This window comes from Ornithodoros turicata, chromosome 1 (genome assembly GCF_037126465.1).
Source record: "Ornithodoros turicata isolate Travis chromosome 1, ASM3712646v1, whole genome shotgun sequence".
Taxonomy (NCBI): domain Eukaryota; kingdom Metazoa; phylum Arthropoda; class Arachnida; order Ixodida; family Argasidae; genus Ornithodoros; species Ornithodoros turicata.
Genome location: NC_088201.1, coordinates 192,853,183 through 192,925,271, shown reverse-complemented (window position 1 = coordinate 192,925,271; position 72,089 = coordinate 192,853,183). Strand labels below are relative to the sequence as shown.

General features: G+C 44.2%; 1 long non-coding RNA gene across 1 annotated transcript; it reads left to right on the top strand.

Annotated features, from left to right (window-relative positions):
- The first annotated feature begins 38,567 nt into the window (after positions 1-38,567).
- LOC135378906 (uncharacterized) lies at positions 38,568-70,669 on the top strand. The gene is made up of 3 exons (XR_010418622.1): positions 38,568-38,646; positions 66,712-66,836; positions 70,343-70,669. It is a non-coding gene; the product is annotated as an uncharacterized LOC135378906 (long non-coding RNA).
- Positions 70,670-72,089: the final 1,420 nt, after the last annotated feature.

Below are 72,089 nucleotides of genomic sequence, written 5' to 3'. Positions count from 1 at the left end.
GGATCTCAGCATAAGCAACGATTTTTTAAATATCAGATATGAAAGGCAAGATGCGAAAATCGAGGTTTCTTTCGACGACACGGTCGAAGCCGGGAGAACTATTCATGTCACGTCGAATCTCGAGAGGGATTTGGGAAAAGCCTTTTCGTAATTTAACGTTTCTTTCGCGTACGATAAATCGCGGTACGACTTCGTCTGACCCGTAGACGTGAAGGCCCTGGAATTGGACACTCGGCTCGCACAGGCAGACGATGCCTCGCTAGCATGGCGCGAAGCAGGTCATGCGGTGAAGCATCCCAAATTGAGCCAACGCGAAGCCACCTCCATCTTATTGAAGCACGCCGCACCCGTCGCTTTTGGCGACGTCATTTTGAATTCGGAAACCACGCCCCTACGTAACACACTCAACAAGTATTTCCAGACGCACAAGCTCGACGCCTCGGTAGAATTCGCGGATAACGTCTACTTTCTGAAAATGCCGAAAGAGTTGCACGTACCGGAACCCTTTTTAAAGCGCCAACCGCATGTGACGTTTTGCGAGCGGCAGGGCGTCGCGCTTTTCTCAGCGACAAACGACGCTGGCACAACGGACGTCACCGCATGCAGCGTTTCTACAACGGCTGATGGACGGCGTCTCATGCGAACCTTTCCGTAATCTCTCACGGAAAGCAACTCTATGTAACTTGATAAACACTTTATTACGAGTGAAGAATCTCAAACACAGATCCTTTAGAATGATAACACACTTTAACGAACAAGATACTGCAGCAATGCACGCTCACATAGCCATATCTGTTGTGGATCCCAGTCCCGCTGTTCACAAGGTACCCACTTCGTATATTTAGATGAGCGGACTCAGCACTCCGACTGACATATTCATCAAGCTGGTGCACACCTATCCTTGTGCTTTGTATGTGGACACTCACACAAGAATTGAGTTCTTAACATCGTAAACAAACTTCTCTTCTTCTGACGAACACTGTGACACAGTCTGAGCGATTCCGGGTGCCGCCATCTATGGGGGCTCCCGAATAGTGGCGTGGCCAGATGAACCTAGCCCGAGGTTAATTCCTGATTGGCCACTCGCGCGCGTCGTCCCCACCTCTTCCGTCGCCCAACCTTGAGTTATCTACTCGCCTCAGACTTCGAGAGGAGCGTCGCGCGCCTATTGTTCCACGAAGCCTTGCTGGATGCTCGCCAAACGCCGCAGCAGAGCACTTGAGAAACGCTTTAGAAACACATCATGCAGTTGGCGCTTAACCTGCTGCAGTTCACACTCGTCGAGGGACACGGAGAAACGCTACGCGTCTCTCTTGCCGTAGCGTGCCAATTTTCTTTCACGATCAAGACGAAAATCCCTCGATCTTTGCAAGTACTTCTGCCTCCCGGCTAATATGCTACACCCCGCGCTTCAGCTTCGATGGAACCAAAGAGAAATGTAAATTTCAGCTTTCCGAGGGCACCACCTCCTTAAGACTTTCCCAGGACCTGGCCATGCTTTGGGGCTTCGAATTGCGCACCGTGTTCGCGGAGAAGGATGCCACGAGCTCCATCGAGATAGTCCTGGAACCTCCGTTTCACAACATAATCGTCTACAGGGATATCGTGGAACCCAAGTACGTGGGGAGCGGGAAAAAAAGATACTAAAAATACTGCCCTTTTATTATGAGAAAGACAAGCACGACGTCACCTACACGTTAGATAACGTCCAGTATTTTAACCTGTCTCAATTCGAAATTCCCTCAGTGACGATCATTCTCGCGGACGAAACGAGAAGAAGTTTACCATTGTGGTCCAAAGGTAGAACCAATTGAATGTTGCATTTCAAATATGCACTGTAATTCCCCCAAAATAGGTCCCGTGTACACGGGACGTGGTGTGTTGAGCAACATATCAAAGTTTATTGTTCCCCTCTGGCAACAAATAAAACCAATCGTCAAGAGAACGTTGAAGCGCTTGGCGCGGAATTTGGCCGGCGGCAAAGGAATATCGCGCAGTAAAAAAGACGGCCATAGTGACAGGGAGAGCTGGATTCTGCTGGATTCCATGGAAGGCTCTGGAAACAACAACAATGGAAAGAAACGTGGCAAAAGACAACAAAAGGTGCTGACGCACGACGCCCCTGCAGATATCTTTTGTTCGCCATGAAGGTCACACATCCGCTGTGCGCTTCGACCTTATCATGACGAAAATGAAAGACAAAAAACAGTCGCAACGGTCGCCGCTCTGTCTGACGAGTGACGTGATGATTTTCAAACCCACTTCCATTCATTACTGCATACCAACTCTTGTATCTGGTCAACGGGGTAAATGATACAATGGGGTAAATAATACAGCTGGACGGGCAGCAAGTGCGAGCCCAGTACGACTTTAAGAACGACCTTGTTAAAATTCCCTACTTTAACTTCTTCCAAGAACTGGGTGAAAAACATTTCAAGTACTGCTACGACCGATTTAAAACGAACGGGTTCCTTCTCTACTCCATCTTCGACGTGGACAAGTGTTCTTCGCATTTGAACGAGTGGCGAAAAGGAAACGTTCGCCTGGAAATACGCTTCGCTAAAGCCCTTCCACACGCTGTCACCGTCCTCTTGATTTCCGAGTGTCCCAAGCTCATGTGCGTCGACAAGGACCGTACGGTCACCTTCTTATAGAACAAATGTACGAGAGCGAAATCTTGGACCTCGTGTCCCTAAACCCCCTCTCTTCCTCCATGCTGAGAGGCATTTACGCTTCCGACGAAGCCTCCGTTTTATGCAGGCCCGGCTATTTAATTATCAATATGGAAGAGCCAAGAAAGCGTGGCCAGCAGTTGGTGCTCTACCTGGAAAACTACGATGAGTCTGCCGTGTTTTTCTACAGTTATGGACCTCCCCCCATCGAAGCAAGTGTATTCAATCGCTTTTTTCGCCTTACTGTGGGCTTTTTTGTACCTACAGGAAAACATGGACGCACAATTTTTCAAGCTGTAGCGGGGATACAACGCTACAGCTTGAAAAATTGCGCGTCCATGTTTTCCTGTAACCTCGAAGAGAACGACGAAACAATAAAACGTCTCCTCGTGAGCGAACTCGTTTCGTAAAATAGTCTCTTTATTTTTTCACGATATACACAAGACGCTTGCGAGGCGATCTTCCAACGTGCTGACCCGACGCTGGTCGCCGGTCATCGTGACGTCGAGGGATGTGTGGAGAAGCCAGTAGTGACAGACGATGGGTCGGTTGAAACCCGGGTTGATGAGACACGGGTCAGCTGCCTCTCCTCGTCTAAATTTTTGCAACAGCTCGAGCTTGTAATCTACGAAACGCTTCATTTTCTTTGCAATCTTCCCACTTGCAGTGAACAGACGTGAGGGTATAGTCTTGAGAATCGAGCGAAAGTCACCCTCGCAGCCATCGCCGTGAGTATAGCATAATCGCAGCAAGTCCTCACACATTCGCGTTTGTACAAAGGTTGCAAACCTCTGCTCGGGCGTCGTGACTGAGACAGAATGAGAGTATACATAACCTTTTTTATTTATCATGAGAGGTTACATTAGTTTGCCTCCTGCGTTGGGTTTCATAGCCGGGAAGACAGTCCAAATATGGACGAAGGCTCGAGTCTAGACAATGGCTAAGGTTTCTCGACCAGCGTCCACCGCAACGACAGGTGCTCAGCTGATCGTCGATCCGCAAAAAGAAGGTCTTTGGAGGGGGCTTGAAGGTTAGGACCAGGTAGATCTCCCGTCAGTTGCCTTTCATAATCTGCACAAAAGAAGCGTGAGACACACGTGTTTTTAAAACACACACACGTACAATCTTTTTCAGTCACAGAGTGACACTGATGGTCCATATTCTCCATCTTCCTTCAATAGTCGAAGTCCTTCGCAACGTACGTCGAACGGTACCGTCCGACAGCCGAAAAACGGGTGAATCATTCGGATTCGACGAATCCGTCCGATGCTTTTGCTCTGAAAAATTGTGACTGGTTCTAGAACGTATTAAAAATAACGAGAAAGCGTACCTTTAGACCACAATCCACCGCAGTTGGTGCAGAAGAAGTGGACGCTGCCAATCTCCCGAAATATGTGAGGCGGGAAAAAACCGACTTCATGCACAGCAAGACTGCAAAACTGTTCAAACATTTCGACGATGATGACATCATGGGTATTACTTACGAGGATCTACCAAGCTGAGGTTAATGTCGAGAATGATGACCAAACGATCGCTTCGACATTTATGGTAAAGCTTTTCCTCTCACTCTCTATAACGTCCTTGAACGTGGTTGGACATGTTTGAACGTGTTTGAACATGTTTTGATGTGTTTAGGCACGAACCCCGCAATACGAAAACGTCACGCAGCACGAATTAGACTAGTGCTTAGTGTATCGCATCCAGTGTAGGAGGTTCCTGGGTTCGAATCTCACTCTGGGCCTTTTTGACCTCATATAGAAGTTGGCCCAGAAGCTACCAGAGTGTTAGATAGACATTAGTGTAATGTTTTATTCAACGACACTGGGATCATTGGGAAAAAAGGCGCGAAAGACGTAAGGCGGGGTGGGCAAAGTACAGACGACAGCGTCGCAATGCGAGGAGGAGGAGAGCGTGTATAGCGACTATAAAAAAGGTGCTCTGGCTCTACGACGATTGATTGAAAGCCCACGAGGGGCATCCATCCATCCAGCGAGTGTATTCTACATATGGTGTTGTTTTTCAGGAATCAATAGCCGCTGTCACCGCATGACACTGAACACACAGGGACTCATCCCAGCCTCTCTCATCATCAACCTCAAGCATTCCTCAACTGAAGGGAAAAGTGAGCATTGTTTCGCGAGGGGGAATCTCGTACTGATTTTCTTTGACCGCAGTGCCACGCTGTCTCGTATGTCAGTACGACCCCATCAATGCCATGCTCGTGGCCGTAGAAAGAGAGCACGAAGCTAGGATAGAGAATCTCGGTGAAACGGACGACGACGAACCTCTAGATGGGCACGACAATGCAGACAAATTGCTCATGTGGGAAGGGGATCAGTCGTATGCAGATTTCATTCCTCTGTCTGGTAGGGCTAGAGATGAATCACCAGATGCAAGCCCAGATGCTGAAAGCTGAAGATGCTTTCGAAACGAAGCTGTGCAGGGTCGTCCAATCATTGAATTGAGAGAACACATCGTAGAGAATCATCCCTACATCACGGACCCAAAGAACACACGCGGTCCTCAGGACGTCCCCACAGTGTCATTGTGTCCTCGTCCTTCGAGGTTATCCTCGGGACGTCCTGAGGATAACACTCTCGAGCTGTCCGTGAAGAGTCGTTCAGGTACGTCCTGTGCCCGTACCTGTGGGTAGCTAGCGGGACGAGAAATATTACTCTCTTTAGTTTACCTGTTCAGTCTTTCTAAACACATTTGTTTTCTTTTTGGGCCGATCCTGAGACCTGATTGACATTTTTCTTAAATAAAGGGTGGTTCAGGGTAAAATTCTTTGCATCTAAAAAGGATGTCTGTCTATGATAAAATGGAGCGCATTACTCGTGGAATGGAGAGAAACGCGCGACTTTGTCGCACTGGTTTTGACTTTCAAACTCCTACCTGAACGTCTCAAACCAAAAGGACTAAGAAACATAGACTTTGCATTGATGTGGACCTAGTACTTCAATCAATTCCTCACTTTGAGTATTCTTTCTTTGCATAATCGAAAGAAACATGGATAGCTCACCCTTCGTTTTGTGTCACAGGCGAGGAGGACTCTCGAATGTACGGAGGATCACGCTATACATGGGGTAACTTCGCCAATAATCCTGGCGGTTACCGTGGTACAGGGAGCTTCCCAATGAAGACTTCTGAGGGATGCTCGCATGTTTTCTGTGGTGGGTAGTCCTCTTGGACTATCCAAATCCCAGAGCAAGAGGGTTAGCACGCCCCTCCCTCTCCTGTGCCACCATCATCTCTCCCCTCCCCCTTCTCCCTCCCCTGGGTGCACCGAGCCGCCACTTCAGAGCAGGCTGACCGCACTTTCCCCCTACATCACCCCCCCCCCCCATCGCGCTATAAGCAATAAACAGTGTCTGTTTTGGCTTCGGAAGAGAATTCTAGTACCTTTTGGAATGGGTTTTACAGACTTCGTGCCCCTAACAAGATTTTTTGTTTCCTCTTTTATATTTCACTCTTTCTCTTTAAACCGCTGTGCTCGTTGTTCGTTAAGAATTCTACTAGAAACAAACAGCGAGGTTGTATTGAGGAAGTTAATCAAGATGTATGGAAAAAGATATGTTATCAGGACTGCGTGTGGTTTCGTATAATTTATATGCAGAAAAATGAGGTACGGGTGGGTGCAGGTGAAGTCGTCCTCACAAGGTCCTGCGAGTGTTCCAGGTTGACACCCTGAGGATGTGCAGGTGATATGACCGGGAGTCCCACTTTAACACGGAGGTAACACTGGGAGGACCAGTTGATAACTTCCTGAGGATGTCATCGTCGTCCGGGGTTGACATCCTGGGGACGATCACAGGGCGTTTCTGTGTTGTTGGGGGAGAGATGATTCGTTCCCTTCTCTGTCACAGATGAGGCATTCGAGGAACGGCGACTAGATACACGCTTCTCTTTTCCCCACACGATGACAACGTTGACCATCTGCGACTCTATCTACCGAGCATAGCTCGAGTAATCGCACGCGTACTGGAAGCATATCCCATACCTTTCAAATTTTGTCTGTGTTCGAAGGCGCTCATGGTTCAGGACGGAACCGAAAGGTTGACTGCTCATCTTCTTCACGTGAACCTTCAGACTAGAGTGGTTCATAACCACCAAGAAATCGAAGGCGCGGTAAATGCAGCCATCGCGGAGTCGTCACAACGCGTAGAAAACTATTTGAGAGAAGGGTCTGGTTTCACCTCGTACGACGTCCAATGTCTCGAGTTAAAACTAACGCGCTTAAAACAGAAGCGGATTGGGTGCACGATCGAGCTTCCCAAAATGTTGAAAAGAAAAACAAAGACTCTCACAAACGTCAAACTTCCACCGAATTAAGAAAACGAGTGTTTCAAGTATAGCGTGCTGGCACTCTTGCATCCATTGAGAAGCAAACCAAACCTTCATGTCAGATACCACAAATACATGAATCCTTCGAATCCAGAGACACATGTAACATAGTGGCCACCCTGCTTCCCTGTCATGTATGAAGACATTACCCTGTGGGACAGAAAAAACAAAATCTCCGTGTACATCTACGTGTTCGACGAGCAGATGAGTTCAATGTCTACCAGGCGGGTTCCCTACATGCTCCATAAAGAAAAGTCCATGTGCTCGAGGTTAAACAGCATTTCTATGGAATCAGAAAATTTAGCAAAATTTAGACTACTTTTATTGCGAGAGATGCACGAGCAGCTTTGGGACGAGAGAGGCATTGCAGCAGCACGAACATCTGTGTCGAGACGTAAACCAAGTGATTCCAAAGAAATGCCAAAAGCGGGGGAGAGCATCTCCTTCAACAAGATATAGCACATGCATCCCTACCCCTATTTCGCGGTATTAGACACAGAGAGCGTCTTCGAAAAGGATGCCCTGGTTAAGGACGCCATAAGTGTGCACAGGATGAGCACCTTGTATCGTTGTAGTGAGAAGTTGCGACAGAAAAATACTAGACCTAGATGGCTATTTGGAAATGGAGGGCAATTATAGTTTCCATAGAAAGTAGAATTTTAATGGGCTCCTAAAATTATAGTTTTGTAGTAGTTTTTCTAAAGTGCAATGCAAGGTAGAAAATCATTAATATGGTGGGAATGCCATCATGTTTCCGTAAAGGCGTTCTGTGTCTTGTGCTTTGGCGTGCGCGAATGGAACTTTGCTCCCGGCTTTTGCGCCTTTCTACTCGCAGGTGTAGCCTCAGACAACAAATGTATGAGCATAGAAAGGGTCATGTATTACATAAGCGTGGAGGTGATGTTGAGTGGTCTCACTTGTTATTTTAAAAGAGCAATGGCAGTTTACTGTAATTCTAATGTCCATGATGAGCCTTTGGGGTGAAAATCGTTAATATGCAGGGTGCTTTTTTGTTGAATTTTAATGAGAGAATAAATGTCATGAAGAGTAGGACAAAGGAAATAATCTTGCAATTCAATAAATAATAGGAGTCTTTGCCGCTGTCTTCTTCTTCAGACAGGATGTGATGACGTCACGCAGTCTGTAGCAATGCATTGACCGTTACTGGAAAAAGTGTAGCAATAGAAAAATGGTGTTTATTGCCCTGGACGGATTTATGATGAGCACTGATTTGAATAAGAGGAGTGCGTGTGCTTAGAAATAGTTTGATGCTGGTTTTCTTCTTTGTTTCTTTTCGCTTTTTCCTCCCTTGTTGTCTGACAAACATGCGCTGACATGCCTGGGCCTGTTCTGACATGCTTTCCTTCTACATGTAGTTTTTTTCTTTTTGTACAAGGAATATTCTTGATGATGACGATAGTGCTGCCTTGAATGGGAGTAGAGCTATTCTTAATAATTTTGCGATTCATTTAGTTCAGAGAGTGACCGCGAGAGGGACAGGTGTGTGACTTTATTCAGGAAGAACAAAGCGTCATTATTCAGTTAGGTGCATGGGCCTTGGCTGGGATGGACATGTCTTGCTGAACCATTTTTTTCCCTGTACAGTAAGACTTTGGGAATGAAATGCTACAATCTCCTCTTGTCTATGGTGTTTTTCTGCAATAGTTCCCTATGCAATCATTATAGTAGAATAAAGGAAATAATCTAGGGATAGTGATTCAATAAATAACAGGTCCCTTGTCTAGAGCGCACGCGTCCTTGAGCCACGCAGGTGCATGATGACGTCATGCCATGGCTTCATTGTAGATTGACCTTGTCCAAAGGAGCATTAGTGGAAAAAACAGTGTAGCCCTGAGACAATAGGATGACGTCACGACAAATGACAACGGCCTGCAGGGGACGCAAGGATTCACTTCTCTCTTGAACACTGATGGGTGTGGGCACGCTAATTCTGCTCCTGGCAATTGCGTTGGCCGTCAGGGGGAAGAGCTTAGTTTCGCTGGGGTTCTGTCTGCCCCTGATGGGGTGCGGATGTGTGGTTCGTCACTGGTGAATGGTGTTCGACCATGCAGGTGGATTTGATGAGCGGATTTACAATGAGGGAATGCTGTGAACGTGAAAAATGATGGTGAGTGTCTTTTTCACTCTGTTCAAGTGTCTCTTTGTTTTCCTCTGTTGCCCAGCAGTCGAGCGATTTGTCCTGACGTGTTCTGACATAAGCATGCTTTCCTTTGTTGACGCTTTGTATTTTTTCTTTTTTGACAAGGAACATTGTTGTCTTGACGATAGTGCTGCCCTGAGTTGTGCGCTCCTGGTTACCCGTACTCTGTGTTGATTTGTTGAGTGCCTAGTCCTCTTATTAGCCGTCGATGGAGTTACGAGTTAGGATATTTTGTTCGTTTGCAAGTCACATTTAGTAAGACTTTGGAATTCCTACGATCAGCTTTCATGCATGGTGCTCTTCTGCAATAGTTTCCTATTCAATCGTTATAGAAGAATAAAGGAAATAATCTTGGGATAGTGATTCAATAAATAATAGGTCCCCTGTCTAGAGCGCACGCGTTCTTGAGACGCGCAGGTGCATGATGACGTCATGCCATGGCTTCATTGTAGATCGACCTTGTCTAGAGGAGCATTAGTGAAAAAAAAAACAGTGTAGCCCTGAGACAATAGGATGACGTCACGGCCAATGAGAACGGCCAGCAGGGGGCGCAGGAATGCTCTTCTCTCTTAGCCTCTCGAAGGTGGTCGCCCCAGAGGGCGCTAGGAGCGCGCATGCGTAGCGGCCGCGGAGCGCCGTCCCAGTCAGTTTCTCGCTGGCTGTCGCGGAGAGCAGTAGCATCGGTCTGCGCTCCTGCTGTGGTGAGTTGATTTGTTGTGTAAGTAACGCTTTCGCTACTTTCTTCCCGCTTTGTTTGCGATTTTCGTGCCAGTGCACGTCAAGTGCTGGTTGCTGTTGTCCGGGCATCCCCGCCATTTTCTATCTTCTTCTGCCTTGGGAACGGGAGTAGCGCTGGTGTGATTCTTAATAATTTTGTTGTGAGATTAGTTGAGAAAGTAACCGCTAGGGGGTGCAGCTGCAGGGCTTTATACAGGAGAAAAAAACCATTACGAGTCAGTTCTCTGCCTGGCTGTCGGATAGAGCAGTCGCATCGTTCTGCGCTCCTGTTGCGGTGGGATCATTTGTTGTGTAACTAATTCTATTTTCTTGTTAGCTATTGATGGTTTGCATACTCTTGCTTTCCCAGCCTCTGCATTACGAGTGTTTTTCTTATTGCATGTCCAGAGTTGTCCTAACTTGCCCAGACATGCCATGATGACGTCACAGGATGTCTGAAACTGGTGGTCATAGCTGCGATGCTTTGCAAGCTGCCTCTGTGCTCCGTCGCCCAGCGACGGTCAGTGGCCTTTCCAGACTGCTTTCTTCAAGATGGCGCCGTTGATCTTCAACTAAACTCCTTCTCTCCACTCTATCTCTATCTATTTTTTCTTTTTTATGACCACGTCTATCCGGAAACGCACAGGGTGGTCTGGACACTTGTTAGAGGCTCCCCAATTAGTGTGATGACTCATTGGATAATGCTGATTAATGTGGGGGTCCCAATTAGCTATAATTGCTAATTAAACGTGTGCGGAAGCCTTGTAGCGTTTCCGGATAGTCGTGGTCAGTACTTACTACTGAAGTCGTAGCCATCCGAGCCAAAATGTACAGTATTCTCTTGGCTGGGTGACACAAACAGATTTCGAGAGCGAAAGGAGTTCAGAAAGACGTGGTGAAGAAACATTTATTGCACGAAGTGTACTGAGATCTGAGAATCTCTGTTCAATGAAAAGACAGTTTCTCAGAAGCAGTGCACCATACAAAGTATAAAGCAAACAATGTACACCATTTCGAGACTCAAGAAGAGCTTGCTCCCCTATGATGGCAAGCACTATCTCGTGGATGCCGTACACTCCTTCCCTTACGGAAGGAGTGCGGAAGGAGCTGCGAATACCGTAAGCTTTGCTGGTGTTTTGGCATGTATAGGATTATGATAGTACTCTCTCTTTAGGTAGCATCGGAAAACACGGAAGAGAGCCCGAGAGCACTGTTGTCCAGTCAGTCCCAGGGGTCCGTCTGGAACCGTTATGCAGACGTTCTTGTAACGGGCGTCATCCACGCACCACCTCCTGCAGCAGCCCCAGCGAGATCTGTCCTATACTGCCAAAGCATACCATGTCTATCATGTAGCGAAAAGCAGTGATGGCAAGCTCGTTGTGGGGACTCTCCTTGTTAAAACATTCATTCTCCACTTCTTCGTGGAGCGTGGATACGGGGACAATTTTGTAAAGCGTGGTAGCTGAACATTTTCACGTATTGATGACGCGAGTGCAGTGTGCGCTGCCTCTATACATATAAACAGGTTCAAAGAAATGAGAGCGAAGCCAAAATGGAGAAGCAACCCGTTGCCGCTAAGAGCGCGCGCGGCGGAAGGAGCAGAGAGCGAAACCAAACTGGGAACGCCCGCGAGGAGATGACCGCTGGATACTGGCAGCGCAGAGGGCGCTAGCAGGGCGCGCGCGCATGCAGCCGCAGTGAGGCGCCCCAGTCACTTGCTTGCTGGCTCTCGTGGACTGCAGACTGCGCTCGGTCGCTCCACCGCCCCCGGCCGTGCCTGGCTGTCGTCGCGATCAGTCGCACCATCGTCGCGGGGGAAAAGGTGAGTGATTTGCCGTGGCTGATGTTTGCGTGTTGTTTTACCGCGCATTAGGGGGTTAAGCCTTTTCTAGCATGTTTGCCGTAATGGATAGGCCTTATTGCCCGTACGCGCATGACTTGACTTGTTTAGCGGTGACCCGTAGCGTGCCAAGCCTGAAAAAACGCATGTTTAGCGTTGTGAACCTAGCGCTTTGTAGTTGTTGTCTTGTGTTAGCTGCGTAGTGTTGTGCAGTGACACTGTGGTTAGGCCTAACCGGTCACCTTTTCTCCAATGTGTACTGTTTTCTCCGTGCTGTTTAGCAGTAGTGGTTAGGCATTTTGCACGCACTCTGACATGCGTAGACGTATTGAGCAGTGTTGCAATTTTACCTGCCGCTAATATATTGTTGTTCTGTCTTTCTCGCATAGAGCTATGATGGTCGCGCCATCTGGTGTGATGCCTTGCAACTAAGTGGCCACCTGTCGTCGATGTCTGCAACTACCAGCCGTCAACAAGCAACATGGCGGTCGCTGGTCACTCGGGTGTTCCAGAGCGGTTTCTTTGCCACGGCATTGTTGATTTTCGAATAAATTTTTCTCACCACTCTATTTCTATCTATTTTTTCCTATTTTATGACCACGATTATCCGGAAATGCACAACTGGTCTGGACACGAGGTAGATGCTCCCCAATTAGTGTGGTGAGTCCCTGGAGGGTCCTGATTAATGTGGGGTAAGTTAAAGTAACTCTAAGTACTAATTAAATCGTGTTTAGACCAAGATGTGCATATATGGATATTCGTGGTCATTCATTACTACTATCGAGTATCACAAACACTTCCAAGATAATTTGCAACTCCCTCATCAAGCTCATTTGCTTCAGTAGATGTTCTGCAAGCTGCAGCAACGCAGTTGACATACCATCATATCAGGACCGCCTATACTGTTGTGATGAACTGTGTCAGCATCAGTTCTTGGTTGCTGGTCTGAGACGCCGGCTGAACGTTGCCGTCCGTAAATTGGAGCAGAAACTGGTGTCTCTTGAAAGTGAGAGCTGCTTTTTGGAAATGGTGAACCCACAGTGTCATCGTTTCCTCGTCCTTCGAGGTCATCCTCAGGACGTCCTGAGGATAACACTCTCGGACTCTCCGTGAAGAGTCATTCCAGTACGTCCTGTGCCTGTACCTGTGGGTAGCTAGCGGGACCATAAATATTACTTTGTTTAGTTTACCTGTTCAGACTTTCTAAACACATTCGTTTTCTTTTTGGGCCGATCCTGGGACCTGATTGACATTTTTCTGAAATAAAGGGTGGTCCAGGGTAAAATTCTCTGCATCTAAAAATGATGACTGTCTATGATAAATGGAGCGCATTACTTGTGGATTGGAGAGCAACGCGCGGTTCTGCCGCACTGCTTTGACTTTCAAAGCTCCTACCTGAACGTCTCAAACCAAAAGGAGTAAGATACGTAGACTTTACATTGATGTGCACCTAATACTTCAATCAATTCCTCACTTTGAGTAGTCTTTCTTTGCGTAATCGAAAGAAACATAGATAGCTCACCCTTCGTTTTGTGTCACACGCGAGCAGGACTCTCGAATGTATGAAGGATCGCGTTATAAGTGTCTGTTTAAAACAGTGTCTGTTTTAGCTTTGGAAGAGAATTCTAGTACCTTTCAGAGTGGGTTTCTCGGACTTCGTGCCCATGACAAGATTTTTTGCGTCTTCTATATTTCTGCTTTCTCTTTAAACTGCTGCGCTCGTTGTCCGTTATGAATTGTACTAGAAACAAACAGCGAGATTGTATTGGGGAAGTTAATCAATATTTATGGACAAAGAGAACTTGTCAGGATTGCGTCTGGTTACAAATTATACGGAGAAAAATGAGGTACGGGTGGGTGCAGGTGAAGTCGTCCTCACAAGGTCCTGCGACACCCTGAGGATGTGTAGGTGATATGACCGGGGTCCCACTTGAACACGGAGGTAACACTGGGAGGACCAGTTGATAACTTCCTGAGGATGTCATCGTCGTCCGGGGCTGACATCCTGGGGATGATCGCAGGATGTTTCTGTGTTGTCGGGGAATGTTGCAAGTGTGGAACCCGAGTTTCTGGAGTGGGAAGAGACCGTGACACTAGAGACCCTTGAAGCTCAGTCACTCTGCTACGTAGCGGGGTATGCTACCAGAAGTGTGGCCAGACTGCACAGGCTCTTTGCAGCATGCAAAGCATTTTTGCAAGTTGACTTGGTGGACAACGATGACAAATTCCTTCAATTCAAGTCATCTTGTGGTGCCGGTGAGAAAAACCCACTTTGTCGGCCAACCAAAAACGTTGTCAACTTGTTGCAGCACACAGAAAAGGTGTTTCGACAGCACGAAGACAATATCTTGAATATATCTATGCCAGTTCTTGCTGGAATTCTGCTGCAGTCTTCCCCTTCACATCAGTATCCGTCCTGCCACCGGATTGCTAGGAAACTAGTGGACAAATTCCTGAGCCTGCGGATGCATACTGCCCTCAGGAAAATAAACTGCGCACCACGTGCTGCGTCATCAAAATGTGGCAGCAAGAGTATAGCCATGAGAGTACTTGCTGAGCGAATCAAGTAATACCACCACCACAACACAGGAACGACAGCACCACCTTCAGTGATCTGCAATATGGCTGAGAAGAAAAAGGCCCTTTTCAGGGCCACACCACTTGCCCTTCATAGAGGCCGTGCTGCGTGCTTCGAAAAGCCTTATAGAATTCTTAAGCTGCTCACTGCACTTAAGCTGCTGCTGGGAGAATAAAGTTTTTGTATTTTGCTACACAACTAGCTGTACAGACAGCTAGTTGTGTTTTAGTCTGCCGCTTTGTCAGGTTATGCACATACCAAAATCATCACAATCAACAGCAGTGTCAGACTACAACCGTCCACTCAAACTGGAAGTTATCTTCAAATTAAATCAGTTTGAAACGCACAACCCAATGTATATCCTCTCAACACATATTACAACTACAACGGCAGTGTCAAAGACTACACTAGAACTGGATGTTCAGTTTCAAACGCACAACGCAATGTAGATCCTATTAGAACACATATCACAGCCAACGGCTGTGTCAGACTACAATCGTCCACTCAAACTCGAATTGATCTTGAAATAAGATCAGCTTCAAACGTACAGCACAGTGTAGATCCTCACGACACTTATCACAACCACAACGGCAGTGTCAAAGACTACAATCGCCCACTCAAACTGCAACTTATCTTCAAATTAAATCAGTTTCAAAGGCACAACGCAATATAGATCGTATCAACACACATGAAACTTTGAGCACCCGCAGAGATCGACGCTAGCGAGCAAATCACACAACGGCTCTCCCGAAGAGAGCAGGAACTCTACGGGGACCGTATCATAACGTCATAACTGAGAGAAACCGAAACAGGAACCACTTTGCTGCCAGGAGAGCTACGCCACAAAATGGCCGCCGTGTTCGCCGGCGTAGCTCAGTGTCGACACTGTAAGCGTAGCTTATATAGTGGATTCGTGCCTTCGTATACCTAGACGGAACAAAACTTCCCGTGGTGTTCCTGGGGATATCCTTTCCCAGAAATTCGGATCACCCTGGGAGACAGACGTTTTTCCGACGGACGCCCCCACATCTCCGAGTGGCCATGGTTTGGACTTCCCACAGACATCCGTCGTTTGTCGGCACAGGAAGTTACACGGAGATGCCGGGACGTTGCACGGACTTACTTGCATACGTGCTCAGGGCCCTGTATTTTCTCATTATTGATACTGTTTATTGAGCTGCTGCGTAAGTGGACAGATTCCTACTAGGAAAACGCCTAGTAGGAATCTGTCCACTTACGCAGCAGCTCAATAAAGAGTATCAATAATGAGAAAATCTGGCATTTTGTTTCAACTTCGGCAACTGCATCTTTGTTTCTTAGTTGCTCCTCTTCTAGTATTTCTGTTACGGACAATGGGGATGAATTTTTAAAAAGCAAAAAGCTCTTAGAACAATGAACTTAGAAAGGCAGTGGCATACCTTTCCAAAGCGAAAACAGATACTATATATTGCTTGTCTCGCGAGCTTCCACAAATTCGAGAGTCCTGTTTGCCTGCGAGTCAAGCTAAAGGGTGAGGCGTTTAATTTCAGTGTGACTGCGTATACCGATAATACTGGACTCAAGTCAAGAACTGCTTGGTGTATTAACTCACTACAACGATAACGTCTGTGTTTCTTACTGCTTTTGATTTGAGGCATTTAGCTGGTTCAGCGAAAGTTGAACTCATGACGCGACCACCTTGCCATGTTTCTCTCTATCCTCAGATAATGCTCCCTGCAACATCACATCAGGGACCCTCTTCGGACAATTCTTCAAACGGCCGTTACGGTACATCCTGCGGTACGTCCATTCATGTAGCTCCCAGAGATGTCCGTCTGATATCAATTTCAGGACATGGACGTTGGGATGTATTTCGAACTTCCACAGGAGATAGTATTCTGTCTGGGTATAGGCTTCGTACTGCGAAAAAAAAATGTAATCCTCGATTTCAACGATAACTCGTGGTCTCACATCGTGAGGCAAGTAATATCCCATTCAAAGAGACAAGGCTTATCATGTTTTCGAAAACGTTGTCGTGAATACCTTCCGATCTACTTAAACTTCCTAAATACCGAGTTCTAGTAGATGATAGTAGGTTACATCACATCGGTAATCTTGAATTTGATAACTTCCTCTATATATATCGTATCGATTTCGTTGAGATCATTGACGTGCTAAACTCACTATTATTACATTATGACTACGATAGGTCGTTGACGCCAGACACTTCTGCGTTTGACAGCCGTCATATAACTCTCACGCTTTTCCGCGGAACAAGCTGAGACACCCCAATCATCATTATTCAAATAAAGGTGTTGTTGTAACTGATAGAAGGAATGCTGGGCTAAACGGTAAGACCCGAAACAGAGAAAGAGGGACAAAGACAACACAAGTCCTGCGATACCAAATATGGCTGTATATATGGCAAGGTTGAAACAGGGGGACTCTGATGCAATTCCCCTTGATTCTTTTGTTTCTTTTACTTCGCATTAAACATATCCCCTTGAAGACGTTATCTGAAAGAGATAACGCCATTGACATTATCTCAACCAGATGTCCGGCAAAGGGGTGAGGCATCTTATCTAATACAATGCTTTCTTGGAACAGTGACTGTTACTGCATTCTTTAACATGGGATTATTACAGAATGCTACAAATGCAATGTTACAATACACTGTATACGGCATAACGTCATAGCACGTGATACCGCTGTTGTGTGTATAAACGGTGCGGAACCATAGCAAACCAGAAAACTCAGACACGAAAAGAAAGTTTATTCCCTTATATGTCTGCTTTCTCCACCCGGATGTCACATCTTCTGTGAGTGCGTTTGTGATCATGACCTTCCGAAAGTGGCTGCCTTTCGGCTGTCTGAACGCTCCCAGAGCTTTTAGGGGATAGCTGCTCTCGCAGTGGATCCTCACGTGTTTTGTAACCGCAGCGATATCAGCATGTTATCACCACGAGCTGCGCAATATTCTTCATGAGAATATCTGTGGGTAGCACTAGGCCGCCAGGTTGACTATATAAATTGACTGGGATCATGCAATATATCTGTCCGGTAATGATAATTTGTGTCCTAAGGAAGAGTTCTATAAAGTCTAAATCTCTTCACAAAGCGCACCGTTTCTAACGTCCCTCGCAGAAACTGCTTGTCTAAGCCACGAACTTCCTGGCGAGAAAAGGGGTAGAGCAAACCCATCAATGAAACCGATACGAGTATGCTCGGCATGGACTCACAATATACTTCGCCATTTTTTTTTCTTTTTGTTCGAGATGTTCTCAGATGTCAAATAAAAGCATTTTAAAGATTTGCAGCAACAGAGGCGTGACCTCCCGTAGGCGTGGATGGGAATGCCAATATGGATGCCAATTCCTTGACGGAGGTTACCGATCATCTTATTCGGGGTGCTCACCACGCCGGTGCGCTGATATTCTTACTCTTTCAAAACATATTATTGAACAGCAGCAATTTTAGAACTATGCCCCAGACGTCCCGTAAAGGCACTATACCACTGCCGGGCGGGAGCCTGCAACAGCAGAAGTGTCACTCAGAGGGCGCTGCAGTCAGGCTCCAACAGCTCCTTATAGACGACCTGCGGCCCCTACGTCATGGGTTACGTTTCGCAGCCGCGCGAAGCATACTGGTGGGCATTATCAACTTTATCGGCGTTTTCCCGCTTCTTGCCCACCACAGCAAAATATAACTTCGAAGCGGTTTTCTCGTTACGTCACATGTGTTGTAAACAGAGGGTCGTCTATAGCCCATACTTTGAGATAATTCACACAACATTGGGCACACGACGAATGTCATTGTGACATTGTAGACATTTTGCATATTATGCATAGTCAGTCGGCTAATCAGGTACCTTAACTTTTGACTGACCTTTCGGCCGGTTCTTACTACCATCGACTTCCACTACATTTTACGCGTGCCACCGTTGTCCGGTATTCAAAATAACTGGAGCTTCTTTTGGTTAAAAGGAACATTTATTTGACACAAAGCACTGATTCGAAGATCTGATATATACACACAGATATATACGCACAGGTATATACATCCATTACAAGCCTTAAAGGACATTGTATTTGCCGTCATCACAAAGTGCGAAGAAATCGGTATCTCCGTCGACGCTCTTGTGTCTGACATAGGTCCCTGCAACTAGGCTCTATGGAACAAATGCGGGATTTCCGCCACCCGCAGTAACCAGCCCGCTGTCTCCTGCGCGCGTCCGCGTGGACATGGCATAGACCGCAAGCTTTACTTTCTAACAGATGCTCCACGTATCCTCAAGAACATCAACGCCCGTCTTGTTAGAGGACAGTGCGTATATCTGCACAGAGACATCGTCGACAAGCATTGCCTACCAACATCTGAGGTATTATTTCCTTGTAATTAATTTTATTATTATCTACTGTGTACTGCGAATCATGAATAGTTCTCGCAAATCCAATAAAAGTGAATTTCGTTCGTTTTCCTAGCTGGCATGCTATGGACGATGAAAGATGAAAGTCACTGAAAAGGTTAGCCAGCTGTAGGACGCGAACCCACATCTTCTGGATTACCGGTCCAGGGCTCTACCAATTGAGCTCAATTGGTAGAGTGCTGGACCGGTAATCCAGAAGATGTGGGTTCGAATCCTACAGCTGGCTAACCGTTTCAGTGACTTTCATCTTTCATCGTTAATTTCTTAGGCAACTTGAGGCCTTCTATGTGATTGTCCCTTCTATGTTGTTCCAGCCTCAGAACATGAGTTCTCTCATGCTATGGACGTTTGACATTCTTGAAAAGTTTCACACCATTTTTAGTACGTGTCAAATACCCACCGCATTTGAGCTAATGTTCGGTACTCTCAAATTACACAACTATTCACCTCGGATGTGTAACTATTCCCTTCGGTCAAACAAAGAACAAATAAACACTATTTATTGCCCAATCATTGCGTGTCTTGTCAGGTACGAATGAATTGTCTAATGATAGGCTGCATGCTCTATTTGCGTTTGTGCATAGGTGTCCATCCGGCATGTGAAGCGGTTTCAGATGTCTACGTAAGTCTAACGCTCAACCCTGCACCACATCTCAAGCAAGGCTTCTTGGATAATCACCACTATGACAAAATTAATGTGTCTTCAGCAGTGGGAACAGGGCTGTGTCTGCATGCGTACGTCTGCTCGTTTAACTGGACCAGCTACCAGGTGAGGCCCTGTCAACCGCATGGTTCATCGACCAGGTTCATCGGTGGTTTTCCTTGATGACTTCAAGGGGTTTCAGCACTGCAATCAGCCACGGCAAAGAGGACCAACATAACGAAGCAGTGGAATTCCTCAATGACTTTGCAAAACTTTTCAAAGTCATTTTCATTCAAGGCCCAAATGAAAAGGAAGCATTAAATGCTGTGCAGGCAGGGGTACTTGTGTCCACTACTGCTGCAGTCGAAATCCTAAACTGCGCCTATTGAAGTTTGACGGAAAACGGCAGCCTTTGCCGACCTTTGGAGTCAGTTTCAGTCCACGGTTCATAATAACACAAGACAAGACAACTGACAAGATGAACTGCATCATTGCTGCGCTACGAAATTAAGCGGCTTATGCGGTACAAGGCCTTCAGCTGATTGCTGGGACATATGAGACGACGATTTCAATCTGTCGTGATAGTTTCGGGAATGAAATCTTCTTAATTCAGGAACACTTGAAGAGCCTCGCTGAACCTGTACGTTCCAGTCGACAAATGCCTGAGCTCCGACGACCCTACAGCTCCGTGCAAGCGCACATCCGTGGCTTAGAATACTTTGGCATGTATGCGGAGTCTTACTGTTCCATTTTATATCCGATTCTGCTTGAGGTCATTCTGGTAGTTATGGCGTTGCAGTTTAACCGCGTGCTTGCACACAAGGCGTCAACATCCGCGTCCACCGGGCTGCCATTTTATCGTGGTAGATTACAGTCACTGCTGACTTTCTTCTGCAACGACATCAAGTACCGTGGGGAGCTAAGTACAAGATTCAAGCAGAGCGCATTCAATGATCGTTCAAGGTCACAGCTCTCCCAGGTTTCAAAGGCTGCAAGCTGTTTTCCGGTCACAACATTGCAGAGTACAGCAAGGCATTTCAAAGGACGTAAGTGCGTATTCTGCAACGCTCCGGAACAGAAAACATCCGAATGTAAAAGACTGAGGCCGTTTAGTGAGAAGAAGAGGTTACTGACAGCGCAACGTTTCTGTTTTCGATTCACTAAGGCAAATCACTAGGCGAAACAGTGCCGCCCAGGCAAAAATCTGGAGTGGGACCACTTCAAAGTGGTTTATTGGACAGGACCCACTTTGAATGTGGGACCACTTACTTAATGGGACCAAGGGGTAATGGGAAAGTAGAACCAGTTTCATCATGGTCCCACTTGAAGTGGAACCAGTGGAATTGATCCAGTGGCCCCCTCTGCTAAGTGGTCCGGCCACTTAGCAGCTGGGACCACTGAATGCATCACCGAAAATAATGCGTAGAAATGCACATATTGCTGAAGTAAATACCATTTATTCTGCTGAAGGCATACACTGAGCAGAAAGAAATAATCAATACATGTCTACATGTACATACTACGTAGTATAAGTCTGATCACTCGCTGTGTCTAGACAAGGCATATGAATAACTGTGCGATGCAGTCATGGACCACAGGAGCTTTCGTTCTGTTGGACACCTTACATTATGTATTTCCTTAGAGAAGATGACACATCTTCTTATGTTCTTATCTAGAGAAGATGGAATCTTCTTATCCTGCTTCGATGCAAGTTCCTCCTAAGATTCTAAAATGAAACATCTAATTAATAGTAATCAAAATATCACGGTCATCACTCATACCTGCAAACATCTACGACGTGCAGTCGTTTCACAGTGCGTTCTTGCCCCTACGCCGTTTACGTCTTCTTAGCGTCAAAACTCTTCCGGGAAATCGACAATGTGTTGCAGCCATTGCCATCACATTGTCTTAGAAAGCGCTCTAAAACACACGCAAATACTGCACAGGAGATACACCATCCTTGCAATGGCAACCGAAGACAAAACCAACTGCGACGCGTCCAAGTTCCACCTGCCACTCTCGCTCGCCTCTCGCCCTCTCCATCTCAGCTCTAGCCGTTTGAAGTTTGAATTTGTAGCCGCCGTAGCGTCTTCACATTGCATCAGCCTCTGCAATTACCTTTTCCTCGTTTTCTCATTTTCTTTCTTCTAATTATTTAGCTTAGTTTTTGTCGTTGTTGAGATGTATTTTGTTACATTATTCTCTGGTACTTAATATCTTGTGATGGTATTCACCTACAGATGATATGTGCACGAATTGAAGTTACAAGGATACAGCATATATTTGATCGCAAACGTGCGCACGTGGATAAAAACCAATAAAGAGAGATCATGCATGTACTAAAATAGATCAGAGTAATAAATCAAACAAAATCAGAATGATATATGGCAACTGTGTAGAAGTTGTAATCTCAAGGGGGGAAGCTGGGAAGCTGCCCAACATGGAATCTCAAGTGGCCATTCTGGAAACAAAATGGTACCTGTGAGGCTCCAGCTGGAACTTCTGGGACCATCTGAGACCAGAGTGGTGCCACTGATCTCACCAAAGTGGAACCGGCCACCCCACTTGGGAATCCAGCTGGGACTATCCACATTCAACTGGAACCATTCCGGGACCAGTCCACATTTTCGCCTGAGCGAGGTTTCGTGAAGTGTCCAATATGCTCCGGACGTCATGCATCCAGTATGTGTGACCCGACATACAAGCCGCATCGTAAAGATACTGCGGCTCCGTCATCAGTCATCAATCAGCTTCAACAGTCGCCAGCATCAGTCAAACCAACTGCATTGTACTGCTTCATGCCGACACTCTTTTGGCTCGAGAAACAAACCAAGAGGTCTTTACTCGTCTAGATTTCGATGGAGGCAGCCAATGCACCTTCATCACTAAAGCTCTGTTTGACGCACTCGTCTGTCCGCGACTGCTATCTGAAAGTGTGTACATTGGTTCTTTTGGGCACTCCCCGTGTCCGCAATTTCTCAATGTCTCAGTAATACAGAGGAGCCGGTTTGCTGACGAATGTCACACCATCTTGGCCCTTGTCGAGGAGCAAATCTGTACTCAGGCTCTCGAGGTCCCTTCGGAAGACTTAAGGCCAGTTCCCACATATAGCGCTTTCCTACATAGCGCTAGAAAATTTGGCTATATTTTCCTCCTCGCATTGCTGCGAACCGCTAAAAAACCACTCTTGTCGAAGTAGAGCCCCGGTCAACTTTTCTAGCGCTATATTGAGCAGTGAGTCTGTGTTAATCAATCGTGAGCGCCTTTCAGCCGTGACGTCGCGGAAGCTGGGTTTGTTTTGCTTCCGATCACTCGAAGCAGCAAGGCGGGCGGGAGGCTCTTTTCGGCTGTAGTTCGAGTCACACAGGCTCCGCCTCATGGCGTGCGTCATATGTCACGTGAGGAGGGAAAGAGAGAGCAAGGGATGGAGCGGGAATGGCGGGAACACCAAAGACGGGGATGGGGGAGGTCAGATTAGTATGTGCCCGGCGGCAGAACTGTTTGCAAGTAGGGCAAATTATTCTAGCTTTTTGGGAGTTCTAACTTCAAAAAAGGTATTATGAGCGGTTATATGTACGCAGCCCGTCAGACTGAGAACAGGATAAACATTCCGTTAAATGTTCCGTTGAAACAGTCAGCACTTCCAAACGCGAAGTATTATTTACGCCGTTGCCTGTGTACCGCTGTCCGACGAGTGTTACCCATTACGGCTTCTCGAATTCAGCATTATGTATTCGATACACGGTAAGTTTCACATTTATTTTACTTCACAAAATAGTATAGATTGTCATAGCTTTGTGTAACATTTCTTCGTGTTTCATCTCATATGAACATCTGTGAAGTAGGGTAGGGTCCTTTGGCTACCAAGGGTACCCATTCCATGTCATCATATAACTTCTCTATCATTTATTGTTGTTGTTGTACATGCTTCCAAATTTCGAGATATACAGAGAAACTCTTTCATTAAATGGAATACATTAATCATACGTATATTGCTCTCAGTCTATTATTTTGCTATTTTCTTTTATTTTAGGTTTCCAGCGATTTGAGCACATCACAGGCACAACTGCTTGCTCACACCTGTCACAAAGTTAGTCTAAATTGTATTAGCGGTGGGGTAGAGGTGAAACTTCAGACCGCTCCGCCAGTTCCACTCGAGATGAAGAATCACCTGAATGCATTCAGTGTAGCGAACCGCTGTCGGTTTTTCACAAACTCATGTCATCTCTATCCAGCAAGGCTATGCAGTAGTATGCGTATAACACATTTACCTTATAAAACTACGAGCACATGTCCACACGTGCATATTCCACATTTCTCTGCAGCAAGAAGAATCTCCAGCGGCCGGCGCGCGGGCAGAAGCGAATTTCTCACGTGACATATGACGTTCGCCGAGAGGCGGAGCCAATTACTCGAACTACAGCCGAAAACAGTCTCCCAAGGCGGGAAGGCGACGACGACGACGACGTGAAAATGGCCACGACTTTCATCTGCCCGTGCATCTGCCAATTCATTGCTGTTTGGTTACTATAGTTCGGTATCGCGATCACAGCATCGAAAGTGTCATCCGCGTTCATGGTACGGATGTCCGGCGCGGACAATAAACAATCACGGTGGTACCGGTGCATCACGTCGCAACGAGATATCCCGTGACTGCAGCAGGATAGCGCTTTGTGTTCGGTAGTATGTGAGAATGGCACCCGGAAAAACAGCGCCAGATTTTGAGCGCTATTTTCTAGGGCTATAAAGCGAAGCGCCGTATGTGGGAACTGGCCTTTACAGAGTCCGATACAACGCGGGTTAGCCATGGCTGACACGTTGCACAATGCGCACTGGGAATTCGCGCAAGCTTCTACAGTGCGTGCAAGCGATAGAAACAACGCTGGGGTGGACGTTGCATGGGTCATAGGGCGCTATCAACAGTGTACGAAGTGCTGCTTGTAACAATGTCACCGTCCTGCAGGTAGGCCCAGTGCACCATCTGGAGGTAAATATATCCACTGCATATGGAGTCTCGACAGCAACGGTATCTGCAGGGACGAGACTGATGATCACGTTTGCCACACTGCCATCGAAGCTTTCGAAAGTTGATTCCGGTTCGACAACAACAGATACGTATAGCTCCATTGCCATGGAAGCGCCAATCGTCAATGACCACCAACAAATGCACTGGGCAGCGCCGTCCACCACAGGTGACAAAATGGTTGATGCCATCCCCGTAAGCACTGCACTGATATGACAGCGCAATTAGAGGGTATCTAACCGCAAGTGGTACGAAAAAGGTCATAGATGAAATGAACGTAAATGCACGTGAAAGACATGTGTATTACATATGTCACGTCATGCTGTAACCAAGAAAGAAAGGATGACAACAAAAATAAAGATAGCCTTCGACGCTTCTTCCCATGAAGTTCTCGCCACATCACTGAGCCAGTGGACACCACATATTCCTGAGATATCCTAGAAATGTCGGAATCGTCACAGACGTCTGCTACGTCACATGGATGTTGCACAGATATACACAATGGGACGTTATAGCTACTCGTAGCTTGAACATCCCTGCGACATTCTCTAGACACAGGATATGTCACAATAATTTAACTTGTAAGAACATGAGATATGGGAATTAGTAAGAACGTTAGATATTTCTATCATTCACGTGCTGCTGTATGTACAACATATTCACGTAAACACATCAAGCAAAGGAGGAGAGCTATCAGCATTACAGCTGCATCCAGCCGGTAATCACATTTGGTTGAATAGAAAAAAATTGAAAACGATTGCTTGAATTAAAAACACAGTATACGATAGAAAGAGGTGTCAGAAATGTTAAATGATTAATTAGGCCTCATCGCAGACTTAAGTTAGTTGCAAAGAATCAGTCTCGTCACTGTTGGAGATGTTTCATGCCCTACGCCCTATTACATGTAATCAGCGTCCCTCAAAAAATTTTATTTCAGTATATCGTTCAACCGGTATGCCATAGTCGCTGGTATGCACGGCTAACGATGGGTGCCATTGCGCACCCATTGTGCGACTGGGAGGGAATCGTCAGTAGGGATAGATATAGTAGTGCGTAACAATGGTCCGCTCAGGTTTCATGCGACACGCACACGCACGATAAGATATCTCTGAAAACAATGGGAAATCATGTATCTATAATGTGAACAATGGGTTCCCAGGTTTCAATAACATGCGCGGCCAGGATAAGGTAACGGTTAACTCAGGTCAAAGGGAGCTCATGTGTCGATAGTGTTTGAGAGGCACCTGGATGCACATTTAATGACATTTAATAACACGCCATGACATGTAATAACAGGCAGTGACATTTAATAACACGCAATTATACGCAATAACATCCGGTGACATTTAATACCATTTTCCGATCGAGCTGACGTCACGGTCAGTCCGTCACCTAGGTTGGTTACCGAGCGCAAGGTAGAGGTAGGTTAGAGCGCAAGGTAGGTTCGTTGGTTTCTGACCATGTGTAGTTTTGGTTTCGGTTTGAAATTCCCACCAAGTGCCTTCCAGTTTTCAAGCTTCGGCCGTCTGTAGTTTCGGTTTTGGTATGAAAAAAAAAAGAAAGGATGTCACCGATCGGGGCCCGCCACCTAGGTTCGTTGCCCTATAGTTTCTGACCATGTGTAATTTTGGTTCCGGTTTGACATTCCTAGGTTTTGAATGGTTGCCAGATGCCCCCTAGTTTCAAGCTTTTGACCGTCTGTAGTTACGGTTCCGGTTTGAAAAGTGGATGGCGTGTCCCGGCATGATTTTTTTCTCCAATGCCACTGTGATAAGTATACCCAAATAAAGATGTATGTTAGAGACCAGACAACACTGTATATATTCCATTTATTTGCGCACATTATTTTTCTACTTTTTCATTTGACTAGATATGTTACAAATTACCAGATTCTTGCTTGACGTCATCCTTGTACAAAAGCAATCTGCAAAACAAAGGAAAACAAAACATCCAGTGAGTAGTACTCAGTCAGACTGTATAAGAACATCCTTTTTCTAATCTAATAGAAGCCTATTCTAATCAAATTCTAAGCCAACATTCAGTTCTAAGCCAACATTCAGTTCTAATCCAACACAATTCAGTACTAATCCAACACAAGCCAATTCCAAGCCATCTGATTGGCTAACTTTAGCTCCAGGCTACTTCCATCTCAAATCGAACAATCCGGTACACTTGATGTCTCGAATGAACGGCAAAAAATATATATGTTGAAGCCATCGGTGAGTTAGGAGAAATAAACGCTTTCCGAATTATCTGCGCTGCGCGGTACGGGAAACAGGAGAGGAAGAAAAAAACTGCCTCTCAGAAGACGATGTCGTCGAGCGCAGGCTTGAGCGCTCCCTACAAGGCTATTTCTTCTCGCATTATAGTAATTTCTCGATCTGGCTTGAGACCACTTAGGGCACAATAGGATCCTTTGTTGGCAGTGCTGTACCGGTTTTTGTTTGTCTGCAAAAAAATATCGAAGTTGACTCAAAGTGCCGAAAAACACCATATTCATGTACAAATGTATGCAAAATGTACAAAAATGTATTCATGTTCACGATGTACAAAACGGATAACACTGAGCTTTATCCCATTTAATTTGTCATTGATAGGGCTATGGAATGATGTCTAATTTGTTGCTCTACTCTGTAAGGAACGTAAGCGATACCTCTTTTAGTAGCACCATACCACCGAAAAATCAGGAATTTCGGAAGCTTTTATCTAAAAAACGCCACCACAAACTTGCCTTGAAAATTTTATATGTTGTAGGTAGTTCCTTAGACTATGCACAGAAGGAAAATCAAAATTCGGATTTGATCGGTAGGCGCACTGTGAATTTTTTGCAAGCCCTATATGCGGAGAGCATTCAAGTGGAGGCACCGTGTCCCGCGTGTTGCAGAATCGAATTTTCCAAAGGGACTTTCAACTTCTGTCATATAAAGAATAATTGCTGTCATTTGAAACCATTCTGAGGTTTCAAGGTTTCCTTTTAAAGGCTCTGAGCGTTTGCGTTCATACAATGGTGTAATCGCTGAATCTAGATTGTGGAGCAACCAGATGTGCTTGCATTTTTTGCGGGATGTCACACATGCAGTGCTGGGAGCCTCGAAAGAACAGAATGATTTTACATCTTTGTAAGAGGTATATCTGTTCAGGGTTATTGTAAACAAGCATATTTACTGTACGTATTATTGCAGGAGGGACGCAGTGACTTCCAGTATTCTTTGAAACATTTTCTTCCCTACGGCCCCATGAGCTCGGAGGGGGGAAATTGCACTGAGGAAAATGTTGTTGTGTAGTGTCATACGCACACACTCAAGGCTAATTCATGGTGCCTTTTGTGAACCTTGCCGAAACAGCCCGACTGGCACCGCTGTCCAATATGTTATTTGGTTCGACATCCTGCGACCATGGGAAGGTCCTGATCGCATTTACTCCCTGAAGACACCATGCGCAAAGTTTTGCCTACACACAGAAGACGCTTCACTCACTTCTCGATTACAGAAGTGCATGGAGTGCCCTTATACAGAGTGTGCGACGACGTCTGCATTGCTGTAGTGTGTCGTCCTGGTATCACACCTACCTCGATGGCCTCTTCGTTGTACAGTACTGATCGTGTGGATTTCGCTGACTACCGCCTCATACACAAGAAAAAGTGCTATAGACAAAGAATTTTCGCTTTGCTTCGGAGATCGGCGTAGCTGCCATAAAGACTGTGGTTCCAGCAGATGATGCCGAAGGCATAACAGAAATGGGCCACGTATGCGGAAGCTGCTTCAAGTACTTCACATCAAAGGTGGCTGAATCACAACACGCAGCAATGTTGCCCACATTTGAAAGAAAATCTGACAACAACCTGCCAGCAAAAGTAACATTAAGGAAAGTGGCTTCCACAACGGTCTAAAGCAGTTCATGACACCAGCACTCTCATCCACCCAGAATGCTCTGCATAACTTACGTTACCTTCTTACCTTCGTCACCTTGTCTTCTTCGCTGTCAAGTTCTTGTTATTCTGTGTACTGTAAATATGCTTCGATATGATCACCGTGGACAAATATGCCTCCTATAAAGACGCAAAAGTATTCCAAAGCATTCTGTTCCTCAGGGGCTCCCCAGCACTTGGAATGCATGTGTGTCATCCCACAAAAAATGTGAGCACATATAGTTGCCCCACAATCTACATTCAGCGACTGCAACACTATTATGAACGCAAGCGCTCAGAACGGTTTCAAATGATAGCAATTACTTTTTATGTGAAGACAGAAGTTGAAAGTCCCTTTGGAAAATTCGATTTTGCAACACGCGGGACACGGTGCCACGTCTTCAGTGCGCTCCGCGTATAGGGCTGGCAAAAAATTCACTGTGCGCCTACCAATAAAGTCAGACTATTGATTTTTCTTCTGTGCATAGTCTAAGCTACATCATCGAGCGTTTCTCTCTCTCTTCAAATACATGATCCGTACAGCACCCCATCACGGAGCTGATTCGAACAATCCGTGAAACAGCCACAACAGGACCTCCTGTGGATATAAGTTTAATTCGATTGAGCTAATTAAATGAGAAATTGTTTGGTGTATTATGTCGATATAGAGCTGATGTCTCTGTTTCTTACTCATGTAGTTTAAGAAATAAAGTTGGTTCATGGAAAGTCGAATTTCTGCAGTGCTACATCATCGAGCGTTTCTCTCTCTCTTCAAATACATGATCCGTACAGCATCCCATCACGGAGCTGATTCGAACAATCCGTAAAACAGCCACAACAGGACCTCCTGTGGATATACGACTACGGATATCCCTCCATAAATATCCTGGAGAGTCCAACAGAGATCAGTCTTCGGATATGGACACTGGGGTCCATTTCGGACGTCCGTAGGAGATGGTGTTCTGTCTGGGTTAACCATGTACTCGTCCAACTATGAAACCCACGTGAGTAAGCTCACTTGTCCCGTGATTACCTTCTACTTTGGCACGGATTCTCTGATCATCTTCCTATTCTGCAAGTACTACGAAGATCAGTTACGTGTGATCGCCGACGACTATTTAGGCTTGTCTTCCTTCGACAGGGATCATCCGCTGTACAGCGAGAGGAATCATGGTAGGCTTGGCGCGTTCACAAGTGAAACCTGTAGCGTACCCACTGAGGAAGTAATATGCTTGAAAGTCAAAATATATCCCTTCAGATTAGCCGGGGGAAAACAGATGGCAAGAGCTAAAGGGGTGAAAAAGAACATTGTGCCGAAAAGCCTCTTCCATGATACGTATGCCCTATTCAAGCACACTAGCATATCGCACGAACAGGTGTCAATAGTGGGAAAGAAACAGTGCATGTACACCATAAGAAATGTGAAAAGAAGTCTGATGGTGCATAACGACAAACGGTACTTCTACAATGACGCCAACTCCTACCCTTGAGGCTGCGAATATGGTGAGCTCGAGCTGATGACGTAGATAGCGGGATTTCACCTGTCGTCTTTCCCCCCTCAGATAATGCAGAGGATGAGAAGAAGTAGCGTCATTTGGACTGCATTTCTGGAAGGATGTTGTACCTCGTTCACTTCTCGCTCGTCTCGTACACGCTGCCGCTGGACGCTGCCAACTGTGCAGCGAGCATCAAGCTGGAGAACGATAAGCACACGTTCGCCCACGAATGCCCTAGCGATATCTCGGCCATCAGAGAGTGGCACCTGTGGTAACTATACGGTCCAGCATTAATCTGGACAGGAATGCTACTGGATCACTGCGTACGTGCCTTCACTCACTGGACGTGAGTGACAGATATCGAATGCACATGGAAGTGTCAACTCATGAAGGATGAAATTTTTCTTAGCCGCTGTCCCGGAGACGTCTACATGATCCGCCACTTCCACGGAACCATGCCCAGCATCACAGAAATGAATCTCTCTAAGACTGCCATGCTTTTCCTCGAGCATGTACTCAATAAACGTTGAAAAGTATTTTTTTCCTGTCTGTCTGAGATAAAGCCGTAGTAGGCCCGCTACCGAGCGCGCCATCTGGCGGGCGCTAGTGAAGGCTCAGCCAATCAGTGGGCCGGGCCAATCGGTGGTCGACCAATCAAATGGCTTGGAATCGGCTTGTGTTGGATTAGAACTGGATTTCGGCTTAGAATTGAATTATCAAAATAAGGGGCGGAACTCAGCGATCAGCATGCACCAATCAGCGTGAAGGGGCCAAGTAATTAGCATAAAGGGGCGGAGTCAACCAATCAATGACCAGTAAGCTTAGCATGGGCCAATCAACGTGAAGTTGGCGGAGCTAATGGCGCCCAATCACATGGCTTAGAATTGGCTGGCGTTGGATTCGAATTGGATTGTGATGGATAGAGACCAGATTTTGGCATAGAATTAGATTAGAATTGGACTACAAAGAAGTGGTTCTAATTCAGTCTGACTGGGTACTACTGACGTGCCAACAAAAATCGCGAATCCACGAATCCTCCAATCCTAGTCAGGGATTAGAGATTCGCGAATCTGATTCCCAGTGCCCTAAAGAGCGAATCAAATCTTTTGAATTCACCAACCACGTTTCTTTGTTTCCTTTTCACATTAGCACCTCCGGAGTCCGCCAAAAGCTTCATTGGCCGACACTTGTTTCCTTGTTCGTTTGTGTACATTGGTGTGGATTGAAAGAGTTCAGACAGGAACTGCCTTTGATTGTTGCCTTTGATTGTTGCTTAGTTTTATGGAAATAATTGAGACTCGAGAATTTATGCATTTCTTGTAGGCGATGAAAACATGTTAAATAAATTATGTTTAAGAACTATATGGGTATATTTTCTCCTGAAACTCAAGCCATTTTTCACTGAAGCATTATTAAATTTATTTTTCATTGAACACCGGAATCATATTCTGCTTCAGAGCACGTTTCACTGGAAGTATTTTTTAAAGAAAGGATTCACACTCTTTTTAAAGAAAAGATTCGAAAGATTTGAGATTCGTAAAATTCATGGATTTGTAGAACCTTCCTTGGATTCGGATTCGGATTCGAAAAAATTGGATTCGTCCCATCTCTACAAATAACGACTCGGAAGGTGTTAGATAATCAGATTTGTCCTGAATGTGTGAATATGTATAACTGGCACTGTTGCTAATCTTCCTGTATCAAACTAACCGGGAGGAGTTGAAAACGGTGAAATAGCAAAATGTGGTACAAGAACAGGGAGGTCGAGTAAGAAGCTGATGTTTTGTAAATAAATTATTATTGTTTTCTGTTGTACTCCTCCAATGAACTCTATCACTCAGTTCCATAAACAGCATGAGTGTTGACGTTATTTTCCGCAACTCATTGACTTCTTGGTCCAGAGTGCTGATATTTGCCGATATTATTTTTGACTAAATTTTCTACATTTTGTATATTCTCGAACTTGTAGATCGACATTTTTTGTTCGAGACACAGGCATATCTTCATGAGGTTTCTGCTGTCTGCAATTTTTTGTGTCCCAAAATTAATTTTGAACATTCCTGGATAGCCTTGTTTCTCACACTTACATCATTCCATGGGACATCCATTTGGCTACATTTTGCTATACAACAACATAATTTGAAGTGGTACTGTCAGGTTATAAAAAATATATTTGTCAAACACCCGAAAATGGTCATTTTTGCGGCGGTAAGGAAATATTTAACGGGTATTGTCTCCCGTTCTGCATATTTCGTGTTTGCCCGGAATCTCTTAATTAAAGAGTTAGTTGATAGAATTTAGGTAATTAGTCACATTGTATAGCTACATACTGTCGTCGAGAGGATGTCCGTTTGACCGTATAACTCAACTGGAAAAACGACATATGTGCTGGTCTCAGCTGGGGTGTCGAACCGAAAACTGTACCCGAAAGCGAAAACCGTACCCGAACCGTTATTTTTGCCGGAACCGAACCCGAACCGAAATTTTCATGGCACTGTTGAACCCTTCCCAGTCGAAAAATACACCAGGCTGGATCTGGTGCGTTTTTGTCTTTCACAACAGGCCCAATTCCACGTTCTGAGTGCCGCCAGTTACTCTCGACCATGCCCTTATCAAGGGACTGCGTCAACATGGCACACAGGTTTGCTTTGTAGTTTTAAGAACTTTAGTGTTAATAAGACCCAACCTACATGAAGACAATAACTTCAGTTGCACGATAATTTCCCTAACATATTATATATTTTGATAATATATGCTGCACTCGTAGATCTGTTGAAATAATCTGTAAAGGATGCAAAAAAAAATCGCCCTGTATATTCCATTCGCATGCCCATCGAACGGCTCCCATCGTCATCGTCACGTTCGGGAGCTTTACCAATATGTATCGTTTACCACTCCAATCCCTCGGTTATGAGGCCCTACTACGCTTTCCCGCGAAGCTTTCTAACTTTTTAGAGGCACAGGACATTTAAATGTAGACAGACGGATACACCGGACCGGTAAAGAGGTATATGAAGGGAGTTGCCTCAAGACGAGAGCCGTCGATATTTTGAACAAAGACTGTACTTCTTCTTCTGAATGATTTGCAAATTAATATAAAAATTCCTATATCATATCAGGATCTAAGTCTTAAACAAACATGCGCTGCGTTTACTCAATGTACTCAATCCTATATTTTACATTTGTTTTTCTTTTCTTCCAGTAAAAAAATGTTTCTCGATGCAGTAGTACCATTCCAATAAGAATATCCGAATTTGACCAAAATGTGGGACGTTTACAAGTTAGCGCCAGCCAAATCTGTGTATGTATCATATAGGATACATTATGCAGTTGAAGGTAAAAAAAACGGTTACGTAAAAATGACTAGGGGATGTTGCATAACCGCTATTTAATTTATACATCTAGGTACGTAGAAACATTACCATTTACAATGAAAATCAGAGCAAGTGAAAAATCGGATAACAATTTGTTTTTCTGGTGAATTAAAGGCGTTTGGTTACTGCTCAGACACGTCCGAAACAAGAATGCACTGTAAGACTCGCATTTCTCATTTCAGGATCTGCCCATGAACATCTTATATGAAACAAATATAATGCAAAAAAATACAAAACCAGCAATGCTCACAGTAACATGCCGCACACTTATGTCTGCTTCTACTCTGTGTCGTTGTCCGTGGGATCGCCAGTACAAAAAGAAAAGAAAAATGAACGTGCAGCTATTGCTGGTGATCTGGGACAATACCAGTTCGTATTCACTGCTAATCCGCATGAAAAATAGTACCACACAAACGATACAAGCATAAACGATCAAAATACTTTGAAGGACTTTGGGGAATTCCATCGAAGAACCACTACCGTAAATGCATCAGTGATACACACCGAAAATAATGACTGATAATAACAGAAGAAGCAATGCGAAGCTAAATAATAAGTTTGATACACTGCAAAAGACATGTAGAACAACACAGAAAAGTATACAGGGTGTCTCAGAAAACGTGTCATTGAATTTTCATAAAAAAACTACGCCACATAGAATAATGCGGTCAACGGCATTTGTTCCTACTAGGTTTTTGCCACCTCCTGATGTGCATGTCATGTAACCTAAGTTTAATTAAGAAGTTTTTGACGAACTGATCTCGGAAATTTGCCTAGTAAAGGTCACTTTTTACCCCACCAATGTGAAGAGTGTGCCAAATTTACTCAAATTAATGTTAATTGACAGGAATATTGAGCAGCTATCGTATCGGAAAAATAGCCGAACATGATGGTTTTCGGAGTACCGGACCATAACGCGCGATAACTTTTTGAGCGCAATCGCTCTCAGTCCGACGAAAGGAGGTTCCAAAGCCAGCCCACAGAGTCAGAGTAGTAAAAGTAACAGCTCTTACAATTGGGAGAGGGAAAGCATTATCCCAGCGAAAGTCGGACGCGACAAGCCGTGCCTGCGTTACCTCTTTCTGCGATGCTGGGGTGGCCTGGGTTTTCACCCTCCTTTCGTCGGACTGACAAAGACTGCGCTGAAAAATTCATCGTGCGCTATCCTGTGGGAGCTCCGTACAGCATGATGTTCGACTATTTTTTCCGATGGGATAGCTCATGAATATCCCTCTCAATTATCATTAATTGGAGTAAATTAGACAGGCTCTTCATATTAGTGGGGTAAAAAAGTAACCTTCACTTGGCAAATTTCCACTTGGCTTAATCTCGCAAAAATTGGCATAATTAAAATTGCGTTACACGACATTCACATCAGGAGTTGGCAAAACCCAGTAAGAACAAACGCCGTTGACCGCTTGACTCTAGGTGGTGTAGTTTTTTAATTATAATTCAATGACACGTTTTCTGGGACACCCTGCATAACCCTCCGACATGGAAATACAGCCAAAAAATTTGGTTTCCAAAGTCAATCAATCAATGAACCATTTCTATATACGCGTTGCTCCTGGCGGTGAGAGGCGACATGATGAGACGACGACAAAGCAATGATGACAAATTAGCACCACGTGGGCGTAGCTGGCATTTTTTGAAGATATGGCAATATAACATTTGGTCTGAATGGTATACTCCGCTCCTGTGGCAGCGCACAACAAGTGACGCATCCCCCCCCCCAAAAAAAAAGGAAATAAACACGAAAACTTGTTAGGACATATTCACAGCACGCTATGTTTTCATGCCAACTATCATGGTGACGCTCGTAGCACAAGCGCTTGCCGTACCTCTTTTGGTCGTGCTTTTCCGGTGGGTAGCGGAAGAATCGTTCACCGAGATTGCCTATGTTTCGGCAGTCGACGACACCAGCACATTACAGGCACTGTGAGCAATAGCTTCGCCAAGTCGCGTCACAGCCTACACTGTACACAAGCAGCCATGATGCTTTCATGCCAACAAACATGGCGGCCGCCGCCAGAGGAGGCTGGGCATGCGCGTGCGCGCACCCAGAAATGGTCCATTCTTACGGCTCACGTAGTAGTACTACTTCATCTTCTTCGGGTTCCTGCCTTCACAAAGAGCACAACAGATGGCTGTATTATTGCACAGTGTCGTTTGACGTTATTTGGAATATGCCAGAGTTGGCGAAATTGGGCCCTGACACTTACATATGGAGATATAAGAGTGGAAACGGTATGTATCACACATGTAACGGATTGAAATAAAGGGTTAAGTCGTTTACACTTAACTAGCCATATCCCCCACCATAGTGTTGGTTGCCTCAGTTGCTCGTGTGCCATAAAAACTGCAATCGTCAGCACCACCAGCGTTACGGGCTCACACTTGCAGTTGCGCATATAGAAAGCTATTTTCTGTAGGCTGCCTAGTGACCTTACGTGTAAATCATCTCCTTATTATTATTAGAGGAAAAGTAATTTAGTAATTTAACCATATTTTTATTTTTATTTTTTATTTTTTTTCATACTACTGGCTTACAAGTAAGCCTAAGTAGGGTGGGATACATAACATAAAGTAAACACACAAGGTCAACAAAAAGTGATAACAGAAGACATTAATTCAGAACGGTCGCTATCAGTTTATAGAAACTCTCAACCGTAGTACTATTCATTATCGCCTGTGGTAGCTCATTCCATTCCAGGACAGTCCGCGGGAAGAAAGAAAATTTAAAACAATCGCTTTTCGCGCTGAAAGGTTTAAAACGTAAACTGCGTGCCTGCCTAGTTTCTCGGCCAGAGAAAGGCTGCAGGTAAAGTGTGCTGTCGATTTTAAACTTGTTGTGAATCATTTGGTAAAGGAACCTGAGCCGCTGCATTTTCCTGCGGGAACTAAGCAACTCAAGCCCTGCCCTATCGTAAAGCTTAGAGACTGAATCCAGCTTTCTGTATTTGTTAAAAACGAAGCGCAAGGCTTTCCTTTGCACTCCTTCTAATTTATTAATATTGGATGCGGTAAAAGGGTCCCAAATAATGCTCGCATAATCCAGAGCAGATAGTACATATGTCTTGTAGGCCTTCAATTTTGTGGCGGTGGACGCTTGATGAAGATGACGACGCAAATAGTATAATTTACCCATTGCCTTTCTCACGATAGTATCAATATGCTGATTCCATCTCAAATCATTGCACAACGTCACTCCGAGATATCTACAGGAATCAACACATGATAGAACACATCCATCTATACAATACTGAAAGGACAATGGTATTCTTTTCCTCGAGACATGCATGTATGTGCATTTTTGAAAATTGAGAGTCATTTGCCATGTTAAGCACCAATCATTAATCCTACGAAGACATTCATTAAGCTGAATCTGATCTAAGACAGAAATTACCTCGGTGAAAATTATGCAATCGTCAGCAAAAAGGCGTATTTTTACGGGAATGTTCTCAGTGATATCGTTTAGATAAATTAAAAACAACAGGGGCACTAGAACCTAGCCCTGAGGCACGCCGGATTCCACATAAGCCAAGTTAGAGCTGCTCCCACCGATCTGTACCAACTGCTGTCTGTCAGCAAGGTAGTCCTGAGGCCACGCGGTCAGATTTGAGTTACCCATTATAGCTTGTAGTTTTAACAATAGCTTATCATGAGGTACCTTGTCGAACGTCTTCGACAAATCCAAGAAAATTATGTCAGACTGCCCCCGTGAATTAATTGTTGCCGCAAGATTGTGAACTGTTTCTAATAACTGGGTTGTAGTAGAAACACCTTGGCGGAAACCATGTTGTGCTGGTGTGAAAAAATTGTTTTCTTCAAGAGATGTCACCAGGTCTTTATGGATACAGTGTTCTAAAATTTTACCACACGTAGGTAACAGTGAACCGGACGATAATTAGATGCTTTGAGCATATCTCCAGACTTTGGGACAGGCACAATTTTTGCTTGCTTCCACTGTCTCGGTACCTTCGCTGTCTCAATTGACTTCCTAAAAATGATGTCAAGATAGAAACTACACCACTCTGCGCAGCGCAAGAGAAATTGATTTGGGATGCCATCTAGTCCATACGCCTTTTTGCCATTTATGCTAAGCAAGGAGTTGAAAATCCCTTCTCGTGATAAAACAATGTCAGGAACGTAACAAAAGTCATGTGCCGGAAAGGTTGGCCGACCACCGTCATCACGTGTGAATACGGAACAAAAGTACTCATTCATATGGTTGCACATTTTGACTTTATCAGTGACAATATAATCATCTATCTATCTATTATTGATGGTGTTGTGCGTAGGAGAGAGGAACCTTCAATTTTTTTTTTAATCAGACTCCAGGAATTGGTCAAGAGTCACACTAAAATATGTAAACCTAGCTTTTCGAATCTTTTCCCTCATTGTCTTCCGAACCTGCTGTAACAGTTGACCATTAACCCCCCGTCTACGCATCCTTTCAGCTTTTCGTTTCAAATGTATAATTTCCCTAGTGATCCACGGACTAAATTTACGTTCCCTTTTCCTTCGCACTGGTACAAAAGTTTGTATAGCATGGTTCACAGTGTTTACAAAAAAAGACCATAAATCATCAACATTTGCCGCTTCACACTCATTCAGAGCCATCAATCCAAATAGCTTCAATTCTAGAAAATCGAGAATTCCAGCATCATCCGCTTTAACGAAGTCGAGATAATGCTTTATAGGTGGAGTATTAATGACATGAAAAAGAGAAAGATCGACAACAACCAATTTGTGGTCTGATATGCATTCTAAGACCTTACAATCATACTATAATGATAAGATACTATCGGACACAAAAACAAGATCAAGGATAGAGGAAACGTTTCCTTGACACCTATAGTGAATTCTTTTACTATCTGAGTTAAATTACCGTTAAAAGACATATCGGTAATCAACATACTATGTTGATCACTTCCAGATACCGGAACAAGGTTATGCCAGTCAACATCGTCTATCTCTCTCGTCTTATCTCTCCAACAGATCGCTCATTAGTTTGCAGCTCTGCATGCGAAAGCAGCAATGAGTGAGCAAAATGAATTAGCCGAAGCCACATTTAATGGCGAGCATGAACACGTAAGCCTTCAACGCCCAAGAATCAATTAGTGAGCATTACCAGAAAGTCTTGCATTGTCTTTCATAGTAGCATATTCTGGGATTTCTTCCATTGTCTCGAGCACGTAATTACGTTCGTTGCAATTTATTTGAATGTGTTTGCCACATGTTGTGCTTCATTTGCTGAGATAACATTTAAACATAAAAAAATACCTTGGCGACGGCGGCAAACTTTTCACCGTGGGGGAATACCTTGCTACCTATTATTCCGCTTTTTTTTGTTTTTTGTTTTCAACCAATCGCGTTGTGCACAACATGCGACAGGTTACATAAACGCCGTTGTGTCTTAACGTTGAGCACACTTTCGAGAGGAATCGATCTTTTTGAGAAGAAGACCTGGCCAGAGAAAACAGGTGAGAACTTAATGTGATAAAGGTCCTATTATGAGTGTTTCCCCGAATGTTCTTGAGGTTTGCTGCTCTAGCTTTAGTCGCGCCCACGAGACAGTGGTGGTTATTACCGTGATATCACAGTATAGATAAACAGTGCAGAAAACGGCAAACGGCAAGAATACACAAAAAGCAAAGTATGGGGAGTTGTGTGAACTTCCCGTATAGTTCGGAGACCTGCACTAACCAGGAAAACTGTGGGATACTTTACTACAAAGGAATAACTAACAATAATTAGTACCTAGCGGGTCGTAGATTTGTCTTGCCCACCTGGGAGTTCTTTAAAGAAGCAATGAGGTGACATTTAACATGGCTCGAAACCCTGCCAGAAACTCTCCCAAGCTGTCCATCAAGGAGCTACCACGTCAAATATTTTCGCTCTGCAATGTGTTATAACTGCGCAATCGAATTTACAAAAAAACAGGCAGAGAAAGCAGGCGTGGACAGCCTTTCTTTTCCCCTTTCTTTGTTCTTCTCGGCCCACGCGTCGCATACCCAAAGGGAGTAACTTTTTCAGTTTAAATACCTTCCTCAGATTCGGGGGGGGGGGGGGGGGTGGAGGAATCGTGCGCTCTTTGTAAACCCGGAATTTGGGAAGAAGTCGTTCGATACTTGTGCGTAGTTATGAGGTCTATTTTTTTCTCCCTCCCGTCCTTTTCCTTTTTCGTCTTCAGTGGAAACCTCACTTAAGGATGTCATAGGGAATGGAATTGGGGAAAGAATCCAGCTGATCATGAAAGAAGAGAGTCACTGAACAGGTTAGCCTGCTGCAGGACCCGAACCCACATTTTCTGGATTTTTTCAGTGACCTTCGGTTTTTCAGTGACTTCTTTCTTTCATTAGTGACTTCATTAAGACATCATTGACGTTAGCCATTTGAGTGACTTCATTGTTAGGCTCGTGGGGCTTTCTCTGTTTGTTTTTCTGACTGTTCCAGCCTGAGAACATCAATTTTCATCGTGTAAATCGGGTTTAACTCGAATTGGTCGGAGGTCACTTCGGGGCGGGGGAATCACCGCGCGGATTCGGGTTTAACACGAAAAGCTCACTCCCTACTTATACATGTTTGAGCTGTGCGGCTGTACGTCACAGATGACGTGCAGGATTATCACGTTTACTTCAGATGTCCTCTCGATCTGCGATGCGCTCTTTTCATTCACACGGAGAGCATATTCCTAAGGGCGCCGAACAAAAGTCTCGCGCTCGTTCTGTAGCTCACCTGCGCCCATCGTTCTTTCGCAGGAACTCATTTTATTCGTCGCAAGACGCTCTGCGTGGACGAACGAAAGAAAAAAAAAAGGGGGGGGGGGGTGGCTACCTCAGTACTCCTTTAACGAACACTGAAATCTCAACAGACTGCATACCGTGTTAAAGTCCCTCGTGGAAGACGCCTTAGTCAAAGCAGCTTGTACACTCTTAAAACAGGGTGCACTTTAACTCCATTTTTTCCCACATATATAACACCTTTCTAGAGAGTACAATTAGGCTCAAAAGGGTGTCTCCTCACCCCCTCAAGGAAGTAGCATAACGCTATTCTCCATACTGGGGAGTAATACAATACCTCTGTCAGACGGGCACACATACGACCGTTAAGGTTACGGCATTAAGAAAAGGCATTTGCTGAAATACGCCCTTAAACCCTAAGAGGCTGCCAGACGGTACCCTGAAGGGGTTTTGCCAATGATGTCTACAACTATGAATACTGATGAACAGGGGTCGGATTCACAAAGAGCTCGTACGACAGAGTCTGTCGTATCTCCGTCGTACGGTAAAGTTACGACGAAGTGTAGATTCACGAAGGGCGCGTGTCGCAAAATCTTCGCAGCTTACGGCGGAATCCTGCGAGAGCTCCCGAGCAGTCTTACGAAGAAAGATGGCGGCGTTATTTAGCAGCGGTGGATTTGGAGACGGTAAACAAAGACACCGTAATACGCGCAAACGCATTGCACTTTGCCACAGAACCTTCGAGACCATCACCGAAGTGACATTGAGGCACTTTTGTGCTTGGTAACCTTCAACAAATGCTTCAACTTTGTGCTCCGTCAAATCGGGTCGCCTGGATTTTTCAAGCATTCCCTACACCCTGCTAAGACACCCCCAACACCACTCCAAATTGTCTGCAAGAAAGGCAGAAGAAGCCATAAAAGCTGCAAAACTGTGTGCCACACACCGCTTACAAAACACCTTCACCAACCCCGTCCCCGAGACGAACATACTGGGAATATATTTACTGTGTCATCGAACGAGTTTCGCCTGTGATTGCATGGCATCCATTATGGCTACCGACGGACCGAGAGCACGTACAGTAACAAAACATTTGGGGGCGAACAACATCGTCTTCTTCTAACGGGACGACTCCTATTGGTACGACTACAAATTTTCGTCATCGTTACCATAGTGAAAACATAGTCTCGCACCCGTTGCGTGTTTCTCTCCTGGTTGCATGTGACAATTTCCTCTTTCTCGTCAAAGGGTGTACCCTCTCCACTACGATAGCTTTGTGAATCGCGCTTACGACGTCGTCGTACGCGCGTCGCAGGCTACGGCGTCTTAGCGCATCTTAGCGTAACTTACGATCGCGTTTGTGAACCCGACCCCAGATCCGCACGAGCGTTGAACGAGGTTTAGTGAAATCACGTTTGTTCTTGTCATAGGTATGCAGAAACGATGTTTGATTTGAACTTAGCTAATTTGAAAAATAAAATACAGCAACAAACGAGATTTGCTTTGAAGCGCTTTTGATGTTTTCTTGAGCGGCGTCTTGACAAATTCTGGCCACCATGTGTCTCGGCGTCGTCTGCTTTGGATCGTCTGCTTTCTTTCGGGCAAATATTTTGCGATTCGCGCGCGTTTCCTTTGCTGTATATCGTCCGTCAGGTACGCATGCACATTTTACGGAAAATTCGGGATTCGAACCCGGGAGGTACCCGGGTTCGAAACCAGGTGCCGGCTGTGCTGTCTGGGGTTTTTCCTGGGTTTTCCTCAGACGCTTTCAGACATATGTCGGCACATTGTCCCCCTAGAAGTCGGCCCAGGACGCACATTTCCCCAGGGCGTCAGTCGTGACGTTGCCCACATACGTGAGGCCGACAACGGCAAGCCCTTTCACCATCACCACCACCACCACCACTGAAAATGAAAGAAATTGTCGTCAATGGACTTGTCACGGTAATCGCCGGTCACGTATCCGGAACTAACGCAGCAGCTGCTGCTCTTGAAGTAGAAATACGCGATGTGACCGACGGAACGGAAATACTAGAGGCTGAGCTGCACGCCAACAATATGCTGGTTGCTTCTATCGTAGCGTCCAACTCATCTCTGACAGTCCAGCGACAGACATGGATATATGTGAGAAACGAGAGGTGGTTTGAAGAAACCTTCCCACGTCTTGGCGAAACAAGGTTCCGCAAGAACTTTCGTGTCTCATCTCGCACATTCCGTTTCATTGTCGACGCTTGCCAACGCGACATGGAAAGGGAAGAGACAAATATGAGGCGACCTATCCCCGTGGACAAAGGAGTCGCTATGGCACTCTACCGTCTTTGTTCCAGCGCCGAGGACAGGACGGTAGCCAACTTGTTCGCTGTGGGACGGTCCACCCTCAATGAGGGCTACCGTGAATTTTGCACCGTCGTGCTCGCCCGTCTCGAAGAACAGTTCTTAAAAATGATCAAGGCTTCTGCAATGAAGCAGCACATACGAGACTTCGAAGCAGTATGTGGTTTTCCCCAGGGTGTTGACGCCCTTGATGGATGCCACTTTGCAGTGTCACCTCCTAAAGAGCATGCAGGTTGGTTATTATAACTACAACGGCTGGTGAGTCCCCATTTTCGCTGTTCTTCTGAGAATTCACATCTTTTGGTACGGCCACTAGTATGCAGACTTGTGCGTAACGCGTTACTAGTAATTGCGTTACTTGTAATCAATTACCTTTTTGAGTAATTTTTCGAGTAATCAGTTACTTTACTGTCAAAGTAATTTCTCGAGTAATCAATTACTTTTCTGAGTAATCGATTACTAAGTAATTGATTACTTTTCCGGCAGAGATTAGCTTATCTTTCAGATGTTCTGCCCCAAGTCAAGCCCCTGGTGCCATCAGCCTTTGTTGGGCTGTTCTACTATAGCAAGCGGAGGTCATTGTAATAACGCTCTGGAATTTCAGAGTCTCTCGCCCTAATCTCTTCCTACACCAGTGTGATGGTACCTGAAGCTTTGGAGGTTTAGTGAGTCATGGGGAAGTTCCACGCAATGCTCTTCCACAATCGGGTCAACGTCTTCCCGGGCGTACAGATCTCCTTGTCCTACGTGTTTTTGTTTGTCTTGTTATTTCAGCTGTTGCACTGTTGAACTTTTTTTTTCTTCTGAGGCACACAAAGACGGTTATAATTTGCGTGAATAACAACCGAAGTAACGCGTTACTTTTCTACTCGTTACTCAATTACATTTGAAGTCGAGTAATTGGTAATGGTAATCAATTACTTTTTCCACAGAAGTAACGGTAACGGTAATCAATTACATTTTTCGAGTAACGGGCACAAGTCTGCTAGTATGTCAATGTACTACCGTGGCGTACATTCATGTAATATTTATTGGTGGACGGCTAAGCTATCTTACGTACGGTTTCAGGTACAGTGACTAGTAATAGGGGGTGTCCAGGCAACTTGGTGTCCAGTTAGAAACATGGACCCCTGGGCCCTGCCCTGAGCCCTGCGCGTATTTTTCCCTGCGCGGCGCCTGTGCGGAGGGTTGTCCGCGCGCTTATCGGCGGGAGGAGGGCTGCGTGCGCGCTTACTCGCTCACATTTTTCAGCCTGGGCCAACTTCTTTCGTCATTTTTCAATCTGCGCCGACTTTTTTCGCGTATTTTTCCTCGCGTGCGGCAGGTGGCGCTCGGGTGGAGGCTCTTACCGGTGGGTGGAGCGTGGCCTGAGGGCTGCATGCGCGCTTACTCGCTGACATTTTTCAGCCTGGGCCAACTTCTTTCGTCATTTTTCAATCTGTGTCGATTTCAATCGTAATTTGTTTTCATCTACAACGGGTGTGCAGTAGGCTGTTTACATGCAAAGGATAGCCATACACAAAAGTACAAGTGAAAATATATTTATTAAAGTCATTAATGTCAGAAAATAAGTTATGACTCTGTGTGAAGGAGAAAGACTTAGCCAAAAAACCTGATACAAAAGAAACACAATCCACCAAACAAAGATTATACTTATTACAGGCATGATGCAATACCAAGTGTTTTAATTACAAAGTTCTGATAGATGTATGTAACTTCAAGAACAATAGCTGAGCCGACTTCTCTAGCGATTTTTTATTATTTTTTTAGCGCGCAGTGGGTGGCGCGCAGGTGAGGGGCTGTCCGGGTGCTTACCAGCAGGCCAACGGCTCGGTGCGCCCTGGGCCGACTTCTTTGGCGATTTTTTTTTTCAGCGCGCGGTGGGCGGTGCGCAGGTGAGGGGCTGTCCGTGTGTTTACCAGCTGGCTGAAGAGCTGAGCGTACACTTATGGTTGTACATACTGGGCTGACTTCTTTGGCTATTTTTCAGCCTGGGCCGAATTCGTTCGCATTTTTTTGATGCGGCGCGCAAGTAGGGACATGCACACTGACAACATCGGGCCACATCTTTGGCGATTTTTTCACCCTGGGACGACTTCGTCCGCAGTTTTTTTCAGGTGGTGCGTGTATCAAAATTAAAAGTTTTATTATAAAAGTCTAACATGAGCACTCTAGCGGAGTTTTAATTACAAAGTTCTGATACCTAACTTCATGCACAACAGCTAATATTCCATTATAACACATTTAATCAAAAATATATTTTTAATCAATATAATTACAATCAAAATTAAAAGTTTTATTATAAAAAGTCGAACATTATTATACATGACCACCATACTGGAGCTTTAATTACAAGTGCCGATATATGTATTTGGACAGCAGAGAACCTGGAAGACCATGGGACACGAACAGAAGAGGAAATCAAATCTATAACACTACATTGGTTAATCAAAACAACAGAGGAGGAGAATTATCTATCATTTTAACTGTCATAAAATCATCATCGTGACTTCCCCATACAATTTTCATTCTAAGAGACACTACAAACCTTACTTTGTTTTATGAATTCAATACAGAAAATATATTTAAAAAATGAACTTCAACACATAGCACGCTCCTAGCCAACAATCAGCTCTAATAATATCTGCCCTGATTTGTTGAAGAGAGGAGGCGTACACCTGACAGTTATGAACATTTTCGAGTGCAATAGGGAAGATTATTCCAACATTACACAATTAATCATTTTCTTATTAAGTAAACAGCATAGGCATATGGAAATAATGAGAAACACGATCAACAGCTAATAGAGAATCAAAACCTATCACATAAACAACAGACAGATGCAGGAAAATAAATGAAAAAAGAATCTATCCAAACGATAAACATGCACGGACGAATAGCAGAGAAACACTCTAAACGGCGCATCTGCCAACGTGTAAACAACAGACAGGAAAATATTACTGAAACAGCTAATAGAGAGCCAAAATCCAACACCTAAACAAGAGGTACACAAAGGATAAAAAGATGAAGAACAATCTAACAGAACAAGAAACATGCATGGATGAATAGCAGAGAAACACTCTAAACGGTGCATCTACCAACGGTAAACAACAGACACATGCAGGAAAATAATTGAAAAAGAATCAATCAAAACGATAAATATGTACGGATGAATAGCAGAGAAACGCTTTCAACGATGCATCTGCCAACATGTAAACAACACACCGGAAAATAATAGCGAAACAAACCATCAAACATTACAATTTGAAATAATATATCTTTTGAACTATCATAAAATCAACCTTGCGAGCTAACAATATAGAATTTTCATCCTACTCAATCACTATAAACATTACCTTGACGGAGCTATCCCAACACGCACCACAGCTATGCTTTACACAGTACAACAAGACTCGAGACCCGGCGGGGTCACTCTCTCCCTCTATGCAGCCCGGTGGGGTCACTCTCTCCATCTATACAGCCCAAAGCATGGAACCTATTGTCAATCTGTGGGGGTGGGGAAATCGTCTCTCTTTTTCACATTCTTTTCTCCAAAAGGAAATATTCTTAGGTTCGGTGTACAGAGACGAATTTTTTTATTGATCGCCAAATAGACATTGGAATTATTCGACTCTCAAGAACACAATAAGAATTCTATCAAAAAACAATAGAACGCAAAAAAATCTAAGAATAGACTTTCTAAGCAAACGAGAAAATATTATCGGTGCAAACAATACTCAACGAGAAACGTTGCATTTAATGTATTTCAGATCAGACACAACTATTAGGCAATCATTATTCTCAACTCACAAAATATCAATCGAGTGAAACTCAAGTTTATTCAGTGATAGAAAAAATACTAATTCGAAAACGAGAAACAAATTTAATTACATAATTTTTAATGATAACTTTGCAACAGTAATTTCTGCACGCAGAAGCCACAAACAACTCATATGAAATGCAAAATTATTGTGTTTGCTATAGCGGAAATCAACGCACACAACATTCCCAACTAGTAGAATATTTTTATTAATATCAATCGAGTGATCATCTGAAACATAGTCAAAGCAGTAATTCATTTAGGCAAATATTTTCCTAACCAAGTGTGCAAATACATCACAGAAACACGTCTTTTTCATTGAGGACACAATAGTGGAAACAAAATATCAATCGAGTGAAAGTCAAGTTTATTCAGTGATAGAAACAATACTAATTCGAAAACGAGAAACAAATTTAATTACATATTTTTATGATAACTTTGCATCAGTAATTTCTACAAGCAGAAGCCACAATCAACTCATCTGAAATGCAAATTATAGTGTTTGCTACAGCGGAAATCAACGCACGCAACGTTCCCAACTAATAGAATATTTTTATTAATATCAATCGAGTGATCATCTGAAACAAAGTCAAAAGCAGTAATTAATTAATTTAGGCAAACATTTTTCGTAACCACGCAGCGCAAATATACATCACAGAAACACGTCTTTTTCATTCAGGACCCACTAGTGGAAAGGAAGTGAGAGAGGGAAGCTGAGTTCCCGTACACTTTCGTTAAGGTTACGCCCGCAGGGAGTAGGGGAATCCAACAATAGTCTTGGTATACAAAGCCATAAACCGACTCCCACAAGTCAAGTTAGGGAAGGAGGGGCTCTAGCGCTGTCTTGTACATAGAATCATTGAAAGCGAACGTTTTTCCTTACACATCACATCTTTTTGTAAATTGAATTTCATAATTCTCACGGCATGTGGAACATTCTAAACGCGATCATAAATTTTTAATAAATAAAATTACCAACAATATGATTTAATTAAATGTCGAGGCGCACTACAAAACAGAACAGACAATTGCTATACATTGAAGAGATGGACGGATTTTGTACTCGTTACCATACGTCATGGGAGGACCTGATAAAAAGCTGCTTCGAAAAGGAGGAGCCGCGAAACGATTCATTTATCGCTGCATTTCAATACGTCCTAGACATGGTCGTATTCGGAGATATGGCGCAAATTATGGAATTCAAGATGCGAGAACTTGTATGCCGAATCTACAATAGTTATAAAAAATATTTGCACGTCATCATCGGAAGGACCACTGGGGTTGATGGTGGAGTTTTTTAGGTTTGCTAACGAAGAATTGAAATACACTAGACCAAACGTAACTGTAATCATTGCAATGGGCATTGCATTAATCAAGAAAGCAATCAGATCAAAATATCATATACAAGCAGTCTATATCGCACGATTCATTACGGATTTATTGAAATTACACCTAACGGTTGAAATGGAAAGTACATAAAAAATCTTATCACGTGATATATTCCACTAGAGCCTCTACACATTTATTTTATTCTACCAGTCAAGGATGTCGAATGAACAGAAGTTCAATATTGTCGTGCAAGGTCTGATGTATCATCACTTATTGAAACTCAACAAACATATCAATTGTGGTGGGCCACTGGACGATTTTCATCTAATACTCTCTTGTACGCCATTCAAGAATCTTCATACAAAGAAAGGAAACATCAATAAGAGACTGTGCAAGTTCATCGCAACAAAGTGCAGGTTGTTGAAGCAATACAAACACGGCTACAACATATCACCTGCGTTAATCAACGCTGGATTCAAGCGCCCAATAATCAGAATAAATTACTTGATGTCTTCGGAATTCATCAATCAAGACAACAAACGAAAACTTCGGAGTTTGGAATAGAACTGTAATTTATCGAAATAAACAAGTGTGTAATTGAAATAATAATTGTATTCTTTGTCATCATTGTAATGTATTCTACACAGCGCAACGAAAACAGCTTATGACTAGATTGAAGATTGCTAAGGAGACACTACGTACAAGGATCTTCGCATGGAATCAGCGCTGGCAATCAAAGAGATTTTTACGCGACCACACTCTATACAACACCGACACCCGAAGGAAAGAATTGTAGAAGAATCGATAATAGAAATTTAGAGGCGTGTTACATCAATCTTTGTTTACAAAGAGGATCACTAATATTTTGCGAAAGCTTATTTTACGAATTAAATTGCACAGTGTATATATTTTCTCAGACTATTGGACAGTTGACAATACTATATTGAAAGGAATCTATTATCAAATGACGCGATGCAAGTGATGGACATGCATGATGCGCTAGCGGAGTCTACAATTCTAATCATCATAACATGCGGCACACAATTCCAATAAGATTTTGGGAGAATCGAATCACGCAACTGTCATCAGAAATGTTTAACTAATGAAGATGTGCAGTATCCATAAGATATGTAATTATAATAAGTAAATATTCCTTTTGCAGACTTAACCAAAGCAGCACACATAAACGTAGCTCCAATTCACAGAACGCACCCGAGTTTTTTTCATCAGCCATACTGAAAAACTATGAGTCTACTCACTATGTCACGGCATATGAGGCACTACAAATGGGAAGGACATACATTAATTTTAGAAGATTTTAGATCATAATGAAACAAAACGCAAACTCCAACACCAAAGGTTCTTCTTTAAATTTTCAAAGTCAAAACTGTATACTATTTCTTACAATTTTTTAATATATAGATTAAAAAGCTGTCTATATAGTCACACATTGTATACAATATATTTGTTTGTACATTAGTTGCTAAAATTTATCAGATCACATTCCGGAGCAGTGGTGACTATCGGTAAGTGTATAATTAAAATTTGAACTGCTGCCGCAATTTACGAACTGAGTTGTAGAAAGTGTAATTTCGCCGCTTTAGGTGGCTCACTTTGATACGCGAAGGTTTTAACAACTCTTTGACGATGTCAAAGAATTTAATCGAGTGTATTGACATTTCCTATATACTCTATAACGTAATGTGAATTCTCCATGACGTGGATAGTAAAAGTTACGAATATTTTTCAAACTAAATTTACTTAAAACTCGAAGAAACGGTCATCCGAGTCGTCGAACCCGTTTCCGGAAGAAAGCAACACGCTCGCGTGGGGTGCTGCGTTAACGCGTCGGTCGCCGAATCGCGTTCGGTTTCGGGTACGGCATTCGGGAAATGCGACCCGGCGTGTTGCCGAAACGCATTCGACGACGCGGATGACCATTTCTTCGAGTTTTAAGTAAATTTAATTTGAAAAATATTCGTAACTTTTACTATCCACGTCATGGAGAATTCACATTACGTTATAGAGTATATAGAAAATGTCAATACACTCAATTAAATTCTTTGACATCGTCAAAGAGTTCTAAAACCTTCGCGTATCAAAGTGAGCCAGCTAAAGCTGCGAAATTACACTTTCTACAACTCAGTTCGTAAATTGCAGCAGCAGTTCAAATTTTAATTAAACACTTACGGATAGTCACCACTGCTCCGGAATGTGATCTGATAAATTTTAGCAATTAATGTACAAACAAATATATTGTATACAATGTGTGACTATATAGACAGCTTTTTAATCTATATATTAAAAAAAATTGTAAGAAATAGTATACAGTTTTGACTTTGAAAATTTAAACAAGAACCTTTGATGTTGGAGTTTGCGTTTTGTTTCATTATGATCTAAAATCTTCTAAAATTAATGTATGTCCTTCCCATTTGTAGTGCCTCATATGCCGTGACATAGTGAGTAGACTCATAGTTTTTCAGTATGGCTGATGAAAAAACTCGGGTGCGTTCTGTGAATTGGAGCTACGGTTATGTGTGCTGCTTTGGTTAAGTCTGCAAAAGGAATATTTACTTATTATAATTACATATCTTATGGATAGTGCACATCTTCATTAGTTAAACATTTCTGATGACAGTTGCGTGATTCGATTCTCACAAAATCTTATTGGAATTGTGTGCTGCACGTTATGATGATTAGAATTGTAGACTCCGCTAGCGCATCATGCATGTCCATCACTTGCATCGCGTCATTTGATAATAGATTCCTTTCAATATAGTATTGTCAACTGTCCAATAGTCTGAGAAAATATATACACTGTGCAATTTAATTCGTAAAATAAGCTTTCGCAAAATATTAGTGATCCTCTTTGTAAACAAAGATTGATGTAACATGCCTCTAAATTTCTATTATCGATTCTTCTACAATTCTTTCCTTCGGGTGTCGGTGTTGTATAGAGTGTGGTCGCGTAAAAATCTCTTTGATTGCCAGCGCTGATTCCATGCGAAGATCCTTGTACGTAGTGTCTCCTTAGCAATCTTCAATCTAGTCATAAGCTGTTTTCGTTGCGCTGTGTAGAATACATTACAATGATGACAAAGAATACAATTATTATTTCAATTATACACTTGTTTATTTCGATAAATTACAGTTCTATTCCAAACTCCGAAGTTTTCGTGTGTTGTCTTGATTGATGAATTCCGAAGACATCAAGTAATTTATTCTGATTATTGGGCGCTTGAATCCAGCGTTAATTAACGCAGGTGATATGTTGTAGCCGTGTTTGTATTGCTTCAACAACTTGCACTTTGTTGCGATGAACTTGCACAGTCTCTTATTGATGTTTCCTTTCTTTGTATGAAGATTCTTGAATGGCGTACAAGAGAGTATTAGATGAAAATCGTCCGGTGGCCCACCACAATTGATATGTTTGTTGAGTTTCAATAAGTGATGATACATCAGAGCTTGCACGACAGTATTGAACTTCCGTTCATTCGACATCCTTGACTGGTAGAATAAAATAAATGTGTAGAGGCTCTAGTGGAATATATCACGTGATAAGATTTTTTATGTACTTTCCATTTCAACCGTTAGGTGTAATTTCAATAAATCCGTAATGAATCGTGCGATATAGACTGCTTGTATATGATATTTTGATCTGATTGCTTTCTTGATTAATGCAATGCCCATTGCAATGATTACAGTTACGTTTGGTCTAGTGTATTTCAATTCTTCGTTAGCAAACCTGAAAAACTCCACCATCAACCCCAGTGGTCCTTCCGATGATGACGTGCAAATATTTTTATAACTATTGTAGATTCGGCATACAAGTTCTCGCATCTTGAATTCCATAATTTGCGCCATATCTCCGAATACGACCATGTCTAGGACGTATTGAAATGCAGTGATAAATGAATCGTTTCGCGGCTCCTCCTTTTCGAAGCAGCTTTTTATCAGGTCCTCCCATGACGTATGGTAACGAGTACAAAATCCGTCCATCTCTTCAATGTATAGCAATTGTCTGTTCTGTTTTGTAGTGCGCCTCGACATTTAATTAAATCATATTGTTGGTAATTTTATTTATTAAAAATTTATTATCGCGTTTAGAATGTTCCACATGCCATGAGAATTATGAAATTCAATTTACAAAAAGATGTGATGTGTAAGGAAAAACGTTCGCTTTCAATGATTCTATGTACAAGACAGCGCTAGAGCCCCTCCTTCCCTAACTTGACTTGTGGGAGTCGGTTTATGGCTTTGTATACCAAGACTATTGTTGGATTCCCCTACACTCTGCGGGCGTAACCTTAACGAAAGTGTACGGGAACTCAGCTTCCCTCTCTCACTTCGTTTCCACTAGTGGGTCCTGAATGAAAAAGACGTGTTTCTGTGATGTATATTTGCGCTGCGTGGTTACGAAAAATGTTTGCCTAAATTAATTAATTACTGCTTTTGACTTTGTTTCAGATGATCACTCGATTGATATTAATAAAAATATTCTATTAGTTGGGAATGTTGCGTGCGTTGATTTCCGCTGTAGCAAACACTATAATTTGCATTTCAGATGAGTTGATTGTGGCTTCTGCATGTAGAAATTACTGATGCAAAGTTATCATAAAAAATATGTAATTAAATTTGTTTCTCGTTTTCGAATTAGTATTGTTTCTATCACTGAATAAACTTGACTTTCACTCGATTGATATTTTGTTTCCACTATTGGGTCCTCAATGAAAAAGTCGTGTTTCTGTGATGTATTTGCACACTTGGTTAGGAAAATGTTTGCCTAAATTAATTACTGCTTTGACTATGTTTCAGATGATCACTCGATTGATATTAATAAAAATATTCTACTAGTTGGGAATGTTGTGCGCGTCGATTTCCGCTATAGCAAACACAATAATTTTGCATTTCATATGAGTTGTTTGTGGTTTCTGCGTGTAGAAATTACTGTTGCAAAGTTATCATTAAAAATTATGTAATTAAATTTGTTTCCCGTTTTCGAATTAGTATTGTTTCTATCACTGAATAAACTTGACTTTCACTCGATTGATATTTTGTGAGTTGAGAATAATGATTGCCTAATAGTTGTGTCTGATCTGAAATACATTAAATGCAATGTTTCTCGTTGAGTATTGTTTGCACCGATAATATTTTCTCGTTTGCTTAGAAAGCCTATTCTTAGATTTTTTGCGTTCTATTGTTTTTTGATAGAATTCTTATTGTGTTCTTGAGAGTCGAATAATTCCAATGTCTATTTGCGATCAATAAAAAAATTCGTCTCTGTACACCGAACCTAAGAATATTTCCTTTTGGAGAAAAGAATGTGAAAAAGAGAGAGGATTTCCCCACCCCCACAGAGTGACAACAGGTTCCATGCTTTGGGCTGTATAGATGGAGAGAGTGACCCCACCGGGCTGCATAGAGGGAGAGAGTGACCCCGCCGGGTCTTGAGTCTTGTTGTAGTGTGTAAAGCATAGCTGTGGTGCGTGTATGCGTGGTGCGTATTCGTCCGTGCATGTTTATCGTTTTGATAGATTCTTTTTTCATTTATTTTCCTGCATCTGTCTGTTGTTTATGTGATAGGTTTTGATTCTCTATTAGCTGTTGATCGTGTTTCTCATTATTTCCATATGCCAATGCTGTTTACTTAATAAGAAAATGATTAATTGTGTAATGTTGGAATAATCTCCCCTATTGCACTCGAAAATGTTCATAACTGTCAGGTGTACGCCTCCCCTCTTCAACAAATCAGGGCAGATATTATTAGAGCTGATTGTTGGCTAGGAGCATGCTATGTGTTGAAGTTCATGTTTTAATATATTTTCTGTATTGAATTCATAAAACAAAGTAAGGTTTGTAGTGTCTCTTAGAATGAAAATTGTATGGGGAAGTCACGATGATGATTTTATGACAATTAAAATGATTGATTATTCTCCTCCTCTGTTGTTTTGATTAACCAATGTAGTGTTATAGATTTGATTTCCTCTTGTGTTTGTGTCCCATGGTCTTCCAGGTTCTCTGCTGTCCAAATACATATATCGGCACTTGTAATAAAGCTCCAATATGGTGGTCACGTATAATAATGTTCGACTTTTTATAATAAAACTTTTAATTTCGATTGTAATTATATTGATTAAAAATATATTTTTTGATTAAATGTGTCATAATGGAATATTAGCTGTTGTGCATGTAGTTACGTATCAGAACTTTGTAATTAAAACTTCGCTAGAGTGCTCATGTTAGACTTTTATAATAAAACTTTTAATTTTGATACACGCACCACCTGAAAAAAACTGCGAACGAATTCGGCCCAGGCTGAAAAATAGCCAAAGAAGTCAGCCCAGTGTGTACAACCATAAGTGTATGCTCAGCTCTTCAGCCAGCTGGTAAACACACGGACAGCCACTCACCTGCGCAGCGCCCACCGCGCGCTGAAAAAAAAATCACTAGAGAAGTCGGCCCATACGGAAAAATCGCCAAAGAAGTCGGCCCAAGGCGCACCGAGCCGTTGGCCTGCTGGTAAGCACCCGGACAGCCCCTCACCTGCGCGCCACCCACCGCGCTAAAAAAATAATAAAAAATCGCTAGAGAAGTCGGCTCAGCTATTGTTCTTGAAGTTACATACATCTATCAGAACTTTGTAATTAAAACTCCTGGTATTGCATCATGCCTGTAATAAGTATAATCTTTGTTTGATGTATTGTGTTTCTTCTGTATCAGGTTTTTTGGCTAAGTCTTTCTCCTTCACACAGAGTCATAACTTAATTTCTGACATTAATGACTTTAATAAATATATTTTCACTTGTGCTTTTGTGTATGGCTATCCTTTGCATATAAACAGCCTACTGCACACCCGTTGTAGATGAAAACAAATTACGATTGAAATCGACACAGATTGAAAAATGACGAAAGAAGTTGGCCCAGGCTGAAAAATGTGAGCGAGTAAGCGCGCACGCAGCCCTCCGGCCACGCTCCACCCACTGGTAAGAGCCTCCACCCGAGCGCCGCCTGCCGCACGCGAGGAAAAATACGCGAAAAAAGTCGGCGCAGATTGAAAAATGTCGGAAGAAGTTGGCCCAGGCTGAAAAATGTGAGCGAGTAAGCGCGCACGCAGCCCTCCCCCCGCCGATAAGCGCGCGGACAACCCTCCGCACAGGCGCCGCGCAGGGAAAAACACGCGCAGTGCTCAGGACAGGGCCCAGGGGTCCATGTTTCTAACTGGACACCAAGTTGCCTGGACACCCCCTATTACTACTACAGTGTGGTGCTTTTGGCCCTGGTGGACCACAGGTACCAGTTCCGTTATATCAATATTGGGTCACCTGGGCGCTGTCATGATGCGTATGTATTCGCCCGATCAAGTCTGAGTTCGCAAATACAGGGCCCACTATTTGCTCAACCTACAAAACTGATCAGTGGTACAGCAGTTCCACCCCGTATACTGTGCGACCAAGCGTTCCCGCTGAGCAAGTCCTTGGTGAAACCTTTCCCTCACAATGCACCACTCACACCGGCACAGAGCACCTTCAACTTCCACCTGTCACGGTCGAGGATAGTCGTCGAGAATGCTTTTGGCAGATTGAAAGCCTGCTTCCGATACGTGATGAAAAGGATGGAATGCGACACAGGAAACGTCAATGTCATCATACGCGCTTGCTGCATATTGCATAACATGTGCGAACATTTCAGCGATGTTGCAGACCCAACGTGGGTCGCAGAAGCGACATTCATCGATCAGGCTCGGGGTCAGCCAGAACACCTCACCTCCGCATGCACAAGCAGCGGTACCAGAGTGCGCGAGGCACTTGTCTCTTATTTTCAAAACTGCTAATCGATTTTAAGCTCCGTTTCATTTCTAATACAGTCATGTCTCGATTATCCGGACACCTCGGGAGTCGTCCCTTTTCCTCCGGATAACGAATTTCCGGATAAGCGGACGAAGCGAAATTCCGGGGAAACCGGAAAAATTTGAGGCACCTCCTCATAGCTAAAGAAAAGGAAACAAGGAAAATATCTTTACTTCAAAAAGTCATGCAAAGTGAGCTGCTTGAATTTAGTAGGCATGCGTGCGACAGAAATTTGGTCAGAGCCACGGCACTCGCAGAGTCGCTCTGGTGTTCAAAGAAGGGTAATGTCTTAGAAAGTTGGTCCCGCAGAAATTTCTTTGCCTTTTTGCAAATGTATTTGGCATAGGCAAAAAGATAAGCGAGGCTTTCGGATGGCCCGGACATTTATGTTCATGTGTTGATTTCTTGCGCCCAGTGGATACAGGGAACTTTTTCCGCTTATCGTCTGTACCACCTCTACCCTGTGCCTGCCACACTAAAAGGGAGTGACCTCTGTAGAAAGGGGAGTCAAACAGTACAGAATGTCCCGGTGGTATGTGACTCTTTTCCGGAAGAATGCGAACACAGTACATGCCAGACCAGACGCTGAGGACGTTGACGCTTTTCCGGATAAACGAACCAGAATGACCTACGTCCTGGAAGATCGTTCCCCGTATTTGCTGTCCGAATACGGATAACGAATTCCGGGTAACCGAGACAAAACCCAATGGTAGCAAGCTCGTACCCGGTAATGTAGTCCGGATAGCGAGTTTTCCGGATATCTGAACTCCGGATAAGCGAGACATGACTGTAATTGCCTGTTTCATATACCCTGAATTAAGCATTGTTTTTTTTTTACTTTTTCTTCATAAATACAGAAGGTCTTTGAAAATCTCTGCACAGTTTCAATTTTCTGGCATGCGCTCCAAGCACTTAACTAATCTCTCCTGGAATACTATTGCTTTGCTCCATAAGCTGCACTTGTCTTGTGCGTAGCCGCAGTTCGTTGTTACGCACCTCGAGAAGGCTTTCACGAAGCCTCTCGTTCTCATTCAGTATCATTTTTAAAACATCAACTGTTTTTGTTGTGGCCTTCCTCTTCCTACGTACACCATCCTGCCCATTGAGCCGTTGCGCTCCTTCTGGTAGGACTGAGGTGGACCTTTCTTCCTCAGCGTGTGACTGCTGTAAGGTAAGAAGTTAGTTAGAGTAAATAATGTTACGTGTATTGAAATCACGACCCTTTCGTCGTACTGCCAACACATATTGATATACCCAGCGTTATGCAATGCCTGCTGCTCATGCTTTAACATTGTCAGGATTGAACCGCGGACGTTCAGGTACAAGAGATACACTAGGAATGAAACTAAAAGTATATTCTTTTTAAAATAAAAGTGCTGCGCTATTGCTTAAGTGCAAAGTGTATGACAAAAGGAACGCCGGGGGTTGCACTCCGTGAACTAATTCACGAAGTTGCAGATTTTCTCCCCTTTGTTTTGCTTCATCATTTTACATCATCACGCTGTTAACCACATTCAATGGGTCACGAAAGCCTGCTAGGATTACTTCATCGTGACGTAATCCTAACTGACCATAACAGCACTGTCCAACAACAACTTTATTTTTACTTTGGAGAGTGGGGAGGTTCATCGCCAGATGCAATGTCCACATCACCACCAGGCTTATCAGAAAAGACATGCACGCCCTTGTAATGTTGCTGCTAGCTGCGTCCAGTGCATACTTCAAAGCTTACATTCTGCGACAGGTCGTTGTCATGTGCGTCACCCCTATTGGCATCTCGGTCGGGTTCTTCAACAGAAAGTGAAACAACTCTGCCCTGATGGCCTCCGGCTATCATACTGTTAAAAATCTGGAATGGAAGAGAATTGTTCATCTTTGTACAGCTTATGGGGCGATACGTAACAGAGACCTTAGTGTCTCATTGCAGAACTGTGCACCCAATACCGGTATACAATCACTATGCAAATGATTTGTGAGCTCTTATATTGCATACTTATTCGTTTATATATATATATATATATATATATATATATATATATATATATTTCCTGGTCCGAGAAAATGGGACCACACTCCTACCAGAAATGGTGATCAATAAGGTACCCACAGTATCACTCGAAATATGTAACACGTACATCTGATATTTCATTTTCGTCGCCAACTACGATCTCTTCCGGTTGTGTATGTGACTCCTCCACGAGGCTTGCATCATTTGAGGGGAGGGTGCCAAGGAACTTGTGTATTGGCCAATAAAAAATCCAGCCTATAGCTCCTGATCCGGTTCGCAGGCCTCTGTTCACTCGCCTAAAAACGATTAATTGGTATAGGAATGTCCATTTTTCGATAACATAGCACCACCCCTGCAATGCATGTAAAGCACAGGAGTTTCACGTTGAAATGTTAGATGGGAAGGTTCGCTATTTACGCCAGAATAACTAGGAAAAAAAATTGCTTAACAGTGGGCTCACTATATACGTAGAAATGCTAAAAACCAAGCGATCTGGTGAGCACATTTCTCATAGCAAATGCACGAAACTAAGGGCTACAAACACGCACATAAGGGTAAACACACTTTTTCTATAGTCTCAGGATTCAAATACAATGAAAATATATTTCTATATTGTAAGATTTGCTAACAACGTAGAAATTGAATTCAAAATTTTAACTCGATGACATATGGGTTTAACCATGCAATGCGGCCACCTACGCTTTGTAATTTGATATCAACCTTTACCGCCACCAAATTTACCGACACAAGCAAGTATTCGTGTACCTAATATTTCACTTCGCAGAAAGAAAATCCATCTAGATAGAGCTAGGTACTGAGGCTATGCAAGACGTAGTTTGAGCATAGCCTGGACACACATAGGACAACACATACGATAGCTGAAGGTTTTGCTGTCATCTGTGCCGCCGTATTCGTGTGTTAGGCCCACGCTCAGGTTATGGTCCCCATGGTTGTCATCCATTAGTTTGCTTACGTAATTGCTCGGATACTTTTAGCACGTAACATCCTCCAGCTAGTTTGCGACAACGCAATTCCTCAACGTATTGTGTCATCATACAAAATACTAGCAGCAAATGTTTCTCACCTGTACTTCTGGGTGAGGTTCTCAATTTTCCCATGAACCTGCGCTCTGGTTTTGTTGATCCCGAGAGCGCCCAACTGACTGGCGATGTCCTGATAAACAGGACCATTTCGTTTGTGGCGCCGAAGGTCATTTCGACTGGCCTCCCAAATCGAAATCAGGCATTGCGTTTCGTCATCTGTCCACAATGCTCTTGCTAACGTTCCGGGGTTCATTATTTTGTACGACGTTTGAGGCACGTAAAGTTGAAAAATTGAAAGCGCGCGCCAAGTTTTTGGACGCAGACGACAGGGAGAGATGCGAAGCGCAGTGGTTGGAGGATATCACCACTACGAACTGAACACAGGAGATAGAAAGCGATGCGAAGAGCAAAAATGCATCGCAAAAAGGCAAGGCGTTGAATGCGAAACAAAAGTTGACAGAACATTACGTCTCGCAAAAGCATTTTATTTGGAATCCAAGGAAATCTGCACAATCTTGTTCGTGGCGTTTGGTGTCGAGGCTTCGGCAGTTTTGAGGGAGCGCCGTAAACTGTCTTGCGGGGACAGCGCTGGCCTTACACCTCAGTTTCGTCGCAAAGGCCGTACGGCTGACCGTCTGGCAAGAAGTTAGTGACAGTATGCGCTTACTGCTGTAACAGTTAAGGCCGTAAGTGTACCCGTCTGACAGGGGTATTACTCACCGGTAAGGAGAAGGTGTTATGCTACTCCCTTAAGGGATTGAGGAGACACCCGTTTGAGCGTAATTGTACTCTCCAAAAGGGCGTTATATATGTGGCAAGGAAAGGAGTTAAAGTACACCCTTTTTTTTTAAGAGCGCCCCCCGCCAACAAGTTGCTGGCATCCTCTGTATCGTTCGAACCCCCGTAACTGTGGGGTCCGTAGGCGAGCACGCTATCAACTCAGACACCGAAACCTCTACTACAAAGGAAGGTTTATGCTCGTGTATCCCTCCTTTCTCTGTTCGTGCTAGTTCAATGTATCCGTCATGTGCTTCTGTGAACATAGCCTTCTGAAGGCGGCTTTCTTCCGTCAGTCCGAGCACTCACAGCGCTTTTTATGTTACATACAGGCTTACAACAATATAAGGTTGCCCGTATAAGTAATATGCAATCTGTCTACCTGACATATTTGGCAATGGTAATATGTGACGGTACACCACGAGTGAGTCATGCACGCCACAGTCGGTTTGAGGATTAGTTTTATTAAACGAAAGGTTGCCCAGTGTCGCACAGACGTCGGTAAGACTCACTCATGAGCACGCTTACTCACGCTTACTCGCGCTCAATTCAGCTAGTTAAATGAGCGTCAGTAAGCGAGCCGAGAGCTGAGCGGACGGTGAGTCAGCATGCGTGAACGAGCCGAGAAGCTGCGCTCGTTCGTGAGGGACACGATGATGGCTTTGTTTGATTCTTCGTGGTAAGTAATGAGGTGAGGACGAGTGCGCAAACGGCTCAGGCCACTGCAAATGATGATAGAGAGTTGAGCTGGAAGTGCATGAGGTAGTGGAGAGGTGAGCGGGTGGTGAGAGCGCGTGATTGAGCGAGCCGAGAGCTCGGCGGGCGGTGAGTGACCTTGAGCGAGTCAGAGTTAAATTTGCCGAGCTCTGATGCCGCAACGTCGGAATGTCGGCACACGGCGCGCTGTACGCATCTAACGTCCCTGGCTGGAGAGCCGCCGCCAACTGCCGCACGGTAAGAGGACTAGGGCGCCGGCAAGCTGACACGTGGGAACAGCAAAAGTAATCCAAGACAAAGAACGGAAAGAACAAACAACAACGCAGCCAGGGTCGAACCTCCAACCATGGAATCAGTAGAAGGCTACAATTGGGCACAGCACTTTTTAAGTGGCTCTAAACGATGTCGCGGTTGCATGACAAAGTGCACGATTGCACTGTTCACTTGTCCACTCGACGTGTTCTACCAGTGTGTAATATCATGACGTCATAACTTCACATCATCGAGCAGGTGAAGTTGACTAAATTGAGTACATTTATGTGTCCGGTAGTACGACCGTAAGTCCAGAACAAAAAAAATAAAGGAAAAACTGTTGGGCAAAACAGCCAGCGAGCGCAGCAACTGACTCCATTCTCATGTTCCTTGAATCTTTCGGGGGGAGGGGGCAATGTCGAAACTGGCTTACCGTTGTATTCCACAAGCGTGTGGGCATCGTCACGACTATAGCCAAAAAACGCTAAACAGTTCCCCTAGAAGTCGTCTAGGACGCACATTCTCCCAGACCGTTAGTGGTGACGTTGGCCAGCTCTGTGAGGCCGACAACGGCGTGCCCCTTCGCTGGCACCTTCTCATATCGAAAAAAAGAAAAACGGAAGGGAGAGATGAAGGCGGAGGGTTGCAGGGGAGCTATGTACACGACGAATGAAGCCGATTAAACCGAAGAGCGCTGTCGTTAGGGCACATTCATATCAATGTCCAAACTGAACGTCTCCTGTGCCGCTGCTCGGAGCTCACGCTGGGTTTCCGCGCGCCGACTTTACGTTCTACTTCGGCCAGTGTGCGTCGGGTGGTTTGGTTCGCTTTTACGGGTACGCGGGTAACGGAAGTATTTCGAAGTTGGTATGGTTTAGTATTTAACCAGCGTCATATGCAGTTCGGCCCCTCCTTCTCCAGCAAGGGCAGCGCGTTTTGCCAAATTCTTTACTGGCATTCCCGGCGGCATGTCGCTTACGTTCATTTTCTTGCGCGAGCGCGCCTGCATCTCCCGCAGCAGTGGCGCAAATCTTGCGCGAGTGCTCCAAAGTATGCCGTTTACGCCGTAACACCGTGGTGTCGGGCGGGATTGACGATATTAATCGAACGAAACACAGTGCAGGCCAGGCGTGGGTCCCGACCACCGTTTTTTTTCTTGTTTTCCACTTTTTTTTTTTTTTGGAAGGGGGGGGTCCTTTGTTGGAGCGCGTAGTTGAGGGAGGGAAGAGTGAGAAATAAACTGACGTTTCCGGGGAGGGGGCTATCACTCAACCTCCCTCCTCCATGGATCCGCCACTGGTGCAGGTACTCGGGAGTTTCAACAGGTCGCGAGCGCTCCACAATACTATAAAGAAACAGATCAAGTAGGTTTGTGTTCTGCTTGTGTGTTCCTGCGTCGGAATGGCTACTTTCCAACAATAAAGGGATCTGTCTAACCAAAGTTGCACAACATGATGTCGGTCACTTGAAATGAATGAGATACTCGGCTTGTCATGTTTTAGGAACGTGGTATCCATGCAAGCGAAGCCCGGATAAACGGGAGCCGGCTGTACAACGTTCCGGTCGGCATCCTTATGCCACAATTAATTACTGAGTTTCGGCATTTGTCAACTGCATGGTATTCTTTCGCCTCGCGATGAAATTCTCCATTTATTATTTTCAAATAAAGTTGCTCTCGTTGTTTTCGTCGCACACAAAGTAAAAAAAAAATGTAAGACGGAATATGGCCTGATGTTCGAGTCTTTCTGAACGGGGCCTTGGTATGCTGACGAGAATACGATGTCGGCGTTGCGGTAGCTCATCAGAGAGGTGATAGTTGTCTTCCAACCCAGCAGCAGTCGCTCCCGCTCCGTCAACTGCGTTTCCTCCGATAATCGCTTGGCCGTTGATGAGGCTTGAATGTAGAGTCTGTCTTAGTTCCCCGTTCATCCTCCGCAATTTAGGTTACTATAAAAACTGCTGTCTCTCTCGGTTTGTTCCTCGATGTGCGAGAGTGAACGCAAGAAAATGTTAGAGGGAATGTGGATCGAGCGTGTCCCTGTCTTTTTCGGCAGCCAAACAAGCGCTTGTTCGAAACTCGCCGCCGGTACTCCATAAGTCGCCGAAGAGTATGGCCGGAATTTCTGAGTCCAAACGGGGTATGCGGACACAGTCGAAGAGTCTGAAATGTGATGTTATTGCAGTATTGGGTATGCCTCAGGTTTCCCCTGGTATGCGATAATATGACTTCACTCAATACCATCTTCGAGAACATCTTCGTGCATTGAAAAGTGAGCGGTGAAGTCGCGGAATGGGAATCTGTCAGGATATTTGGTAGCGTTGAGGGCATATCATAAGCTCCCTGCCGTATATAATGCTAAAGTAACCCTATCCTACTCTCGCGCGCCTCTATCAGTCGGCCGCATTCAGTACTGAACTGACGCTATAGGAACAACGTGCTTCAGTGGCGGTGCTAACGCTACTTGGCTTTCAGCGCCTCTTGCGCGAAGTATGTGCAAAGAGCATGCCGCTTGGTTGGTACTGTTCGCATATCATTTAATTTTGCAGTCTGATTTAACGAACATTAAAAGTTGGTGTACTGTATGGGAGATGGAGGTTAATGTAGAAAAAAGTAAATTCATGACCTTCTCCAGGGCTAAGACGCAATACTGTAATACCTACGTATTTGGTGATTGTAATCTGGACAGGGTCATGATATATAAGTACCTGGGTATTCATCTGGCTCATAACTTGTCGTGGTCACATCACATTAATGAAATCTCTCACAAAGCAACTCATACTCTGGGGTTTCTACGACGTGTATTGCGCTTGGCATCTACAGATGTTAGATTAATGGCCTACAACAGCTTGATCCGAAGTAAATTGGAATATGCGTCCATTATTTGGAATCCCTCCCAGAAGTATTTAATTGAACAAATCGAGGCCGTCCAAAATAAGGCAGTCCGTTTTATCTTTAAAAAATATGACTGGACCAGCATTACTGAATTCAAGCAATCAAATTGCATCCCACTTCTTGCTAACAGAAGGAAGGTTAAAAGGCTGGTGAACATTTTTCGGCTTTTCCTCAATGGCTCTTCGTATATTGAACCAGCCCACCACTTATCGGCCCGTCTTGACCACCATCACAAGCTTAAGACGACATTTGGCATGACAGAATATTTTTATAGTTCCCCCCTTCAGACAGGCATCCGTGATTGGAATTCTTTGCCTGAAGAGGTTGTCATGAATAATAACATTGATACTTTTACTAGGGCCTGTGAGAGATTGTACTTAGAGTAGGTAACAGCTTTATGGTTGTGCTTTCTTGTGATTGTCGTGTTTTTTTTTATATGTATCCTTTTCCTATTGTTTCCCCCCTGATGTAATGCCATAGCAATGGCACTTAAGGTATATAAATAAATAAAATAAAATATGTTTGCGTGTTGCTGCGCGCAGTGCAGGGTGTTCCTTGGTAAGTTATTTCGAGTTTTCAAGCAGAGATTTCGAAAAGCGAAGAAGATTACTGGTAGACTTGCACGTTTAATGTGTAAAAGAACAGGTCGTCGGGTTCGACGTGGGTACTTAATTACCACTTCTATGCCTACTCATCTAAGCAGCAGGTGGACACTGTGCTAGAAAAGGACGAACATTTCTTCTCTGATCTTGTGCACACGCTATAAAAGTTCATTTGCATCGGCTAGTCTAAATCCAACAACACATGCATATTGGTGCGTCAGATGCTGTCGTTCCATTAAACTTCAATACATCGTTATCACATTGTGCGGAGGATATACCCTCATCTGCATCACCATCGTCGTCATATTCGTCACAGTGAATGACTTGACCTTCACCCGCGTCTCTCGCGGATTTATTAACACATTAAACCCCAATGTCATCAAGTAACAAGAGTGATATTATATGTTGCTAACTGTTTATGTATGTTCCAGCTTCTTAAATAGTGAGTCCGCTTCATAATCACATCTCTGCTTTGGAAAACTCCAACTTTGTACTGATTCCAATTTATTCACTCCGAACTATGATCTTCCAACATTTCTTACAATGATGCTGTCCGGTGAATGCTACGGTGCACCATCACCGTAGGTATCAACATTAACAGCACAACTTAACCTATTCCATTAAAAGGCTAAAAGCTTGGAATTATCTGCCATTCCACACTTTATTCTTGATGCGCAGAAACCGGATGTTTATAAGCATCTATGGCTTCACATAGAATTGCAGTAATTTACCAGGGTTAATGTTTCACTGCATACTGGGCCAATTTTCATCGTTTATAGTGTACATTTGCAAAAATTATAGGGATGCTTAGCTCCTTCCTCTTGGCGAGGTATCGGCCTTTGAACATTCGTGAGTACATAGCACACATGAAAAAAGTCGCCTGTAGATGGTAGGAGTTCCACGCGTCTTAGAGTGCCCGGAATGTTACATGTCATGGTGCACGGTACTCCATTTTTCACGTTGATGCGGACGTGAGCCCTAAGCTAGTTTCTATGTCTATTTCGCCGTCTCTCCAGCATTGCTTTCTATCTATTTCGAGTGGGCTCGGAGGAAGTGCGTACGTATAACAGCGTTCCAGGCACTTCATTCGTTATCCGTACACCCGAACACGCAGGAATATATTCTTTCTGTTGTGTAGCGTGACCTTCAGCTCTTGTTCTCGGCGAAGGTGAAGTGCCTATCTTACAGGCTGGTTCCGCCCGCTAGTGACGAGCCGTGTCGCTAGTGGTACTCTGAAAGATGGAGTGCGTCGTCCCTATAACCTATCCCTCCCTCAGGTTACTCTCACGCGCCTGCTTCAGTCGACCGCAACGTAAGCTGAAGACACTACTCACATCGCATTACCCTCCCGAACGTCGTCTGCATCGGCTCAGAGAGTCTTAGCGCTGATGTTGTCACCACATATCCATTTGGGACTGGCCAGCGGTACGAGGCTTCATTTCCGAATTTACGCATTTTTCTCCGAGCATACCAGATAAAAAGTTAATTACTGAAGCGGAAAGAAGCTGCACGGAAACGACGCATGGAGACAACAATCTATTCTCTTAGTGCTATGATTATAGATGCGGCCTGTTTGATGTTGGCATGTGTGTTGGCGTTTGCAATGACGCATGACCAGCATCTGTCCTGAACGCATTGAGTTCACCTGGCACTTCATTGTCTAGGGGCCGATCTATGGCAAGGCACCCCAGCTGTTACAGCCGCTGCTGCTATAGCAGAAGTGTCGTTGTCGGAGTTAAGCCAATTCGTCACTAACATTGTAATGCGAGCCACCGCCGCGTTGACCTGGCTAACGTTGGTGATGAGGGTGCCACTAGGGATTTAACAGAAATATTTGCTTTATTTCGTATAAAAAATCAACCCGCTCCAAAACTCAAATTATAAATGCCGTCGGTTAACAAACTGTGATTTCACGTATCTTCGAAAGAAGCCCAAAAATATTTGAAACGTCCGCAAGTCAAAGCAATCGAGAGTTGGCGCTTCCCTCCTAGCAACAAGGAGAGCGTTGTCACTCTTCGCCCAACGTTGGAAGTCTGCTAGCAGCTGTAGTGCGGAGACGGAAATCCACCATGGGGCAGCCGCGTTGCCAGGCGCACCGCAGATTGCACACTTCCTCACGTCATAAATCCTCAAACTCAAGTAACTTCATGATACTTCCACTTCACATACAGAAACTATATTTCGGGAAAATACAATGCGAGACACGTGGAATGCAATGACATAAATTCGATAAAGTTCTGAGGACACGTGACTTGGTCAGTAGTCGTTCACTGAAACGGTCGCTGGAATGTGGGACAAGCACGTCTGGACTGTAGTCGGAAAGGGGGCAGCAGCAGCAGTGCGACTCCTATATCAGAGTACCGTGTGACGCTAGGGATGGCCCGACGATGCTTCCAGCCAGCTTCGCCAACGCCTCGAGAGGAAGAGAGAGAAAGGGAGAGAGAGAGAGAGACCGCCCGCTGGGCTCAACATCGAGCGAACTTCAGAAGGCAGCCGTTAGAGGAAAAGTTCCTTTAGGATGCCGTTAATGGTGTTCATGTCCCCAGTAAGCCGGTACAGGCGCCGCCGTAACTGTGTCTGATCTTGGTATCCCGGATCTTCAGCTGTCAATAGCTGCTGTAAGCACCGTTAGTGCAAGACACCTGTGTGTTGAATAAGTTCATATTTTACCCTGTCGTACGGTTTCGGCCGCTGGTGACAATTAGGTCCCGAACTTCACCGGAGACGTGGGTGACGCACCAATGACGTGTCCAACCTTAGTTACTTGTGACGTAATCTATCGAGCTGAAAATTCCGCTTCTCTGGCCGAACTTCTGCGGAATAATACGCCGATCATCTGCGGATCAGGTACGCAGTAGAGCAGGAGGTGGACAGGGTCACCGGATGCGGCTGGGACTGCGGAATTCATGTCGGTCGCTGCTCATTGGGTGCTCATTGTGAGCGCTGACTGGAGCAAGCTCATCCATTTCTCCTCACGCGATTCAAACACAAAAAATAAAAGGAAAAGCTTGGCAGAAAAGATGTCGGCGGTGCAGAATCACAGGGCCGCAACTGACTCGATCCTCATCTTCCCTTGCGCACTGCAATATTATTATTAATATATAGTTTAAGCAACGCATAACTCAAACAAGTTTTGCTCCTGTGTCTCGCTATAACTTACTTTAACCGTTATTTATTTGCAAGAGTCATCAGTCCGTCACCACAACCTGATCGACAATGGCACGGCCTTACGTGTTTATGTTGCTAATGACCTGTCTAGCTGCGCTGGTTTACGTCGTGTGCGGCACACCAGTTTCTTCAAAAACAGGGTAAGTTGAGATGATAAACTTCTCTGTTGATATGATGTGGTGTGTATCGTTAAGATAATCCTTAAACAGCATTGCTGAAGTCAAAACTAGGGATGGGCCAACCGAATCCGCGAATCCTAGGCAGGGATTCGAGATTCGGAAATCCGAATCCTAGTGCCCAGAACAGCGAATCGAATATTTCAAATCCACCAACCATGTCTCTTTGATTGTTTTCAAAATTGGCGCCTCCGGAGTCCGCCGAAACTCTCATTGGCCTAAGAAGTTCCTGATCACGCCCCCCATCGACAGTAATGTCAGAAGCACTCTTCTGCAGGATAGGAACGAAGTTGCCTCAGGACAGAAGCCGCCGATATTTCGAACAGAGACTGTTCTTCTTCTGGGCACCGTCCTCATCATTGGCATGGTACTTAAAGGGTTAGGTGTGACGTGTTTAAAGGTTCATGCGAATTGTGGGTCAACAGCCCGGAGGGAAGAAAGGATCCCTGCGGGCTTCTACGGCCGGAGTGAATTGCTGCTTTGTTAGGGTGTGGAGGGGATTATGTGAACGTAGTGATCTAGCCTAGATATAGCGTAGTGATGTAGCCTAGATCACTACGTTCACATAATCCCCTCCACACCCTAACAAAGCAGCAATTCACTCCGGCCGTAGAAGCCCGCAGGGATCCTTTCTTCCCTCCGGGCTGTTGACCCACAATTCGCATGAACCTTTAAACACGTCACACCTAACCCTTTAAATACCATGCCAATGATGAGGACGGTGCCCAGAAGAAGAACAGTCTCTGTTCGAAATATCGGCGGCTTCTGTCCTGAGGCAACTTCCTTCCTACATCTCTACCGGTTCGCTGGATTTCTACCCATCTATCTTCTGCAGAATGTGTGTCAAAGCTGATAAGAACCGCAGTGGGAGTGCCTGAGAATGCTGGTGTTTTTGAACAAACACCTGGATGAATTTAAAACGTTAAACAGTGTTTTCTTGTTAGTTTGTTTACATTGCTCTATGCTGAAAGTGTTCCGCCAGGAACATTAACATTACAAGGTTTTAAAGTAACATGGTTTTACGTTGGACTGTTTCTTAATTTTATAGAAATAATTCAGACTCAAGAGTTTATGTATTTCCTGTATAGTCGATGGACAACATGTTAAATAATAATCACATTTAAGGAGAAGTATACAGGGTGTTTCAGTTAAATCCCCGGGCTAAATAATTCGCGAACCGGTGCACCAATCGAATAACTTTCTTTTTTACAAGTATCTGTCCAATACCGCCTACAAGATGCGCACCGCGTGAATGAGCGGGAGGCGCTCATTATTTAAATAAAAATGCAAATGAGTTTCGTAAAAAAGCGTAACTTCTAAAGCAGGGCGCTGTCGGTATTAAAATGGGTACTACCCCTTTTGGGACCTTCAGTGGACATCTTTCAGAGAAAAATCTGCCACCGAAGCGGGTCATTTGTTGCAGTAATTAATTGGTTTCGGTTTACGTATTTTTGTCGCGGCTGGTCGCGGCGAAGCGCAAAAAGACGCTCTTTCACTCCCTTATCCATCAATGAATTACGTCCTTACACCAATGAATTACACCAATGAATTACAACAATGAATTACGTCCTTTTGCGCTTCGCCGCGACCAGCCGCGACAAAAATACGTAAACCGAAACCAATTAATTACTGCAACAAATGACCCGCTTCGGTGGCAGATTTTTCTCTGAAAGGTGTCCACTGAAGGTCCCAAAAGGGGTAGTACCCATTTTAATACCGACAGCGCCCTGCTTTAGAAGTTACGCTTTTTTACGAAACTCATTTGCATTTTTATTTAAATAATGAGCGTCTCCCGCTCATTCACGCGGTGCGCATCTTGTAGGCGGTATTGGACAGATACTTGTAAAAAAGAAAGTTATTCGATTGGTGCACCGGTTCGCGAATTATTTAGCCCGGGGATTTAACTGAAACGCCCTGTATAGGTATGTTTTCTCCTGAAAGCGAACTATAATTTAATTTGTTTTTTCATTAAGCAAAGAAACAAATTTTCCTTCAGAACAGTTTTTTTCTTGCTTTTTAGAGGATTCGAGATTCGTAAGATTCGTGGATTCGCAGTAATATCCTTGGATACGGATTCGGAATATTCTGGATTCGTCCCATCTCTACTCAATACCTTTTTTTTTTCATTTATCAGGCAATCAACCATCACGCAAAATACTTTCGCTGAACTGTGTGGTATAATTGTTGAGCATGCCACGAGAAAATGGCGTTATTGCTGTAAGGATGTGTGGGCAATAATGACGACGTGATTATTCTACCTCGGGTGATGGTGCTGATATAACTCCTTCGTCGTAGTCGGCCATGCTCAGCAGCGTAACGTAACCACGATCGTCTGAGGTCAATCGGTGGTCCTCGAGGATGGCTTGCTCCAAGCCAGCGATGCTCACTGGCGTGAGTAGAGTCGGACGGACGGGTCCATGTGGTGCGTTCGTCACCACATCCCGGCCTTCGCAAAGCTGTCTGCACCATTCGTACGCTCTTCCCCTTCACATCGTTTGTTCCGCATACTGTGCCCGTAATATTTGCAAAATCTCAGCCCGTTCCACGTTCTACTTCACAAGGAACGTGATTATGCATCGCTGTTCCACAGCTAGAAACAACACTGGTCGCCAGAGGTGGGCCTCTGGCGAAATTTGAGGTAAGGCCTCACCTCAATTTCCTGGGAGAAACGTTTTCCTCACCTAAAAAAATTGAAAATTTTTTATCACCTCACCTTACCTCAATTTTTTATTGAAAACTTTTCCTCACCTCACCTCAACTCAAAGGAATTTTTGAAACTTTTCCTCACCTCAAACACCGCCAGAAAAACTGGCCCTCACCTCACCTCAAATATCGTGAGGTGAGGGTAAGGAAACCCTCACCATCACACACCCTCGTGAGGGTGCCCACCGGTCGCCGCTATGATAGCTGCCGCTGCTGCTGCATGGGCCGTTGACGCTAGAAGGATTGCACTTCGTCCTCCGAACGTTTTATCCAACTACATCCACTCGCTGATTTTTCTCGAGCAAGAGTATCGGTCAACCTTGAACGATCTTGTACACGTTGTTCCAATATCGCACGAAAATATAGTTTCAAAAACTATATTAAAGTATGGCACGCTTTTGCAAATTCCCGCAGTCGTCGGACTGGTATAGTTGAGAAAAAACTGAAGCTTTTCCCCCTTTACGGCTCATACGCGCCAGTTCGCTCCGAAAAAAAGACAAAAATGTTGGCGGTATCGTAACTGCATGCATGCTTCCCGTAGAAGTGCGACATTGCCCTCATGCAGACTCTGGAACAGAAAGCTTTCAGTTAACTGGAGCGTATACAAACAAGACGGAGTCTCTTACAACAACTTTACTTCGATTTTGTGATGCTATATCTTTGTTGTTCACATGTCTTCGTTGCCTTTGAATATTTTCTATTGTACTTTGTTACTCTATTTGTCGCATAGCAAATATACTGTTTTATTCCTCAGTATTTCCTTCCAGCAATGACGCTCACCGCATTGCCAAACGACAGACAACAAGGTGCAGGACAGGTACGTGCGCCTACCATAATTTGCCAGACCAGTTGCATCAGTACAACCTACATCAAGCAAAGGGTCAATCCGGAGGAACAGGCGCTCATAGCTACGGCCGGCGAAGACGATCTGTCCTTCATAGAAAGCAGCTTCTTGGCCTCTTGAGCAGTAGTTCGGGACACCGATGAACGGGGAACCAAATAGCCATATCCGAGGATGAGCCATTGCGACGAGAGGCTTGAACCTGTTACTTTGTCACTACTGGTATCGCGGGAATAAACACTGTATCTTGTGATCTTGAATTCGATCGTGAATCAGACGCAGTTAAAGTGCCACTCCGGACTCGGAAAACAGCGTTTATTTTATTGAGTCCATGAAAAGAAGGCGTCTCAAGGATTCTATACGCGAAATTTCAATCCTGTTTACGAACACTGTGCATTTCTGTCAATTTGAAGATCTGCTGAGCCTCCACAAGTTTCGATGACGCAACGAGCAAGTGACGTAATCATAAGCCCACAAACTGCAATGATATGTTCTGGAGAGGGCACTCGTCTCCTAGTAGTGACACCGGTGTCCGGGAGGGTCACGTGGTGGATGAGTCATGTGAGGCTGATCGAAAGAGGAGGAAATGAGAAAGATGTCTTCTCCCTCATTTGTGTTTTCTCCAAGGTCCGAGCGGTAGAACGGTATGTCACGTGGGCCTCCGCTACCGGAGTGCAAAAAGTGAGCATCCCGGAAGGTTCCAAGGGCAACAACGTTGCCAGATGAGAGCCGGGCGCCCTGTCGGAGTATAACATGACGTCACAGTTCTAAAAAAAAACTCTAGCTTTCGCGTCACGTAGAGCCAGAGTATTTTGCAGGAATGTAAAAATAAGGCAGGAAGATTTCAGTAACATAACTTTGGTGGGATTCTGAAGACACGAGGTTTAGTCCGAAGTGGCACTTTAAGGAAAGCATACGTAGAAAGCAAGCTGCACCACGAAAAGGGCAGGAACCCTCATCCCTAAACCAGAGTGGCTGTAAGCAAAGCATGGAAGCAAGCGTGTCTGCTTGGAATTCGTTGAAACCAGGTTGTCGAAGCGAACCGGTACTTACGAAGGATAGTGGTGCGAAGCGGTTCGACAAAACGCTCACCCTGTTTCTTTTATTATTAATAATAATAATTCTTGTTAATTAATGTGTCGTGTTAATTAATCTTGTTAATTAATTCTTGTGTTAATAATTATGTTCTTGAGCACGATAATGACGATTATTATAAAGATTATTATTATTATAAGCGGGCACCGAGCAGAAAAATGTTGCAGAGAACAAGAAGTCAATTGCCAACTGTTTATTCTCGAAATTACGTGTCGGAGGATGGAAAATACGAACGACACTGGTGCTACTGCTCCCTGAAAGTGAAAGCGTCACTGTGGCATACGCTACGCCCATATGTCCTGCTCACCGACATTCTCAAAGGATTCAATATGCGCTTTATATCTCTTATCCACGGCGTCTTTTTTTTTGTTTTTTTTTTGTTTATAGCTTTTTCATCAAAACGCTATGAGAGCAGCGTTGATTTCGTTTTCGCAGTTGAGTCATTCGCCAGGTGGACGTTCTCTTGATGAGGGTGGGTAACTACTAGGTGACTAATTACCAAAATGCATTAATTAACTCTTTCATTAGGGGATTTCGGGCAAAAGCGAGATAGCATAATCGGAAACAACCCTCGTTGA